The 72,089-nt window shown below is 41.1% G+C and overlaps 1 protein-coding gene across 1 annotated transcript; it reads left to right on the top strand.

The window, feature by feature from the left end:
* Positions 1 to 23,303: 23,303 nt before the first annotated feature.
* Positions 23,304 to 49,035, top strand: LOC129629922 (FRAS1-related extracellular matrix protein 3-like). Its single transcript, XM_055550145.1, is given in 10 exon segments — positions 23,304 to 23,684; positions 23,686 to 24,078; positions 24,081 to 24,296; positions 24,298 to 24,650; positions 24,939 to 25,372; positions 25,375 to 28,776; positions 30,381 to 30,470; positions 36,553 to 36,630; positions 43,471 to 43,523; positions 48,857 to 49,035. Coding segments are annotated over 8 exon segments (5,346 nt in total). The 3' UTR covers position 36,630; positions 43,471 to 43,523; positions 48,857 to 49,035.
* The last annotated feature ends 23,054 nt before the right edge of the window (positions 49,036 to 72,089 follow it).

Genomic DNA, 72,089 nt, shown 5'->3' with positions numbered 1-72,089 from the left:
TCTTCTGTGAGTGAAGAAAGTGACTGAAAGTCACTCAGTCGTGTTCCATTCTTTGCAACCCCATGGACTGTACAGTCCATGGAATTCTCCAGGCCAGAATGCTGGAGTGGGTAGCCTTTCCCTTCTCCAGGGTAGAAGAAATAAAAGGGAAAAGGGGGTGGTGGGAAGATTGTGAAAAATAAATAGAAAATTCCTTTTTATGTCAACTAAATGTTTATCCTCTAAACAAGGGTTTCTCAACCTCAGCAACACTGTCATTTTGAGTGCAGTAATCCTTTGTTGTAGGGGCTGTTCTGTACATAGTAAGATGTTTCAGAACAACTTACATCCTGGGACTTCACAGTAGATGCCAGCATTATCCTAAGTCATCCGTCCCTCCCCATCCGTGTGATAACCAAAAATGTCTCGAGACACTACCAAGTGTCCCATTGGAGGAAAAATGCCCCTGCTTGAGAACCACTGCTCTAAAGTTACCCTAATAGCACTTTTAAGTAAATTATAAATAATTTAAATATAATCATATATATGCACATATGTAAGATTGCATATGGGGCTCAAGTGTTAGTCACTCAGTCATGTCTGACTCTTTGTGACTGCATGGAGCCCACCAGGCTCCTCTGTCCATGGAATTCTCCAGGCACAAATACTAGAGTGGGTAGCCACTCCCTCCTCCAGGGGAACTTTCCAATTCAGGGATCGAACCCGGGTTTCGTGCATTGCAGGCAGACTCTTTACCAGCTGAGCCACGAGGGAAGCCCCAAAGTTACCCTATTTAAATATAATCATATATATGTACACATGTAAACATGCATATATGCATTAGATTTATCTCAGAGAACATTAGGCCAGTAGATCTTAACTAACTGAATGAGTAGTTGTCAAAATTTTCCCTCAAATTATATTTTATTTGTTTGTTTCCTTATTATTTATTGCCATCTCTCCCTTCTATAATTAGATCCCCAAATTCCTGTGTCCTATAGAAATTCACAAAAAGAAATCCTATTACAATCAATATCAGCTGAATTCTCACCTTGTCTAGATCAATTCTAATATGAAAGTAAATTACATATAAAGTAAACAGACAAAATATTTTAACTGGTTTTAGTCAACAGCATCAGTTTTTTACCAGCACCTTAGCCAAAGTGTTTTTTAAATTACTAAAAGTTGAAAGATTTCACATCATGGACTATGAAACTTTGATTGTAATTGTTTCAGGTAGTGAAGTGAAAGCTAAAGTATTTGTGAGCTGGGACATGGGGAGCCAAGGGCATGATTAATCAGCTGCTGAATCTACATGCAAGCTTTTCTTTCCAGGACAAGGCAATAAATAAAAGCTAAAGGAACAAAACAATGCCTTCATAAATATCGTGCATGTTCTCTGAGTTCTGTTCTCATCCCCATGAATCGTAAAGTTACTTTTCAGGATCCCAGATTGTGTGAACATAATCACACCCTTTAGACTAAGAGATGTGTAAGGATATATAAAAAATATTTCAGCAACTCTGGAGTAAAAAATCCAAAAATTTAGAGCTCTGCCCCCAAAGCAGGAGGCTGGCAAACCTCCACAAAAAAAAAAAAAAAAAAAAAGAGGTAGCAAATTGAAAACAGTAACTGCTTTTATAAAATTTGTGCTCAAGTTGACCCTGTTCCGTACCTCCCCCACCTCTCTGCCCACTCTGTGTCTAACTCCAATTTGTGATTGAATCCTGCTGTTGATTTCTGCTTGGAAATGTCCAGCATCAATTTCTTGGTTGACCTGCTTCTCCAGTCTTCAGCCCATAACTTTGCCTCTGAGCTCCATTATCTCAAGCAATGAGAATACACTGAAATAGGGAAGAATGGCTTACCCTGGAAGGTGAATATTTAATAATTACAATACAGGGTGATGAGTTTTGTTGAAAAAAAAATTATAAGGGTTTTCTGAATTGAACTATGCCCCCTAAAAAGATATATTGAAGATCTAACCCCTAGTCTCATGAATGCCACTGTATTTGGAAATAGGGTCTTTGCAGATGTAATCATATTAAGCTGAAGTCATTCCCATGGGCCCTAATCCAATATAACAGGTATCCTTGTAAGAAAAGGAAAACACTGTATGAACGCAGAGACACAGAGGGGAGGACACATGATGCCAGAGGCAGAGATTAGGATGATGCAGCTGTAAGCCAAGGAATGCCGACTATGCTGGGCACTTCCAGAGCCAGAAAGAAACAGGGAAGGATTCCATCTAGTCTAGAGAGAGTGTGGCCCTGCTGACATCTTGAATTTGTACCTCTAGCCTCCAGAACTGAAAAGAAAACAAATTTCTGTTGTTTTAAATCCCCCAATTTGAGGTGCATTTTTTTATGGCAGCTCTAGGAAATGGATACAGGGAATTACAGGAGCATAGAGCAGTGGGAGTGAATCCAATTTGAAATTCAGGCAAAATTTGCATTTAAATTTGCATTGTATTTAAGGTAGAATCTGAAGGATGAGTAAGAATCTACTAGGAAGGAAGAGGAGGGGGGAACCCTTCAGACAAAGGGAATGGTAGCTGTAGGATGCAAATAAATGGACAAGTTTAGAGAATTAAGAAGCATTTACAGAACTGAGTCAGTAGCAGTTGAGGATTAACCAGGCGTGTAAATGAAGAAAAGGGAAGAGCACTTACTGACGAGTCCAAACTTTCTGCTAAGACAGTGGGTGGTGGTGCATTTACTGAGAAAGAACACAAAAGGGGCGGCACGATGTCCTGCTGACTTTGAGGTGTCCATATGGCTGTTAGACAAACCGGGCTCAGGAAAGAGGGTTAGGTTGGACGTGCAGACTTGGGATTCATTAGTATATAGCTGAGAATTGATGCTATGAAATAGAATAAAGTAGACTAGAAAGAAGACACAAAATGAGTAGAAAAGATAGGAACATCCCTGGCAGTGCTGTGGTTAAGTCCTGGCCTTTCAATGCAGGGAGTGTGGGTTCAATGCCTGGTCAGGGATGCAAGATCCCATACACCTTGTGGCCAAAAAGAAAAAAGAAAAAAATACATAAAACAGAAGCAATATTGTAACAAATTCAATAAAGGTTTTATAAAAAAAAGAGAAGAAAAGAAGACCAAGAATAGACACAGAAACACCAACTTTTAATAGCATGCAAATAAAGATGAAACTGTGAAAAAGAACTAATAGTGGATAGTCACGGGGTAAGGGGAGAATAGGTTAGAAAGTGATGTTCTAGAGAACAAAGGAGCATTTCCTGAATGATTCACAGCATCAAATAAGTAAGATCAAGATTGTCAAAGTCACTAAAACCGTCAAAGTGCCAGAGAGAGGCAGAGTGGAGGCTAAGATCTCAGTGGATTAAGGAAAGAATCAGGGAGGAGAAATGAAAGGTACTAATTCTTTTTTAAAAACTTGGGAGGGAAAAGAAAGCTACAGATGGAGCTGAGCTCAAGAGAGATGCAGGATTGATGTCCATTTTTAATATAAAAGAGACTGCAGAATCCCTGCTGGGAGGAAGGAGGGAACATTGCTGATGGAGCTTCAGGTTTGGGGAGGAAAGTTACAGAGAAGAGAGAGTTTAGATGTTAGACCATATACAGGAGAATCATCACATCCTCTGAGCTAAGAGGAGAGGAGACGAGAGGGGTAAAGGAGTTTTAGGTGAGGGTTTCTGATTTATAATAGGGAGAAAAGTTGACTGGGAGAGTTCTAGCTTGATGGCCTTAGTTTTCTCTGTTGAGGGTAGAAGGAACAGGGATTGGAAAGCTGAAAAGAAAGGTTAAAGTTGGTAATGACAGCTCTATAGAATCAAAGAGGTCATCAAAGTTGACCTCTATACCTTTATTGAATTTATTTTTCATAAAAAATATGAGAGAATTTGAGAGCAAGTAGTTTTAAAAGCTACCCAGTAATAACCAATGAGAACCTATTCTATGGCTCAGGGGACCAAACTCAAGGCTCTGTGGTAACCTAAATACGAAGGAAATCCAAGAAAGAGGGGATATGTGTATATGTACAGCTGTTTCACTTTGCTCTACAGTAGAAACTAACAGAGCAAAGCAACTATGCTCCAATAAAAATTAATTTAAAAATAGATTAATACACTACATATTATTTTAACATGGTGGTTTAGTCACTAAGTCAAGACTGATTCTTGCGACCCCATGGACTGTAGCCTGCCAGGCTCCTCTGTGCATGGGATACTCCAGGCAAGAATACTGGAGTGGGTTGCCATTTCCTTCTCCAAGGGATCTTCCCCACCCAGGGATCGCATGCAGGTCTCCTGTGACTATTTACTGACTGAGCCACCAGGGAACCCCACATACTGAGATTCTGTTTCCTTTTTTGTAAAATGGGAATAATAATTTAGTACCTGTCTCATGAGTGTTGTTCTAAGAATTAAGTGAGATAGTATAATATCTAAAAACCTCTAAGTGTATAGTAGATACACAGTAGGCATTAATTTGGTTTTTCTTCCTAGTAGGGTAATGTCTGGATATTTTATTACTAGTGGTGTTGGAGTAACTTTTATCTATCTATTTATTTATATTGCTATATTTATATTTTAAAAGTTACTCCAACTTTGGGTATTTTATTAATACCCAAACATTACAATGCTGCTGCTGCTGCTGCTGCTGCTAAGTCGCTTCAGTCATGTCCGACTCTGTGCGACCCCATAGACGGGCAGCCCACCAGGCTCCCCCGTCCCTGGGATTCTCCAGGCAAGAACAATGGAGTGGGTTGCCATTTCCTTCTCCAATGCATGAAAGTGAAAAGTGAAAGTGAAGTCGCTCAGTTGTGTCTGACTCTTTGCGACCCCATGGACTGCAGCCAACCAAGCTGCTCCGTCCACGGGATTTTCCAGGCAAGAGTACTGGAGTGGGGTGCCATTGCCTTCTCCGAAACATTACCCTACTAAGAAGAAAAAACAAATCAATGTCTATGGTGTACCTACTACACACTTAGAGATTTTTATATAGTGTATTAGCTCATTTAATTCTTATAAAAACACTAATGAGATAGGTAGGAAGTTATTATTCCCATTTTACAAAAGAGGAAACAAGTTCAGAGCCATTAATATCAGACCACAGCTGATCAGGTTAAAAAACACTGCAGGCTGCAAAGTTGCTGACACTTGTTATTCTGTGCAAGCAACTGGTGGGACTGTCACCTGCAGTGTTTTAGACAGTATGCCACTCATACCCATGCAAACTGTGTGTTCTTTGAGAAGAGGTTAGGAAAAGCCAGCAGGCCAGTGTGTGGTTTGTTCCTCTTAGAAAGAGACTATGAAAGGGAGAAGAGCTCTGGCAAGAATTAACCAGTTGAGGAGCAGACGTAGAAGGAAACGCAGCTATTCTAAGGACTGCTCTTGACAGGTGGCCTGGTAGGATAGTCAGTTTAGTGTCTTGCAGGGTTGGGAAATCCATGTCTATCTGGTCCCCAAATAACAGGAGATAAGATCACCACATGGTCAAGGGGAGCTGATCTTGCTATAAAGATCAGATTGTTGTAGGACTTCCTTGGTGGTCCAGTGGTTAAGAATTTGCCTTCCAATGCAAAGGATTCAGGTTCAATCCCTGGTCAGGGAACTAAGATCCCACATGCTGCTGGGCAACTAAACCCACAGGGCACAGCTAGAGAAGCCTGCTTACCACAAGTACTGAGACTGGGCAATCTAGAGCCCAAGCTCTGAACAAGAGAGTCCAAGCACCACAGTGAAGATCCAGTGCAGCCATAATATTTAGAAATTAAAAAGAAAGACCAGATTATTGTCTTTGCGCCCAGGCTTATTCGCTCAGATGCCCTCAAGAGGTGTCTGTGTCTGTGTGTGTTAGTCACTCAGTAGTGTTTGACTCTTTGAGACTTTAGCCCTCCAGGCTCCTCTGTCCCTGGAATTCTCCAGACAAAAATACTGGAGTGGGTAGCCATTCCCTTCTCCAGGGGATCCTCCATGACCCAGAGACTGAACCCGTGTCTTCTGCAATGCAGGAAGATTCTTTACCATCTAAGCCACCAGGAAAGCCCACCCTCAAGGTGGTCTCCATTTATTTGGGGGAAACAGAAATGATCTGAACAGAAGCCAGTAAATTTTTTAAAAAGATGAGATTTAGAATATGTAAAATCCATGAATAGAAGGGAATTTTAAATGCTGTTCCTTTGACATGGAAATGACTGGAAGCAAATAGCCCATAAGATTATTAAATCTTACTGAAAACAGCAAGCTTGGCTGAAACTATTAGGCCTTCAAATAGGAAAGCTGCTGCTGCTGCTGCTGCTGCTAAGTCGCTTCAGTCGTGTCCGACTCTGTGTGACCCCAGAGATGGTAGTGCAGCAGGCTCCCCCGTCCCTGGGATTCTCCAGGAAAGCTGCACACATCCCTAAATCTGCACCAGGAAAAGAAATGAACAGGCTACAGAAGTTCTGTACCCCTTTTTTAGGGCATATTCTCCAGCATCTTCATCAGATGTGTGTGCGGAGGACGATAAAAAAAGAAGAAACACACAGAGTGGAGAGCTGGGGAATGGGGGAAATAGATACTGGTGTCCATCCAGAGAGAACCAGCCAGCCTAACCCGAGAATGTACTACACAGCCAGGTCAAGCCCTCTGCATCATGATTTCCTCCTCCTGTGGATCGTTAACTGCTATGTGTTTTCCCTTCTTGCTTTTCTAAATTTTTTTTTCCATAGTTTTTCTCTAAATGGGGAAAGAAGGATGCTGGGGGGAAAACCCAAGGCACCTGTCCTGTTCTGGCAGATATACCAGGAAAATCTAGTCCTGACTGGTCCTTCCCAGACCATTTGCTGGGGTTGTATTTTCAGCAAGCAACCTGAAGGGATGAAGTAATCTCTCCCTCCAGAGGGGGAGCGGCTGGCTGTATAAAGGGTGGATTCCCCAAACTCACGGTTCCTCAACTGCAACAGAAACCCACTGCATTTGCCTTCTGGCACCCTGGGGCCCGCCTGGACCCTTCTGAGTCACTCTCTGGGACTTAGAGAGCCAGGGAACCAATGTAAACTTGCTGCTCCTGCTCCTGCTGTTCTGTGAGTTATAAAATTCTTTATTTCACACCCAGCATCCATGAAACAGCAACAGGCTGACTGAAGAGTTTTCAGGAGGGTCAAACCAAACCCCAGAGCTCACAGCTATGTGGTGAGATCTTAATGGGATGTAGGAAAAAGTGAGTGTGGTTTGAATGTGGGCAGAATGTGTAATATATATGACCACGCAAAAATGTGAATGTACTTAATGTCACGGAATTAGACATTCAAAAATACTTAAAATGGTAAATTTTATGTTTTATTTTACTACAATAAACACACAAACACAGCCAAAGAGCAGACTATAGTGGTTTTAAAAATATGCTTATATATTTATTGACCATTTCTGCTTCCAAAGGGAAAGCCAAATTCCCCTTCCTTTGAGTGTGAGCTGGACTTAGTAATTTGTTTTAATGAACATAGCGTGATGGACATGATGGTGTGTGACATTCAAGGTTAGGTCACTAAAGGTGTTGAACTTCCTCCTTGTTATCTCCTGGATCACTCACGCAGAGGGAGCAGCTGCCGGGCCATAAAGACACTCAGACAGCCTTGCGGGGATGCCCATGTGGCAAAAAAAAGTTAGACCTACCAAGAGCCAAATGAGCGAGTCATCTAGGAAGTGAATTCCTCAATCAAGCCTTCACATCGGTGCAACCCTGGCCAAGGTCTTGACAGCAACTCACGAGAGACTCTGACCCAGAACCTTCCATCAAAGCCACTCCTGAATTCTTGGACCACAAAAATTGTGAGATAATAGATTTTTGGTGCTTTAAGCTGCTATATTTTCAAGCAATTTGTTTGTAGTAAGTAGATGATTGCTACAGATGGGAGGTTGGATATGAATAAGTCATGTATTACTCCTTAGATCATCAGAGCACAAAGACCCACATTTGAAACTGATGGAAAGTGCTATATACCACTAAGTGTCCCTAGACTCTGAGCTGGAAGAGGAAACTTGATGGAAACTTGGACTATTGCCCTGAGCGGGAGGGTGTTGTTATTCTAGAGTGAGAATAGTTGTGTGGATTAATACTTAGGTAGTCAGAAGAGCTACTTGTATCTATTTTCTTCTTCTTCCTTTTAGTAATATAAGGTGGTCATAAGTCTGCCATATTAAGATACTTCTCACTGTTGTTTTTCCACATAACCAGGTTCAAGTTGATGAGATAGGGGAGGAAGTGCTGTCTGCAGCTTTAATTAAAAAGCTTCTTACTTTGAACCCTCTTTTTCCCCTTCCTGAGGTCAGAAGGATGTACAGAGAGGTGAATCAGCCTAAAATACTTGGACAAGGATAAGACGGTTGGATGGCATCACTGACTTAATGGACATGAGTTTGAGCAAACTCCGGGAGATAGTGAATGACAGGGAAGCCTGGCATGCTGCAGTTCATGGGTTAGCAAAGATTTGGATGCAACTTAGCAACTGAACAACAAAGGATATGCTATGCTGCTGCTGCTGCTAAGTTGCTTCAGTTGTGTCCAACTCTGTGCAACCCCATAGACAGCAGCCCACCAGGCTCCCCCGTCCCTGGGATTCTCCAGGCAAGAACACTGGAGTGGGTTGCCATTTCCCTCTCCAATGCATGAAAGTGAAAAGGGAAAGTAAAGTCACTCAGTCACGTCTGACTCAACGATCCCATGAACTGCAGCCTACCAGGCTCCTCCGTCCTAAGAGAATGTATCTAAAGAGCTTGACTGTGAATGGATCCCTTCTGTTTTTCTTACTAAGATGGATACAGGTAGAAGACATGGGTCAGTTCTACTTTGACATTTCTAAAAACTCAAAGGGAAAGATCTCATGGACAAAGAGCTGAGAAAGAAGATATTTTTGTGTAGGTTAGGGTTAGACTTACTGCCATAACAAACAGATTCCCAATATTCAGCATTTTACACAATAAGAATTTATTTCCTGTTCACCTCAGTCTGATCTCTGGATATTTCTGGTCAGATAGGTTTCCTCCCTGCAGTGTCAGGAACAATGAGTCCTTTCCATCTTATGTTCTCTTCTTCAACACTAGGTTCCCAAGGTCACCGTGGGGGTCATTTCCATTCCTGCCACCTGGAGGTGGAAAGAGCTTCCAAGGTGTGTTTCAGAAATTTCGGGGTCTCAGCACATCTAGCTTCTGTTCACATTCCATTGACAGAACTGAGTCATGGGGCCACACAACTGCAAGGAAAACTGGGGAAATGGCCATTCAAAATGCCCAGGTGGGAGAGGACAAGCTTGGCAGCCTCTTCTACAAATTGAGCATAAAATAAAGAAACTTTATTAAAACGCAGTAGAGTTGTATCTGTCCTCTGGAATCTAGATCTTTTATTCTCTAGTACAAAGTATTTGCACTACAATCCTAAATGCGCAATCATTTGTGCATTATTTTTCTAGGATATGTAACTAGGAGAGGAATTGAAGTATTGTAGGATATATGAATTTCAGCAAATTAGGCAGTGTGATTTTTTAAACTGGTTTTACCAATTTATGCTCCCAGGTGTAATGTTTAAGAATTCCCGTAGCTCCAAACCTTCCTCAATACCTATGGTTGTCAGACTTTTTCACTGTTAACCCAGTAGATCCTTAATATATCAAAATACACATGGGTTTTTGATTTTGTTATTACTAGTGAGAAAGTTGGGACATCTTTCTATATGTTACTGCTTATTTGGAGTTAGGTTCTCATAAAGTGGCTACTCAAGTCCTCTGCCAACTTCTCTACCAGGGTATCTTTTAATCTTGTCAACTTATGAGTACTTTTTATATATTCTGGATACTAGTTCTTTGTCGGCTATATGTGTTGTATGTATTTTAATCCATAATACGGCTTGGCTTTTCTTTTTATAGAGATTTCTTATATGTATAAAAGTTCTTAATATTGCTTACTAGAATATATCAACCATTTCCTTTGTGGGTAATGATTTTTATTTCATGTCTGAGAAAACCTTACCTACAGCAAGGTCACAAAGATTTTTTTTTTTTTTAGAGATTTCTTATATGTATAGAAGTTCTTAATATTGCTTACTAGAATATATCAACCATTTCCTTTGTGGGTAATGATTTTTATGTCATGTCTGAGAAAACCTTACCTACAGCAAGGTCACAAAGATATATTTTTATAATTTTGTCAAAAAGCTTTATGGTTTTTCCATTTACATTTAGGACTTTAAATGTATCTCCCATGGTCCTCTTATCTGGGGGGCTTGCTGGTGACCATGATGTTATTGGGAAGTGGTTGCATAATTGTCCATTCACAGTTAAATTTAGGCATAGGAGTACCAAGAGATGCCACTATGGATCCCATAAATCCAAGCACAATCAATCCTTTCTGCCCTTATCATGTAATAGCAGTTATACCTTCTCATGATGGACTGAATCTCAATTGCCTGTTGATCTAACAGCATGCGGGGCCTCAAGTGACCAGGCCACCACTGGGGTTTTAGCCTTAGTTGGATTCTTACTGAGTCCCCGCTCTGGGAAGCAGACCTCTCCACCCACAGAACCTAAAGCAAACCAGAAGCAGAAGCCAACCCCCTCGCCCCAAGGGATTCACAGAGAATGACAGCTAGCGGGGCAACCCAAACTGCATACCAACCACCATTTGGTGATTTTGTTTCTTATCTTGGCAATTTCAGGGCCGTGGGGGGAAGGGTTCATTTTAAGATCTTCCACTCAGCCTTCTCCTATAATGATAGTTTTTATTTCGTAAGTTGATAAATCAAAAATGAGAATTCTTCCAACTACTAACTAAATCTGTCCCACGGCTAATCACCAGGGCCAGGAATGTGTCTATCAGCTGACCTCTACACGCCTCTGCTCTAACACAGGGATCATGATGATGGTTTGGGTCCCTAGGTGTCAATGTTAGCTCAGACTCTGTATCCAACCACCCTCAAAACAGCTAGTGTACTGTTAGTACCCTGATATGAAGCGGCCATAGATACCTTTGGGGAGTCACAGGGGAATGGCTACTGTACACATTCACTGGGCTATTATAAAGTCCTTTCCCAAGAGGATGCACCATGAGCTTTGTGTCCAAGAATTAGCTCATTTATGAAAACCCCGTGGGATGGCCAACATCTGACTTGACACTCATCTGTTCTGATATCTTCTGATTATATATAGTAAGTCATACTCTCTTCAGATGTCCTTATGAATGTAATGATCTATTAGTCATCAACATGCATCTCTATGTCCTTGGCTGCCATTCTGACCCTGCTCCCATTACTTATTTCCATTTTGCCTCTGATGATTCAGTGCTATCATCTGACCTCTTCTGTTCTGAAATCCTGTCATTTCCGTTACACTAGCAAGTCACATTCCACCACAGAAAATCTTTCAAAAAGCCTTTAGTATAGCAACAGCCAGTAGTGAGGTTCTAAATGACACCAGTCATCTAATGATACCACTTTAGTGAAGGCAGTGTCCTCTGGATCCTCCTAAAGAACAGCATCTGGAGATTCTCAGATGTATCTTATTGAATAGATCCGTTCAAAAATTCATATTTCTCTGAGCCATTCCTCAACATTTAGTGTGGGCTATTTTTTATTCCAAAGTTAGGAGTCATCCTAGCAGTACAAGGAACCCCTTGTACTGCTAGGGTGGAGTACATCCTAGAGGAGCCCCTGCCTGAGCATTATAATCTAAGCCATTGGGGAATGACATATATCAATAAATTCATCCTTAACCAGCCTTACCTTCTGTCTCCACACCCTAGTCCAGCCCCCTCAACATCCATTTCCACACATTTGGGGATTGCTGTTCTCCAGCACATCTACCCTGACATTTCTCTCCCAATTCTGAGTCCCATTACTTCCCCATTAGGGTCTTGCTTTGGCTTAGAAGACTTGTTGAGGCTACAAATTCCACTCTTCCTCTCTGATATTCATGTCGTAGACCAACGTTTAAAAGAGACATAAGAACCAAATGCAATGAGTAGTTCTTGAATGGACTCTGAAGAAAACAGTTGTAAAAAACATTTTGGAATGAATTTAAAAACATAAACAAGGACCGTGTGTTAAACAGTGTATAATATGGGGTTTTTGCCAGGGAGAGGGGTTATTTGGTATGGTGATGGCAGGGGTGGTCTGATTTTGTAAAAAGGAGTCTTTGTTTTTGAAGATTCACACTGTGATAATTAGAGATAGAGTGTGGTGGTATATGCAGTCTTCTTTGGGGGAACAAAAAAAAGAAATATTGCAGAACACTAATAATTGTTATATCTGAGGGTTGTAGATATGAGTGCTTGTTATGATATTCTTTCTACTTTGCATGTTTGACATTTTTCACAACAATAAGTAATAAAAAAATATCGATAGACGAAGGAAAAGTTTAGACAGGTATGGTGGGCCAAGATGAGGAAACAACCAGGACTTTCACAAAAGAAATCTTTAGAATAGACTGGTCCCAGAAGAGGATAAATGACGCTAAAACTATCTGTTGGGTTTTTGAAGAATGAAATACTGGGCAGTTTGTAAAGGGATGACACCACTTATCTGCAAAGGGAGGAAAGATCATTGGGGAATGATCACTTGATCACTCAAGTAGGGGTACTCTACGTGAGTCAATCCTCTGAAAACATGTTTCAAAAGGAAATCAAGAAAAATTTCAAAAGAATATATCTGCTCCTAAAATAGAACACTTGCTCTCTCCCCTCCTCCCAAAATAGTTCATTTTACATGAGCCATTAACGCTACAGACTATAAAAATGCCACATAAACTCAATACTTTTTCCTCAGATCTTAGAATACCTTTAATCCTTAGAAGGAAGACCAAAACAGGATCACCTTACACTAAATTCAATTTTAGTACTAAGATTCTGATGTACAGAGGAAAAAGTATTGCTCACACTGCTCTTAAGAAACATAATTTGTTCCAGCAATATACCCAGATATATACATCTGCATATATACCCAAAGGAAACAAAGTCTTTATTTTGAAGAGATGTCTGTACTCCTGTGTTCACTGCAGCATTATTCATAATATATGAAAATAGTCTAAGTATCCATTCACAGATGAATGAATGAAAAAAATGCTATGTATATATAAAATATATATATATAGTGTTTTATATACATAAAAAAATATTTTTCAGTTTAAAAAAAAATAGGAAATCCTGCCATCTGTGATGGCGTGGAAGAACCGGGAAGGAATTACACAAGGTGAAATAAGCCAGATGAAGAGAGATAAACACTGTGCATTATCACTTATGAAAGGGGAAAGGGTTAGTTGCTCAGTCATGTCCAGTGCTTTGTGACCCCATGAACTGTAGCCCACCAGGCTTCTCTGTCCTTGGAATTCTTCAGGCAAGAATATTGGAGTGGGGAGCCATTCTCTTTTCCTGGGGATCTTCCTGACCCAGGGATCGAACCCATGTCTCCTGCATTGCAGGCAGATTCTTTACCATCACCCTGGAGAAGGAAATGGCAACCCACTCCAGTATTCTTGCCTAGAGAATCCCATGGACAGGGGAGCCTGGCGGGCTATAGTCCACGGGGTTTCAAGAGTTGGACACGACTTAGCAACTAAACCACTCTTTACAATCAAAGCCACCAGTGAAGCCCATCACTTATGTGTGGAATCTAAAAAAGGAAAAGAGAAAAGAAAAAAATTCAAATTCATAGAACCAGAGAGTAGAGGGTGGTTTTCAGGGGCTTGGGGGTGGGGGAAAAATAGGGAAAACTTGATAAAAGGGTACAAACTTTCAGGTGAAACATGAATAAGGTTTGAAGATCTAATATGCAACATGGTGGTTATAGTTGATAACACTGTATTGTGTAATTGAAATTTGCTGAGAGTACAATTTAGATGTTCCTCACACGCACACACACACACACAAAGGTAAATATGTGAGGTGATGGATGTGTTTATTAACTTGGTGAAAAACCTTTCACGGTGTATACTTACATCAAATCATCAGATTGTATACTTTAAATATATTACCATTTAATTTGTCGACTATATCTTAATAGAGCTGAAGGGGGGCAAGGAAAAGGAACACAATTTCTTAGTCAGATTAAATCAATCAGGTAAATTATCTTTCCTTCCACAAATTACCTCTTTCTTCGAACTTGAGAATTTTTGAGACCCAGACTCTACTTCTAACTGCACGGTAATTACCATAAATGAATATCTAGGGGCTTAGATCAGAAAGCCACAAAATTCCTAAAACATTGAGTGGTAGTCTGTCTGGCATACTGTATTGCTTAGTATCTTTATCTTGTAACAATTTAAGCCAACTCACTGGAAAAGCCCCTGGTGCTGGGAAAAACTGAAGGCAAAAGGAGAAGAGGGCATCAGAGGATGAGATGGTTGGATGGCATCACTGATTCAATGGACATGACTTTGAGCAAACTCTAGGAGATAATGAAGGACAGGGAAGTCTGGCAGGCAGCAGTCCATGGGTTCCCAAAAAGTTGGACGTGACTTAGCAACTGAACACCAACAACAATTTAAGCATCCCTGTGAATATTCTATATTCTCAACCATTTTTCATCTCATAGAAAATAAGCCCATTTAAGCACACTTGCCAGTTCTTGAGGGAGTGGGATTTATTCATTCATTAACTCACTGAAGTGTCGGAGCTTGAGTTTTCTCCACCACTTAAGTGAGTGAATAAAATTCTGTGGTGCACACACGGTGTGCGGTATCCAGCCAGACCCTGTACCAGACATCAGAATGCCTTGCACACTAGGCACGGCAGGTCCCTGCCCTCAGGAAGCTTACTGTTCTGCAGAGAAGATAAAGATTAACCAGACTTGCAAATAATTAATTAAATCATTACAAAGTGTTGCAATGTGCTTTAAAAGAGAAGAACAAGAAAAAGGGAACTTCTTGGATTATAAAATATGGAGGTAACAGGATCTTTGTGGCATCTTCAAGGTGAATGACCAGGGAGTCAAACATGGTTGGGAAGAAAAGAAAATTTCATATTTTTAGCAAAATGTAGTGTTAAAGAAAGTGAAAGTGTTAGTTGCTCAGTCATGTCTGAATTGTTGAGACCCCACGAACTGTCACATGCCAGGCTCCTCTGTCCATGGGATTTCCCAGGCAAGAATACTGGAGTGGGTAGCCATTTCCTACTCCAGGAAATCTTCCTGACCCAGGAATCGAAATCAGTGTCTCCCGCATTGCAAGCGGATTCTTGGCTATCTGAGCCACCAGAGAAGCTATAGAATATTAAAGCCAGTTCATGTGAATGTATGGCAAAAACCACCACAATGTTGTAAAGTAATTCGCCTTCAATTAAAATTTAAAAAAAAAAAGAAAGAAAGAGAAAATTGTAAAAAAATAATAAAAAATAAAGCCAAGGGGAAATGCTTTAAAAGATAAAGTAACTGTAAAACCCTTCCTACCAGTAGCCAAATGGAAGTTTAGCTAACATGGCAAGCAAAAGATAGTAAAAGGTAGATATTTTGCTTTGTTTTGATTTGATTTTCATTTTTTATTTTTAATTGGAGTATAATTGTTTTACAACGCTGTGTTGGTTTCTGCCATACATCAACATGAATCAGTCATAGGTTTACATATGTCCCATCCCTCTGGAACCTCCCTCCCACTCCCCATCCCATCCCTCTAGATTTTCACACAGCACCAGGTTCAGCTTCCTGCATCATATAGCAAATTCCTGCTGCTATTTATTTCACATGTGAAAATGTATATATTTTAATACTCCTCTCTCAATTCATCCCACCCTCCCCTTCCACCTCTCTCTTCCCCATTAGAGAGTAGCATCTCTACTGCTGCCCTACAAATAGGTTCATCAGTACCATCTTTCTAGATTCCATACACATGTTAATATTCAATGTTTGTTTTTCTCACTTACTTCACTCTGTATAACAGGCTCTAGGTTCATCCACCTCACTAGAACTGACTCAAATTCTTTCCTTTTGATAGCTGAGTAATATCCCATTGTATATATGTACCACAGCTTCTTTATCTGTTCGTCTGTTGATGGACATCCAGAGTGCTTCCATGCCCTGGCTATTGTCAATATACTGCAATGAACATTGAGGTGTATGTGTCTTTTAGAATTGTGGTTTGGTTTTCTCAGGTACATGCCCAGGAGTGGGATTGCTAGGTCATATGGTAACTTTATTCCTAGTTTTTAAAGAAATTTCCATACTGCTTTTCATAGCAGCTGTATCAATTTACATTCCCACCAACACTGCAAGAGGGTTCCTTTTCTCCACATCCTCTCCAGCATTTACTGTTTGTAGATTTTTAAAATATTTTCTCCAGCACATTTTATTTGTGATGTTTGCCAAATTAATTGGTGCTATCCCAGCGAAATTATTCTGTTTTCATCAATAAACTGACATCACATAAAATAATGCTTCACAAATTCATTGAAGACTACATTACTCACAAATGTAAAACAAATTATCAAATACTTCATAAAAGGTCTACTCTCAACTACAAAAGCTTCATTTTATTCTATAGTTCCTACTCTTCTTGCAGAAAGATTAAACATGCTCTTTCTATCTGTTCCCAAAGATTTAAATGATTTTTCCATAGCACACTGAGGATATAATTATGAAATAATTTCTCCTTTAGCACACACTTGATATATAATCTCTCTTCAGTTCAGTTCAGTTCAGTCGCTCAGTCGTGTCCGACTCTTTTCGACCCCATGAATCGCAACACGCCAGGCCTCCCTATCCGTCACCAACTCCCGGAGTTCACTCAGACTCACGTCCATTGAGTCAGTGATGCCATCCAGCCATCTCATCCTCTGTCGTCCTCTTCTCCTCCTGCCCCTAAACCCTCCCAGCATCAGTCTTTTCCTTGTTCCAGATTCTAGAAAGCTTAGTTTTCATTCTTTCTCCCAACATACAGTGAAAATTCTAACTCATTTCTACCTTTTCAAATATAGAAACTGAGACAATGATCCCATTACCTTCTTAGCAGTTGCTGCTATTGTTATTATTCAGTCACTACGTCATGTCCGACTATTTGTAATTCCATGACTGCCGCACACCAGGCTTCTCTGTCCTTCACTCTCTCCTGGAGTTTGCTCAGATTCATGTCTATTGAGTCAGTGATGTTATCTAACCATCTCTTCTCCATTTGCCAACCTCTTCTCCATTTGCCTTCAATCCTTCCCAGCATCAGGGTCTTTTCCAAGGAGTTGGCTCTTCCCATCAGGTGGACAAAGTATTGGAGCTTCGGCTTCAGCATCAGTCCTTCAAATGAATACTCAGAGTTGATTTCCTTTAGGATTGACTGGTTAGATCTCCTTGTAGTCTAAGGGACTCTCAAGAGTCTTCTCCAGCACCTCATCTTGAGAGCATCAATTCTTAACTATTAGCATTATCATTATAATAGTTCCTCCTTTGGAGGAACTGAGATTTTTATCTCCACCAAAGACTCAGAAATTTTTAATCATTCTTCAAAAATGTATTTCTGAATTTAAAAATCATAAAGGTTGGACTATCACCAGCAGCCTTTCTAAATCTGGGTAAAATTTCAGTGCCAGACATGAGTGACCCAGAGACAAATTCTCCCTATAATTCATCATCTAATGGTAATGTGAAAGCTGTATCTTTTGTTATCACTGAAAGGTTAAAGATGAAATATGGTAAGGGCAGCATTTCATAGCCCTTTACCAAATGTCTCATCTCAGAAATACAACATATCTCATGCCTCAAATCCACAGTTCAACATCAACATTAAAAAACCCACCACAGACATTGTCTATATGTCAGGAAAGGGGAGGCTTAGGGAGGAGTCAGTTTGTTGAGGGAAGCCGAGAGCCCCAAGGGGAACAGGGCAATTCCCATAGGCAAGGTCAGGTCAGAGGTCAGGGAACAGTCCCAGAGGACAGAGGTCACTGTGCTATGGAGAACATGGGAAAGAATACAGAAAACGGGGTTCTGGACCTGGTTGTCATTTACATCACAGAAGAGCTTTTGCATAGATGACTTTATCCAGACTTCATTGTGTCAAGGCAGGCATTATTAAGGGCTTCCCTGGTGGCTCAGATGGTAAACAATCCACCTACAATGTAGGACACCCAGGTTCAATCCCTGGGTCGGTAAGATCCCCTAGAGGAGGAAATGGCAACCCACACCAGTATTCTTGCCTGGAGAATCCCGTGGACCGAGGAGCCTGGCGGGCTACAGTCAATAGGGCTACAAAGAGTCAGACACAACTGAGCGACTAACACTTTTCACTTTCAGGCATTATTAACTACAAATCGCCATCAGTAGGACAGAGACCCAGAAGGGGACAGTGATCTGTGCACTTGCCTGCAGGAACATCACTAATAAGCAAGGTCCAGATCTTCCCACCACAAGTCCAGGGCTCTTTCCATTAACTCAGATTTGAACCTGTCATAACCCGAGGCACCTCACTTTACTATTGGTAACTACCACATCTTCTCCTACTCACCATGAAAATTCCAGATGGTTCATGGGCTTGGGATCCTGTTTGTTTCTTTTTATGCGTGGAAGGAAACCTGTTTCAAACAGATACACAGTCATACATAACAGGTTTTGCAGAGCTCCCTTTGCAATTTCAGGAAAATTCCAATAAAGATTTCAGGAAAAGCATTTTTCCAACAACTGCACAAAATTGAGATAAGTTAACTGCACATATTGTATCCTTGATTATCTCCAATAGCAAAGGTACAGAATTTAAGGTACCTGTTGCTTTTGTAACACAGTTTAAATAGTGTCTGTATGTGCATACATACATATATATATTCATATAGAGAGATGCATATAGAGATATGTATGCGTGTGTGAGTGCTTAGTCCTTTAGTCATATCCGACTCTTTGCGACCTTATGGTCTGTGGCCAGCCAGTCTCCTCTACCCATGGGATTCTCCAGGCAAGAATACTGGAGTGGGTTGCCATTTTCCTATCCAAGGAATCTTCCAGACCCAGGGATCGAACCCATGTCTCCTGCATCTTCTGCATTGGCAGGTGGATCCTTTACCACTGTGTCACCTGGGAAGCCCAAGCTACACATACACACAATGACAAAATTAGAATCAAGTATTTGGAAAACAAGGTATTATGCTAAGTCTATACCACTTTATGGCAAATAAGAGAGAAGCATGATCAGAGCAGTAGTCATGCAAGATGATTAGAGACTTGGAAAATAATATCATACTCAAGGCATAAAGTGACAATATCTGAAAGAGGATAGTTACAAGGGAAAGGGAAAGGCAGGCAACGATATGAGTAATGAAGTAATAAGTAGCCAAACATCTGAGTAGACTCTATGCTCCCTACAGGACAGATGCATGCGTGCATGCTTAGTTGCTTCAATCGTGTCCAACTCTGACACTGTGGACTGTAGCCTGCCAGGCTCCTCTGTCCTTGGAATTCTCCAGTAAGTACAGAAGGCAAGAGAGGGGAAAGATTTTACTCACTTTTTAACGTGAGCCACTTAGAAGAACAATGTCCCTATTCATTAAAATGGGAAAAATCAGTTGTGAGAGAATTCTGATTTTAAAAACTATAATGAAATTCCATAATGATGTAAACTTGGAATACTTCTGCTGTCCTATTCCCTTTAATGGGCTTCCCAGGTGGCGCTAGTGGTAAAGAACCTGCCTGCCAAGGCAGCAAAGATCAGATTGAATAACTGGGCTCCATTAGCCTTGGATGGGGAACAGAGATACTGGTGTGGAACTTCCTAGTTCTTGAGGCACCGCCTTCCACCTGTGCTCAGTCATTTCTCCTGAAGTTGAATGTGACTTCACTGAAAATGGACTGTCTCCCTGCCAAAGCACAAGCACAATATTTGCACATATAGTCTCTTCTCAGTGACCTATTAAATACCATTTTCGAACTTCAGGCAGAGCCAAGTATTTATGGAGTGGGCATGACAGAGGGTCTCCTGGGGTGACAGGGGCATGTGAGGACTCCTCTCTGCAGGACACACTTTTTTAGTGATAGTTGAATTAGTTTACAAGGTAAAATTTTTCTACTTAACTCCTGTAAATCTCCATTTCTCATCTGTAATTGTAATAGTAACTTCATTATTGAACACTGTGTGCCAGCTACTACTCAAAGCTTTTTGTGTGCAGTGATCTATTTAATGTTTATAATAGCTGTATGAGATGGGGTCTATCATTACATATAATTTCACAATAAGACACATAGCCACCTTGCAGGGTTCCAAAAGAATCCAGTGACATAGGGCATATGAAAACCACCAGCATAGCACACAGTCTCTGGTTCTTTCTTCTTTTTCTTTATAATTGCTTTACAATGTTGTATTGTGCTAGTTTCTACAGGGCAACAAAATGAATCAGCTATATGAATAAATATATCTCCTCCCTTTCGAGCCTCCCTGCCACTCCCCGATCCCCGTCTTCTCAGGTCATCCCCGAAAACTGAGCTGAGATTCCTGTGCTATACAGCAGCTCCCCACTAGCTATGGCACATACGGCAGGGTATAGATGTCAGTGCTGCTCTCTCAATTTGTCCCAATCTCTCCTTACCCTCCAACCCTGCCCCATGTCTACAAGTCCATTCTCTAGGTCAGCGTCTGTATTCCTGCCCTGCAAATAGGTTCATCAGTACCACTTTTCTAGATTCTATATATATACACATATATATGCTGTAGTTCTTTTCTTTCCCACTTAATATAGACTTGAAATGCAGCTCAGGTTTAAAAGAGAAATTTGGAAAGGCAAGAGATAAAAGAAATACAATATGGATAACTGAAATTGCCCTGTGCAAAGAAAACTCTAATAAATAGTTGTTGGAAATCAAATTTGTGTCCTCTGAACAGAACCATCACCAGCCTCTAATAAACAGCCATAGTATGAAGCAGAAAGAAAGAAGTGATCCTACATTTGCACTGGTTTTCTTCTACCGAACACCTTGGCTTTATAGCATATAGTTACTAATTCGGAGACTTTCATTCTTTTATTCATTCATTCAGTCAACAAACAGTTATCATGTACCTTCTACGGGGTGGGGGGCATAAGCATTAGGTATCAGGTGTGAACAGAGTACATGCCCCACTCTCGTGGAGCTTAAAGTCTAGTGGAGAAGACAGATCTTAATCAAATGGTCTGTACATGTATAATTGCAGAGATTTAATGTGGCTTGGGGAGCATAGAAAAAAGACTTTTTGAGAAATTAGGATTGAGTGAGGAAAGAAAAGAGGAAAACCAGAAGGGTATGGCAAATGGAGAATACCAAGGATGGCTATTGGATTTTTCCATCTAGATTACTAATGACCTTAGCAGGAGTTTTGTTGAAATGGAAGCCTGCTAAGAGGGAGTTGGTAGGAGGTTATGAAATGGAGATAGTAAGCAAAAACAAACAAAACACAAGAAGAAAAAGTACCACCTTCAAGAAGCTTCATAGTGCAGAAGAAGAAAAGGAATGTTAGCTGGAAGGGGTAGATCCAAGGACAAAAACATCAACGTAGTTTGACTGTCAGCTCAACTGCCCTCCTCTGCCTATAATGATAATAGCACATGAGCAAGATAGTTACCCAGATTGAGTGATGCTTGAATGGGAACCAAAATTACACTCACACAAGAATATGCACTTGGCAAAATTTAATATATGGAGACAAATGAGAGTTTTATTATTTTTAAAAAATTTGGACAAGGTAGGAGTTTTATAAAATATAATGCCTCTTTCATTTACAGTGAAATTTGACCCGTGTTTCAATTTAAAATATTCTTAATAATACTTTCCAGACACACCAGAGTAGCTCCACATAATTAGGCTAATATATATTGTTTCAAATTTACCATCTCTTAATGTTCTGTGTGTTAAGTAGTATTCTACTTTGGTGGGTTATATAGACCTATAGCATGTCACTGGTTGGTTAAATTAAATATTTAGGGAGGAAATTAACTATTTCAATCCACTAGCAGTTTATTCCTGCTCCGGGATTCAGTCAGTTGTTGGTGCTGCTGCTCAAGTGAATAAAACAGGCTGTTTAAAAAAAATTGTAAAAAAAAAAAATCAAAAGAATACTTTAAGAATAACATTCTACAGGTTTATATTCCCCTTAAAGCCATTGTTATCAGTTCAGTTTTAGATGCATCTATTTCTCCATCATCAATAGGTCTCTCTCACATTTACATTAATTGCTTTCTAAAAATCACAGTAACTACCATTTTATTTATAGGAAGAAATTACTCCACACTGTGGCTAAGTGGACACCTCTGATACTTAAAACATGAGTATGAGGCTAAGAACCTAACCCCACACCAGGAAGGGCAGGCATCCCAGATCTGAAAGCCAAATTCCATTAGAGATGTTAAATAGGTTAATTCACAGAAATTGATCCAAGTAACTGTGGTAAGTATTTTCTCTGTTACTGTTTCTCTTGACATCCTCCCCTCTGGCTACCGATATATTTTTCTACAAAGAAAGTAATTAGGAAAAAGCATATCTAATAAACTCACAGGCAGTCACTGTTGATCAGATATGGAAATCACGGTCTAAGAAAATAAAAGCCATCCGGTCCATCCAGTTGTGTGGTATGTGAGACCCACTGACTAGAAACAAAAGCTGTTCAAGTTCACCAGTCTGGATGCTAGTGCTCTTCCCCCCAAAACTGAGAAGGAGAAATGTCGGGGTTATTTTGTAAGCAAGGAATCACATGATCTGGAATAAGCTGCTTTATCAGGCAGACAGCTAGAAAATCCTATTTGCAAAATAGCTCCGTCTAGCATCTTTTATGTCCGAAGTGAGACTCAATTTTGGCTGGAAAATGCACTCTTGTCAGCGGTAAGGAAGAGGAGTGGGATTTCTCCCCACTCTCGGAAAGACCGTTGCCTGGATGAATGGACCGCTGGAGCGCAGTGTCTCACAGGAGCAGAACTGACCCAGCGATGGTCACCGTCTCGGGCCCTGGAGGACAATCCCTTTGAGCCGCCGAGGAAGGAGAGTATCCAGACCGACTGGTCCGAGGCAGGCAGCCCAGGGTTGCACGGTGCCCGGCCACCCCTCCAGGCTCGAAGGTCGGTAAGATACCCTGGGTAGAGGTACCAAGGGGCAGAGAGGAGTGCTCCCGCACGCTCCTAGGTCTCCGCGCGCTGGGGCACATCTGGACAACGCCTGGTGCCTGCAGTGGACAGACTGGAGAGGGGGAGGAGCGGAGGTGGCTGCTCCCCTTCCCACCAGCACTCCCCTATCCACCCCCCGCTGCTTTTACCTGCAGCAGCTGAAGCGCAGCCCCTGGCTCTTGTTGAGTCCGCTCACCCGCTCCAGAGTGGACAGCAGCCACCTTCTCTACCGCCTGCACCTGCTGCTGAACGGGCCACTCTGAAGACAGGATACCCTCCAGGCAGCCCAGCGCCAAGGTCCCATGGATGGCATTTCTCCGCGCCCTGCTGGGACGCCCCGGCAGCTTGCCGCCGCGCCCGCCTACCTGCTCCTGAGCTGCCCTGCCCTACAGGGACAGACACCCTCGCCTGAGGCTGAGCCCCCTCGGGCGCCCTACCTTCCCACCTGGGGGGCCCTGGGCCGTAGCAGCCCCGACGGCCCCAGCATCCTCCTCGCCAACCTCGGGCTCCGGGGACCCGTGGGCCACTCGCTTTGGCTCGACCCGCTCCGGGACCTGGTGATTCGAGTGCAGCCGGGGGACCGGTGCGAGGTGACGGTGTTGGACGCCCTGCCGCCGCATCACGGCGCGCTCTCTCCGCGCCGCTTCCCCTGCGCCTTCGGGCCCCGCCAGGTCCGCTACACTCAACTGGGGCCCCCGCAGTCCCGGACGCGCGCGGGTGAGGCTGCAGCTGCGCTACTACGCCGCGACTTCCACGGTCCCGCTGCCCTTCATGCTCGCGGTGGACGTGGTCTTCCACCGGCTGAAGCTGGTGACGCGCAACCGGCCTTTGGCGGTGGAGGAGCTGCGCGGCTGGAGCCACGCCATTGACAGGAGAGTGCTGGCCTTTGCTTCCCCGGAGCCGGGGTCCGCGGCCACCCGCAGGTGCTGGCTCACCCCTGTTCCCCCCGAGGGTGGCCCACTGAACGAGTATGGGCGTTTGGTGGATGCCGCCGGGGCCCCTCTCCCCAGGGCCAAGGCCATAGACTGTGAGGCTTTTATCCGGGCTGGGGTGCACTACCAGCACACCTCCACCACCCCTCGCCCAACCGGGACTATGTGCCCATGGTGGCGGAGCTGCTAGGGCCAGGGGACCCAGGAGCTGAGTCAGAGGAGTTGCTGCTCCGAGAACATTTCCAGCTGCTGGTGAGGATCCTTGAGGGATCCGAGAACACGGCGCCCAGGCCCAGCCACGCAGCTCCGATGATGCTGGAGGTCCATCAGTTCCTGCTGACAGCCCTGACGCCCGACGCCCTACGCCCTGGCTGCGGAGGACAAGGAGTCTAATGCCGATGACCTGGTCTTCAACATTCTCAATGCTCCCATCACCACGCCGGGGCAGCAGGGCTATGTGGTCAGCACTGACGACCCCCTGGGCCTTCCAGTATCCTTCTTCAGCCAGCAGGAGCTGCGGGAACTGAAAATTGCTTATCAGCCTCCTATGGAGAAATCGGATGCGGAACACCTCTTCCAACTGGAGATGGAGGTGGTGGACGCAGATGGTGCCACCTCAGACCCCTTTGCCTTTATGGTGGTCGTGAAACCCCTGAACACCCTGGCCCCGGTGGCTAGCTATGACCAGGGACTACTACTTTTTTAAGGTCAGTCAAGGCCCCTCCGTAGAAGGCAATGGCACCCCACTCCAGTACTTTTGCTTAGAAAATCCCATGGAAAGAGGAGCCTGGTAGGCTGCAGTCCATGGGGTCGCTAGGGTCGGACACGACTGAGCGACTTCACTTTCACTTTTCACTTTCATGCATTGGAGATGGAAATGGCAACCCACTCCAGTGTTCTTGCCTGGAGAATCCCAGGGACAGGGAAGCCTGGTGGGCTGCTGTCTATGGGGTCGCACAGAGTCAGACACGACTGAAGCAACTTAGCAGCAGCAGCAGCAGCAAGGCCCCTCTCCAGAGCCAACAGCCCTCAGATCAGTGTGTGTGATCACCTGGGAGAGGTGAAAGTGTCTGCCATCAGGGGCTTGCAACATGAGCAGCTGGTCGTGCCTGGGGTACCAGCAGGGTGCAAGCATTTCACGCCAACGGACCTGGCAGCAGGGCGAGTGGTGTACCTGCATGATGGCAGCAACACCTACAGCAACAACATCATCTTCCGAATGGAGGATGGGCACCACCAGGTGGAATTCCTCTTCCCTCTCGCCATCATCCCTGTTGATGATGAACCACCAGTGGTCACTGCTGACACCGGGCTCTCAGTGACAGAAGGGCAGGCAGTCCAGATCTCCCCCTTTGTCCTGAGTGCAGTGGATCTTGACTCTGAGGACTCGACCATCCACTTTGTGCTGGAGGACCAGCCTCTGGTAAGAGAAAAGGAAGAAAGGGGGGGGATCTGGCTCCCGGTTCCTCCAGCTCAAGGCAGCATCTGGGGGAGATGCTGCTGCGGCAGTCGGAAGCACCTCGGGCTCCTGAAGATGAAGGCTGGTATTACGTGGGACAGGAAGGACTTTATGAGAAGGTGGTGACTGAGTGGCTTCAACAAGACATAGTGGAAGGGAGACTCTTCTACCACCATCTTGGACCCCTTGGCCCTCAATCCATAATGGTCCAGATAACTTTCCATGTGCAGGATGACCATGACCCACCCAATCTATCCAAGCAACATTTCTTCACCATCAGAGTCCAACCAGTGGATCTGCAGAGTCCAGAGCTGTTTCCAGGAACTACCCTAGAAATGACCGTGCAGCAATACCAACTCACTCACTTCCAGAAGAAACTCCTCCAATATATTGACCGGGACTCAGAGGACCAGCACCTGTGGTACACCCTGCTGATGCCCCCTGCTGACACAGATGGCAACCGCCAAGTCCAGGCTGGAGACATTGTGCTCACTGATTCACCAGACACACCCGTTGTGCACTTCACCCAGGCCCAGGGAAATCACCATGAGGTTGCCTACCAGCCCCCCTGGAAGAAGCTTGGTATTGTACCACGGATTGTGCAGTTCACCTACCAGGTGGAGGATGCTGCAGGCAATAGTGTACCTGGCACATTCACATTATTCCTGAGGCCTGTGGACAACCAGCCTCCCCAAGTCACCAACAGAGGCTTTACTGTCTTAGAAGGAGAGAGTTTCAGCCTCAGCAGTAATGAGCTGCATGTTTCAGACCCTGACACAGACATTGACCAGATTGTCTTCATATTAGTTTGGGGTCCCCAACATGGACATTTGCAGTACTTAAAAAAATGTATGGTCCCAGGGGAACATTTCACACAAGCTCATATTGTTAATGGGAGTATCTCTTATCAGAACCGCAGAAAACAGGCCACCAGTGATACCTTCCATCTGGAGGTAAGTGACATGGTGCATCACATACCCATCACTGTCCAGATTTCTGTGCATCCCACAGCAGCTGACAAAAGTCCCAGGACCTCTATTATAGGTAGTGCATTATTAGATGTGTTCATAGATGTACTAGAAAATACAACCACTGAGATCACCATGGACATCATCCATGGTCTAAAGGACACAGGCAACTTGATGCTCTCTTTCACTGTGGAAGATAACCCCAAATTGGGCACTATTCTGGTGAATGGTTTACCCACAGAACGGTTCACCCAAGAGGACCTCATCAGTGGGACAGTAGTCTATGTCCACACGGGAGGTGAAGTTGGATTCCAGAAGCAGCCTGATGCCTTCAGGCTTGCCCTCTCCAAGGATTCTCATCAGCGGATGATGGGAGACAGCACAGTGGAAGAGGTGCAGGTTCAGGTGGTGGTGCTGCCCGTCAACAATGTGGCCCCTAAGGTCTTGGTCAGGGAGCCTTACTTTGTCCATGAAGGTGGGAAGAGTGCCTTGACCTTACAACATCTCAGCATTGAAGATGTAGACACTCCCCAAGATGAAATTCTCTGCACAGTAACTGGTCAGCCAGTCTCTGGCTACCTGGAAAATATGACACCAGCTCCTGGATCAGAAGAGACCCGAGCTGGTTATCCCATCAGCGCTTTCTCCATCAGAGATGTCCAGCTAAGACATGTCAACTATGTACAGAGTATCCACAAGGGGGTAGAACCACAAAAAGATCAATTCACCTTTTATTGCTCTGATGGCATCAACTTCTCCCCAAATGTCTTCTTTCCTATAATGATCTTACCCACCAATGATGAGCAGCCTGAACTTTTTTCCCATGAGTTTGTTGTCCTAGAGGGAATGAGCATTGTCATAGACACCCCACTGCTCAATGGAGCCGATGCTGACCTGCCACCAAACGAGCTTCACTTTCAGCTCACAGCCCTCCCTCAGCATGGGCGAATCATATAGCAGCTGGCCACAGAGAGCCAGCCCATCTGTAGCTTCACCTTATAGGAGATTCAGGAAGCTTCCACCATTGTGTATGAGCACGATGACTCTGAGACCACAGAGGACAGTTTTGAGTTCTGGCTGAGTGACGGCAAGCACGCCACCCACAGGACGGTACCCATTGTGGTGATCCTGGTGGACGATGAAACCCCTTGGCTGACCATCAACAATGGGCTGGAAGTAGAGACTGGACACACTGAGGTCATCACCAATCAGGTCCTCAAAGCCACAGATCTTGACTCAGATGATAAGAGCCTCAGTTTTATCCTCCGCTCTGGGCCTCAACAAGGGCTTCTACAGCGACTGAGAAAACCCAGAGGGGAGGTGAGGAACAACCTCACCCTGGGAATGAAGTTCACCCAGGGTGAGATTGACCAAGGCCTCATCTGTTACACCCACACAAGCCAAGGACTTCATGACCTTATCAAGTTTGATGTGACTGATGGGATTAACCCTTTGCCAGACTGCTATTTCAACATCACCATTGGCAGCTTAGACAGGGTCTTCTTCCCTGAGGTGGTTAGCAAAGGGGTCACCTTGACAGAAGATGGCAGAGTGACCCTCACCACGGATCTGCTTAGCACCAATGACGTCAACAGCTTTGATGAACAGCTGCACTTCAGCATCACAAGGGCTCCCAGCCTGGGGCACTTGGAAATCTCTGACCACCCTGGGGAGCCCATTACCTCTTTCACTCAGCGGCAGTTGGCTGGCAAGATGGTCTATGTTCGCACTTCAAATGATGAGAAAAAGATGGACAGCTTTGAGTTTCAAGAGACTGATGAACACAATCCCGTGTTTCAAACCTTCAGGATCTTTTTCACAGATGTGAATAATAAGAAACCTATCATGACCATCCATAACCTGATACTGCAAGAAGGGGAAAGAAAATGCATCACTCCCTTTGAGTTGACAGCGGAAGACAAGGATACCCCAGATGATCTCCTCCTCTTTACCATCACCCAGGTCCCCATCCATGGCAGGATTTTGTATAACGGCAGTCGTCCTGTGACCACCTTCACCCAACGGGACCTGAACGAGAACTTGGTTTGCTACTGGCACGACGGCAGTGAGACAACTGAAGACAGTTTCTCCTTGACTCTGACAGATGGCACTCATGCTGATTTCTGTGTCTTCCCACACACTGCTGTGGAGACACACAGACCTCAGGTAATGTGGATTCACATAAGAAGCTCCCTAGACAACAGGTTCTCCCAGACTGCCTTTAACAGAGATGCCCTGGCCTTGGAACACCTTCACCCTGGACATGTGGGCTTCCTGATTACCAGCAGGTCTCTGAAGACAGAGGATTGGGACAGTTCGTACAGGCTCCAGAAGTATAAAGTAACCAGAGGACCAGTGCATGGCTTCCTTATCAACACTGGCCTTGGAAATGAGAGCACACGAGTTTTTACACAAGGTTAGTACACAGTGTCCCCTGATGCCTTTGTCCTGCTCCTTAAATAGATAAGATCTCCCAGCTCTGCATGAAATTGTCCTGACCTCAGTCCTTTAGCAGAAAGCTTCTAATTCTAATGAAATACAATGGAATGAGAAATTAACAAACAAAGGCAACAAATCCATTATCAGCTGTTTCATCGGCATGAACTCTCAGATGGAACTCTCAGACATTCAGTCAGGTTTGTAGTTACACTTTAAAACTGCCAAATATAGGTGGACAGCTTCTGCTTCTGAAATATAATAAGATTACAATGATTTTGAAAAGATCAGTTTAAGTTTGAATTTTAAGTAAAGAATGACATACCTAGGAATCACTTACATAGTTTACCAGTAAGTCTGGATTTCTGAAGATAGTGGTTTGGTGTCTTGATTTCAGATACAAAAATTACACTGCACATTTTATTGTACTATTCAAATTCAATTTCTGTATCTAGAAAATGCATAGAACTAAGTTTGCCTAGGAGACACAGGAGACATGGGTTTGATCCCTGGGTAATGAAAATCCCCTGGAGAAGGAAATGGCAACCCAGTATTCTGCCTGGGAAATCCCATGGGCAGAGAGACTTGGCAGGCTATAGTCCATAGCAAAGAGGCTGACAGGACTTACAGCTTAACACACACGCAGGCACAGAAGTTTGCCTAACTATGGGAGTATATTTTTTAATGATCATTTTTCTTTTATATTTGTTGTTACTACTAATGGTGAGCTAAAGGCTGGTCCCGCTGGCTTCCCAGGTAATGATACTGGTACCTTTGACTGCTCTTCACATGGTCATAAAACTTTTTCATGTAACTCTATGCATGAGATGTGAAGAGACACATGGAATTTTACACATCCAATATGCATAAAGCTGGATGCAATTTTAGAGTAAAACTAAAGAAGGTTGTTTAAAAAACAGTTTCTTTACATTTTCAGAATTGCTTCTAAATCAAGTGAAATCATATCAGGTTCCATAAAAATTGTTCTTGCAAATGAATACCCCAAAATGCAAATTGTCTTGAAAATACTAGCATTAGCAATACAAAAACACAATTATAGACCCAACTGACACATTCTCAAATATCCAAGAGAATGGGCAATAGAAAAACATCATGATTTTAATCTTATTTCCTTTTTACTGAGGATGCAATAATTATTCCTGTTTAAATTCCTTTCAACAAATAGTTCGTGCGTATCCGAGTGTTTCAACCTTGGATAGAAGACCTAACACCAGCTGGATTAAGCTGTCTGTAGAGGACCATGGTATTGTGAAGTGTGCATAGGTAGAACCTGGGCATCCTTCTTGGATGCCCACCTCATCATCCCAGAGATCATACACAGAGTAGCAGAGTTACAGAATTTTAAATTATAAGGTTCCATTTTTTTGCTATTGCAACTTTAAAAAAAAGTTAAATTCTTATTAACCTCATTATTTTTTTTAAAGTTAGATTTGTGTTCATTTAATCATTTTTAAATTTACTAATTGTAATATTTTCATGCCCTATAAAAAACACTGAAGTTCTTATCATACTCATTTTCTCTGTGCCAACACTGTGTGTGTATGATGCTTGTTCTTTTGCTAGCTGACATTGATGAGATGAGGATCTACTACATCTTGAATGAAGGCAGCAAGGCAACTAAAGACATCTTCTACTTCTTGGCTGAAGACAATGGTAAGTCAGTATTGAGACCATACCTGGCAGTCTTGGTTAACTAAAGTCAGTATGAGATGGAAAAGAATTAAATCATGTACATAGTAATAACAATCAGTAATGTCATACTATCACCAAATGAATTCCTTTGGTTTTATTTGTAGTCTTCTGCCAAAGCATCCTTGACAAATCACTTTTTAGGAAGGGAAAGCAATGAAAATTTTCGATAATTAATATGAAGTATTTTACCTGACCAAGGTTATGTTTGACATCCTATAGGCAAGTAAATTTCCTCTTCAAGAGGATCTGAGAATGTAGCTGGTAGTTTGTCTTACTCTAAAACTAAAACAAAACTACAGAAGGGGAGGTTGGGATGAATTGAAAGACTAGCATTGACGTATATGCACTACCATGTGTAAAATAGAGAGCTGGTAGGAAGCTGCTGTAGGAGAGGGCAATGGCACCCCACTCCAGTACTCTTGCCTGGAAAATCCCATGGATGGAGGATCCTGGTAGGCTGCAGTCCATGGGGTCACTAAGGGTTGGACACGATTGAAGGACTGAACTGAACTGAACTGAATGAATTTTATAACTATGATGGTAACCTTTTGCTCATTTTTATCTGGGCTAAGTGACCTTTTTCTCTAGGGCTCTCCCTTTGATATTGCTACTAATTTCTCAGTCATGATGATATTTAAAAGTCAAAAGGAAAGAAAATAATTCCAGAGCACAAAAGGTGAACATACTGCACCTGCTGAAGGCAACTGGGAAGGTGGGCCATGGCAATGGCATTGCGTCTGACCAGGAGACACAGTCTCAGTCGCTAAGTCACTCAGTCACTAAGTCGTATCCAACTCTTCTCAAGCAAATCAGGCTAATATCCAATTGCTTTATAAATCTATTCAACACAAGATAAGGGTGATGTAAGACAGGGGTCCCCAACCCTTGTCAGGAACCGGGCCACATAGCAGGAGTGAGCAAAGCATCATCTATATGTACAGCCACCCCCGCCTCTCACATCGCCACCTGAGCTCCACCTCCTGTCAGATCAGCAGCAGCTTTAGATTCTCACAGGAGCATGGACCCTGCTGAGAAATGCCCATGGAAGGTACTCAGGTGTGTGCTCCTTATGAGAACCTAATGCCTGATGATCTGCGGTGCAAATGGAGACTATCATTAGTAGAGAGGTTAATCACAATGTAGTCACAATAGAAACAACGTGCACAATGAATGTAACGTGGGTGATTCATCCCAAAACCATCTTCTCCTGACCCTTGTCCACGGGAAAATTGTCTTTCATGAAACTGGTCCCTGGTGCCCGAAAGATTGGGGACTACTGATGTTAGGACCTTTGAAAATGTAAGAAAAGATCCTAATGATTAGGGAACTGAAGTTTCTACATGTTTATCTAGTCTGGAGCAGTATTCTTGCTGCAGGCAGTGCATTAGACTCCAATGTCTGAGTCCACAGATGGTTCTAATACACAGCATCAAGAGTGAGCATACTGATCTAGTTTCTATTTTCCCATTCATTATTGTCCAGCCAGGCATGAGAAGTATCAGTGCTGTGAGAAGTTTGGGATAATGTTTTCCTTTTTTAATTAGAATGTTTCTCAACCAGTCTAACTTCCTTAATCCCACATCTAATATGTATAGGGAGTTTAGCTACTCAAATGCCAATATCTTAAAATAAAGCTGGCACATCTATAGTATGTGAAATCTTCTTTAGTTCTGAAGATTCATGGTAAGCAAGAGTAACAGGACTGAAAGATGCTTAGCAGGAAAAAAATGAGATTTAAGGTTATAAATTTATAATATAATTATAAAATTCATAACCTGAAATTATTATAACCTGAAATAAATTACCAACCAGAAATACCTGTCCTTCCATAAGCTGGCTCTAACCCTGGAGGTCATTCTACTCCTGTATGTTAAGGGAATAACCCTCTCATCCTCAGCTTCTGCACAATGTAAATTATTATTTTTGCATCTTTTCTGTTAGCCCTGATTTGCTAGAAGGGAAGGCTTACTTGAGACTTAGTTGCCTCATTTGGTGAGAATTTCAAATTTCAATGACACTTATTTGGTGCTCTCAAACTTTTTATTTTGCATAGATTATGACAGAGTTTGGCAGACAGTTCTGCAGCCAAATAGGTGGGAATTCAAACTTCACCTCCACCATTTATCAACTTCGTGATCTTAGGCAAGTTCAGCAATGTTTCTGGTCATTGTTTTATTCCTCTACACATAATAATTAATACGTGATAGTATACTCTCAGGTAATTGTTTTGAAGAGAAAATGTCTAGAATCTAGTTAATACACAATGTGTTTGTTATGCATATTACTGTCTCAGAAATGCAAATGTCTATGATTTCAGAATGATGAAGTACCTTAGGCAGAAGTCAAGTAGTCAGAAAGTCAAAGGATTACTTTTAATTAAAGAAAGCCAGACATCTCAAGTTAATAAATTTAGCGCTTTTCCCTCTATGGGAAGATGCAAGAGTCCGGGCTTACTACAGTCATTCCTTTGATATACACCTTAACCATCTAGAGCCAGTAGCCTGCTTCTCTGCATCCTGAATCCCCTCAGGGTCTACAGTCTGCGGTGGCAGCAATGGCTGAAAGCGTGGTGTCTGCAACATCCTTTGTTCACTGATACAGCAGGCAACTTTTTTTCCTCCACACCATCAAGGCCTATGAAACACATCTGGATTCAAAACAGTTAATCATAAGATTTCATATAGCTTTAACACACCATGCCAAGCACTGGGACCTTTTGGAGTTTTTAGCCTAAACCGAAGTAGGGGAGGTCAGAGAAGACCTCCCAATAAAAATGGCCTTGAACTGGGGCCTGAGAAGTGGATAGCCAGCCAAGAAGGGGACCACGGGAGGATATTTCAGGCAAAGAGAAGACTAGGTACAAAGGTGTGGGCTTGGAGAAGAGTATGCTGCATTTGAGGAACCAAGAGCTGTCCAGATGCCTGGGCCCCAAAGGAGAGTGAAGTTGCAAGCACTGATGGGGAGGCAGGCAGGGGCTGGGGCAGGCAGGGTCTTGTAGGTGTTCATAAAGAGGAGGGGGCACCGTCCCATAGACTGAGCACACCTCCCTAACTAACCACTGAAAGTCCGGACTCAGACAGGCAGAAAGCCTGGGGTAGCGCAATCTTTGCACTCGGTGAAAACTCTAGATGGCTTCAGGTAAACTTTAGCTACCCAGGTGGCACTAGTGGCAAAGAACCCGCCTGCCAATGCAAGAGACCAGAGATGCAGGTTCGATTCCTGGGTCAGGAAGATCCCCTGGAGGAGGAAATGGCAAGCCATTCCAGTATTCTTGCCTGAAGAATCTCATGGACGGAGAAGTCCATAGGGTCGCAAACAGTCGGACACAACTGAAGTGACTTAGCACACACGCACTACTTAAAAACTTTAAATTTGTTGTGGTTTTATTTTTTTGCTTTTTACTTTGGGAGTTTTTTTTTCTTCTAGTGGTAAAATTGTGTGCTTGTTATTGAAACATCAAAAATGTTGTGTCAGTCTTCTGTGGAGGCAGGTTTCCACTATTCTTACACTCATTCCGTGCATGCCCCTTTGCATGTGGCGTGTTTCATTCATCAGTACATTCATTTTAGGCGTGAACCAGACACTCACCTCCCTGTCTCTCCATAAGAACCTGGTCAAACAATTCGTTGCTGTATGTGAATTATATCTCAAGAAAATGAGATCTTTTTTTAAAAAGAAAGGAAATTGGCCAAACATTTACAACTGCTAGTATTTCACTGAATACCCGCTATGTACGGAGCCCTGTTCTAGTGTGGAAAAGAGTGAAAATGTGCCAGGCCTGGGATCCACGAGCCCAGGGAAGCTTGTTTCAGAAAAGCTCACTGGTATCCACAGGGGTTATAAATGTGTGCCCTAAATATGAGTGAATTGCACTGAACTGAAAGTTGTAAAGGAAGATGTAACATTAACTAACAGAGACAGATCATCTTTGTTCATTAGCTCTTCTTTTTTATTTTTATATACTTTCATTGATTCCTAATGAAAATCTTTCTTTCCATAATTTTAACCTCAATAGTTGCTGAAGCTCAACATTCCTATGATCTAGTTATTGTTTAAAAACACTTGGTCTTAACAGATGCACACTACTATATGTAAAATACATAAACAACGAGGACCTGTTGTATAGCACAGGAGACTATATGCAATATTTAGTAATAACTTTAATGGTAAAGAACCTGAAAATTGAATATATATGTGTGTGTGTGTATAACTGAATTATTTTTGAATTATAGTAAATCAACTATATTTCAATTGAGAAAAGCACTTGTCCTTACATTATATTTTACAGCTTTGCATCTGAATGATGAAGGATAACTTACAAATACTAGTCATTTGTCACACCATATACCTAATGTGTGTGATAATTGTTTATATCCATGTAATGAATTAGGTGGGGCTTTGCAGGTGGCTCAGTGGTCAAGAATCCGCCTGCAATCAGGAGATGCAAATTCAGACCCTGGGTTGAGAAGATTCCCTGGAGAAGGAAATGGCAACCCACTCCAGTATTCTTACTTGGGAAATTCCATGGACAGAGGAGCCTGGCAGGCTAGAGTCCATGGGGCTGCAGAAGAGTTGAACACAACTGAGCTACTCAACAACCACAACAATGAATCAGGTAGTAGGACAAGTCAAGGAACAAGGTGGAAATAGGGTTTATAAGAGGGGAGAAGATATTTTAGTTTAGGGGCAATGAATCTTGTCTGAATTATTTGAGGGTGAACTGAGTAGCTGGCAGCTGGTAGAAAGAGGAAAGCCTTGGAAATCTGACCTTAGATAGACCGAGCAGAAGTGCCAACGACATTTTCAGTTCTTTATGGATTCTCCAGGAATCCATGCACATTTAGCTGAGGAGCCAAGGTGATGCTGTCCTGAGAAGTGAGGTCGTTCCACCCCTACAGCATCACACTTGAGTACTAGTTCCTTTACTACAATGTCTTAAAAGAAAGAGCAGAGATGCATCACAAAGTTTAGTGCACTGATGTTTATCAGAGAATGGTATCAAATTTCATAAGAGTAAAAACACTGTAAATGCTCAGAGACTGATAAAGTACAATATTCATACAATGGCACAGTATGCAGCAATTAAAATACTTGTAATAGAGCTGGATTCAAAACATTGGGCATATGCTCAGGGAATATATATTTTTAAAATGCTATTTACATATTTATATATATTTAAACACAATTATTCCATATTTAGACACAATAGCTAAAAGTTCAGATAGCTATATACCAAGATGATTAAATGTCTATTATTGGGTGGTGGAATGATGGATGATTTTTGTATTGCCTCACCCCATCTCTAGCTAGAAGAAAACTAAATTTAATGGTGTCTTTGTTTTCATTTTTACTGGGGAGGTAGGATTGTACCTGAGAGATGGAGGCAGGGGGGCATGGAGCAGAACGTTAGTCTTTGTATAATTGTCATGAGTCTCCATCTTTCTTTACGTGGGCAATGTTCCAAAGTTATGTAAAATGCTATGCAAAAGCAGCTTCAAGTCCCCATTTATAAGGACAATAATAATAGCCGGTTTGAATGTCATGTTCATTACATGCCTGTACTATACTAACTGGCGACTTCCCTGGTGGCTCAGTGGTCAAGAATCCGCCTGCAGCGCAGGAGATGCAAAATCAGACCCTGGGTTGAGAAGATTCCCTGGAGAAGGAAATGGAAAATCACTCCAGTAATCTTGCCTAATAATCCCATGGACAGAAGAGCCTCAAGCACTAGAGTCCACAAGTCACAAAGAGTCGGACACGGCTGAGCGACTAACTACACACTATACTAACTGATGTGTGTGTGAAGGCACACAAATTATATACTAAACTAACTTAGTCCTCTCAATAACATTTTGAAGTAGGTATTATCATTATACAGATGCGGAAATCAAGGCTCGCCTTCTTCACCTGTAAGGCCCTGCCACATGAAAATTCTGGAGCTGCCACTAGGAGAGATGTGGGATGAATTTGTCTTGTGTGATGTGCTCTGTGGTCCGCTCATTACCTCAACCTTACTCCCTTTCTCAACTTCTTTTTTGTGCAGCTGTGCCTTCTTCGACCAGTGCCATTCCTAGTACAGAGTCATGCAATCCTGGGCCTGCTGTTTATGCACCACCATGAGGTTTGTTGATGTTTTAAAACAGTTTTTCTCTGGTGTCACTGTTATGATGCAGCTCGACTTAATGGGACTGACTACTGCAGGGAAACTGACAAAGACCGAGAAATGGAAGCAAAATAGACAAAATCTCTCTCCTCTAGAGGATTTCTCGCTTCTGGAATGTTGCACAGGAATAATACTGTAGATTAAAGAAATTAAAGCTTCTAGCAAAACACATAAATGATGACTGTGAGCATGAAATGGTAGGCCAGGTAAAAGGGATCCAGTAGTGCAGTGGTGAGAGGGGGCTTATGGTCAAACCTGGCTGGACTCAGCCCTGAGCTTGGCCCTGTCCCAGGTGCTGACCCTGAGTGGATTGAACCCTGAGTTCTCCAAAAGGTCATTGTCATCTTAATTTTAAAATGGGGCTCATTACACCTATCTCACAGTGTTTCTCTAAGGATTAAATTAGCAAATGTGTGTTAAATTGCTTGACTGAGAGCCCAATACATCATACGTGCCCAGTAAAGTATAAGCCATCTGGGTCCTGAGATAAGGATGATCAGGTGGCATTCTCTCTCTCACTGACTATTCTTCTATGGAGAAGAAGATGACTTTGAAAGAGCAGGTTGAAAGCAGAAAAGAAGAAGGTCTTTTGTAGGTGGGATTTCGGCAGGGTCCTCTGGATTTAAAGTAAAGCCTCACAGAAGACTTAGCATAGCTCCTGGATCATTAGCTAGTGGAAACACTGAGAAAAAGGGAAGCAACGGGTGTTCAGAAGGACAGAGACCAAGAGAGGAAAATTAAGCTAAGTGCTTAGAACCAATTACTGGACTTCTGGGTCCAGTTAAATAATCTACTTTTCAAAGTGATTTCAGTGTGAAGCCAACATGATAGTGTCAAACCAGAGAACATTCATGGGTCCACTGCAGACACACACAGCACACATGCCATGAATCCTGTAAATAGTGAGCGGCGAAAGAATGACCCACTATAATCACGTCTTTGACGAGGTCATGTAATGTAGTGCAGTATGTTATTTGTAGTAAATTCAACAAATGACATAAAATGGCATCAGAAGACAGCATAAAAAGAAATACTATTGTGGACTGATCAGGGGGGATTATCTCTAGCCGAGCATTCAGTTCAGTTCAGTTGCTCAGTCATGTCCGACTTTTGTGAAACCACACATCGCTACATGCAAGGCCTCCCTGTCCATCACCATCTCCCGGAGTTCACCCAAACTCATGCCCATCTAGTGATGGTGATGCCATCCAACCATCTTATCCTCTGTTGTCCCCTTCTCCTCCCACTCTCAGTTTTTTCCAGCATAAGGGTCTTTTCAGATGAGTCAGCTTTTCGCATCAGGTGGTGAAAATACTGGAGTTTCAGCTTCAACATCAGTCCTTCCAATGAATATTCAGGACTGATCTGCTTTAGGATGGACTGGTTGGATCTCCTTGCTGTCCATCAGACTTTCAAGAGTCTTCTCCAACACCACAGTTCAAAAGCATCAATTCTTTGGCACTCAGTTTCTTTATAGTCCAACTCTCAATTCCATACATGACTACTAGAAAAACCATAACCTTGACTAGACAGACCTTTGTTGACAAAGTAATGTCTCTGCTTTTTCATATGCTGTCTAAGTTGGTCATAACTTTTCACCCAAGGAATAAATGTCTTTTAATTTCATGGCTACATTCACCATCTGAGTGATTTTGGAGCCCAAAAAATAATGTCTGCTATTGTTTCCACTATTTCCCCATCTATTTGCCATGAAGTGATGGGACCAGATGTTATGATCTTAGTTTTCTGAATGTTGCGTTTTAAGCTAACTTTTTCCACTCTCCTCTTTCACTTTCATCAAGAGGCTCTTTAGTTCTTCTTCACTTTCTGCCATAAGTGTGGTGTCATCTGCATATCTGAGGTTATTTATATCTCTCCTGGCAATCTTGATTCCAGCCTGTGCTTCATCCAGCCCATCATTTCTCATGATGTACTCTGCATAGAAGTCAAATAAACAGGGTGACAGAATACAGCCTTACGTACTCCTTTTCCTATTTGGAACCAGTCTGTTGTTCCATGTCCAGTTCTAACTGTTGCTTCCTGACCTGCATACAGATTTCTCAAGAGGCAGGTCAGGTGGTCTGGTATTCCCATCTTCTGAAGAATTTTCCACAGTTTGTTGTGATCCACACAGTCAAAGGCTTTGGCATAGTCAATAAACCAGAAATAGATGTTTTTCTGGAACTCTCTTGCTTTTCCTATGATCCAACGGATGTTGGCAATTTGATCTCTGATTCCTCTGTCTTTTCTAAAATAAGTTTGAACATCTGGAAGTTCACAGTTCACGTACTATTGAAGCCTGGCTTAGAGAATTTTGAGCTTACTTTATTAGCGTGTGTTAAGTTCAGTTCAGTTGCTTAGTTATGTCCGACTCTTTACGACTCCATGAACTGCAGCACACCAGGCTCCCTGTCCATCACCTACTTCTGAAGTCTACCCAAACTCATGTCCATTGAGTCTGTGATGCCATCCAACCATCTCATCCTCTGTTATTTTCTCCTCCTGCCGTCAATCTTTCCCAACATCAGGGTCTTTTCAAATGAGTCAGCTCTTCACATCAGGTGGCCAAAATACTGGAGTTTCAGCTTCAACATCAATCCTTCCAATGAAAACCCAGGACCAATTTCCCTTAGGATGGACTGGTTGGATCTCCTTGCAGTCCAAGTAACTCTCAAGAGTCTTCTCCAACACCACAGTTCAAAAGCATCAATTCTTCAGCACTCATCCCTCTTTATAGTCCAACTCTCACATCCATACATGACCACTGGAAAAACCATAGCCTTGACTAGATGGACCTTTGTTGGCAAAGTAATGTCTCTGCTTTTGAATATGCTGTCTAGGTTGGTCATAACTTTCCTTCCAAGGAGTAAGCATCTTTTAATTTCATGGCTGCAGTCACCATCTGCAGTGATTTTGGAGCCCAGAAAAATAAAGCCAGCCACTGTTTCCTCTGTTTCCCCATCTATTTGCCATAAAGTGATGGGACTGGATGCCATGATCTTAGTTTTCTGAATGTTGAGCTTTAAGCCAACTTTTTCACTCTCCTCTCATTGTGCAGTTGTTTGAGTATTCTTTGGCATTGCCTTTCTTTGGGACTGGAATGAAAACTGACTTTTTCCAGTCCTGTGGCCACTGCTGAGTTCTCCAAATTTGCTGGCATATCGAGTGCAGCACTTTCACAGCATCATCTTTCAGGATTTGAAAGAGCTCAACTGGAATTCCATCACCTCCACTAGCTTTGTTTGTAGTGATGCTTCCTAAGGCCCACTTGACTTCACATTCCAGGATGTCTGGGTGTTGTTGAGTGATCACACCATTGTGATTATCTGGGTCATGAAGATCTTTTTTGTATAGTTCTTCTGTGTATTCTTGCCACTTCTTCTTAATATCTTCTACTTCTGTTAGGTCCATACCATTTAAGGCAACTATATTAGGAACGTTTGCAGAAAGGAATCCAGTGAGGCTGCTGGCAAAAACTCAGCAAAGTAAGGGTTTGGGTTCTGATGGTGGAAAATGGATAGCAACATGACTGAGCTACATTCAGTCATGTCCAGGTCTTTTTGAGGATTGAACTGATGTTCATGTAGGATTACAGCTCAATATGTCTCTTTCTGATCACCATTTTTACATTTTTTAAAAATGCACTGCTTCTTGTGGAAGTCCATAGATGGTTCTTCCAATAGTTTCTCGTATCCTTCCCTTTACCGCATGAGGGAGTTGACTAATTCCGGATGAATGGTAACTTGTTGGGTAGCTGAAAGTAGATATTAGGATTATTAATGTTAAGACTGACACATTCCCTCATATATTTTATTTGCTCACTGTTGAATGTTGAACTATGTAGTTCTTTAAACACAGTTAAGGAATAACAAAAATCCACTAGACAGTCTAATTCCAAAGGGGTATTTTTTAAATATGCCGTATGTTTGCTGACCTTATTTTCAAATATTGTCTTTTTAGAACTATACACAGAACATCCACATGGTTTGTCACAGCCAGGTATGTTAATATTTAACAAAGAATGATGATCATTACATTTAACATTTTGTTTTGTGAGTTTTAAATGCCTTGGAACTAAAAGCATCAATTTTATTTTTTAAGTTTATTTTCTTTCTGATTTTATTTTTAAAAATTTAATTGAAGTATAGTTACTGTACATTATTATTTGTTCTAGGTGTAGAATATAGTGATTCACAACTTTTAGAAGTTATACTCCATTTATAGTTGTTATAAAATATGGCTACATTCCCTGTGTGCTGTAGAATATATGTGCTGTACTTAGTTGTTTAGTCGTGTTCGACTCTATGACACCATGGACTGTAGCCCACCAGGTTCCTCTGTCCATGGGATTCTCCAGGCCAGAATACTGCAGTGGGTTGCCATTCCCTTCTACAGAGGATCTTCCCAACTCAGAAGTCAAACCCAGGTCTCCCGCACTATAGGCAGATTCTTTACTGTCTGAGGCAGCAGGGAAGCCCTGTACAATAATATATCCTTGCAGCTCATTTTACACATGACAGCTTGTACCTCTTACTCTCCTATCCCCATATTGCTGTTCCCTCTTCCCTCTCCCCACTGGTAACCACCAGCTAATTTTAAAAACAAGAGTGTTACTGATTTCAGCCACACAAATTGTAAAAGGAAATAAAATATGCTCTTTTCAGAATCAAAATAGGCATTTCCAATTTCCTTAAACATTTTAGAAACAGCAGTATATAATCTGATCATCATTTTTATTTTAAGTTATAAATCTTCTGCTTTCTAACCAACCATGGGTACATCCAGAATAAATACAGATCCTTCCTTAGTCCAGATTCGTTTTGGACTCTGTGCTACCACATTGGAGCTACTTTCCCAACACTGTATTTGTGGACTATCACTTTCCCCTATAAAAAGACAAAACGATATTACCCTGATTTTACCTGCTTTATTTTACAAATGCTGTGTGGTCATTTACTTCACACTTTTATAATTTGCTCCTGTTTTTCTCCTATAGTAATGATAGTCATTATTTTTGTGGTGATTGCTGCTATCATTGGACTTATCGTCGGAAGTGCCCGCCTTATTTTGCAACGGCGAAGGCTGGTACTGCTGCTGTCGGTGCTAAGTCGCTTCAGTCGTGTCCGACTCTGTGCGACCCTATAGACGGAAGCCCACCAGGCTCCCCCGTCCCTGGGATTCTCCAGGCAAGAACACTGGAGTGGGTTGCCATTTCCTTCTCCAGTGCATGAAAGTGAAAAGTGAAAGGGAAGTCGCTCAGTCGTGTCCGACTCTTAGCAACTCCATGGATTGCAGCCCACCAGGCTCCTGCGTCTATGGGACTTTCCAGGCAAGAGTACTGGAGTGGGGTGCCATTGCCTTCTCCGCGAAGGATGAGGACTCAGTTTTAATTTTAAGTGATGGTCTAAATAACTCCAGGAGGGTTTAGCTCTATGGCTTCAACTAAATTCAAAAGAAAACAAAACTGCTTGAAACTCCATCTTTTTCAACTGGACACAGAGAAGTCACTGAGTTACTCTAGTAGAATTTTTTATTTGGCATTTGCCTATAAAGAATCCCCAAATACCAATCTACCTGTTTTCCAATGAAACATCCTCCAAGGCTTCTAACTTGGTTTAATATATTTTGATGGATGTGGATGAAAGTCAAACGTCTAATTATAGTATCCAGTTTAATTTGCATATGAAAAATCTTTAAAATAACATGATATATTTACTAATGCTGAAAACATTTGCTTTTTTATTCTATTTCCTGGGACAGATTTGTCAAATTCCACCTATGAATTTTCAGCCATGAATGATGTTTTTCATCACTAAGGATACTTTTGAGTCTGTATGACAGCATTCCAAAGCACATCACCTTTGCTATAACCTCCTGTTTAAGGCAGTTCAGACACAACATTTGTGTGTGTGATTATAATGCTAGTAATTTGGAATTATAATCCTAGGTCATTAAGTGCCTAGTCACAAAAGAGTGGTGCAATTGAGTTCTCATTCACCCTCTATTTTTATCTTTCTTTGTGATCTCCATACCACAGCCATTCTATATCTGTATATATTCTTTATAAAATGCTTGTTTTCAAGAGCTCACAAAACTGCAATGTCAGGGCTATAACAACAAGATTGATACTAAATCTACATAGAGTTCCCTTGCCCTTTTCTTTTTTAAATGTTTTTGTTAGGTGACTTTGATAATCATTCAAATCTATGATTGTTTAGCATTACTCCATGTAAATTTATCTTCTCTAAATAATATTTTCTTAATAAAAGTAAAGTAATTGAGAGAATCTGCTCTAATACGAGAGATTTTGTAAAGACTTGAATGGAAGATGACTCCTCTTGTTTGCAGTTTAAATGTTAGGGACAAAGTCATCCCCTTGTCTTTGGGCACAGATGACAAATTTAGTTGTCTTCTCTCTTGGCTGATGATCTAAATCTGAAAAAGACAATGACATACTTGGTTGGCAAAATTCAGAGAACATCTTCCATACGAATATAGTAGAATTGGGTCATGGTTATCAATTCAGCTTTTCATTACAGCAGGGAACTATGACGCAGTCAATGTTTGGGGTAATAGTTCACCTATGGAAATAACAAATATTATTTAGAAATAAAACTTTAAAGCAAAGTTTGTAGGTATCTATGAAATAACAGCTTTTTCCACAAAAGAATTCTACAACGAGAATTTTAATTGAAAGAAAACAAACTTTAGCCAAAAAAAGTGCTTTTAATCTGAGGTATTTTTCTTACTGTGTCTAAAATTGTGGCATTAACATTCTTCTGCCTTTTATTCATAGAGATATCGAAAATGAACAAGTGCTCCTAAAACTTCTGAACAACCAGAAGAAAGAGGTTGGTTCTATTTTTATTGCCTTTTGCCTTTTTGGAAGGAACATAAATTAATGACTTACTTTTATACTCTTCAATATAATGAAATTTTCTCTTAGGTGTAAATTATGTTTTTAAAAAAAGTAAAACAAATACTGCACATAAAGCAAAAACCAAGTTCTTTTGTGTACTTTTTATTTTCCAAACTGCAAAGTTGAGTATAGGAGAACCTGTAGGGGGCTAGTTCAATAGCCCCAAATCTGGAGCCAGACCTTGGTTTGAATCCATACTCCACCACTTAGCAGCTGTGCAACCCTAAGCCAGCTATTCTTATGGAGATAATAATAGTGAGTGGGCTGATAATTCAACATGGGCATAATGATGGTGTTCACCTCACAGAGTTTCATGAGGATCGAATGAACTACCATAAGCAGTAGAGTGCCTAGAGCAGTTCTTGGCCAGAGTAAGCACCCAATGCCTAGTAGCTGTTATAAATATTGCAGCCTCCACACTCAATGACCTCTGCACAAGTGGCCGGTCACTAGGCTCCCTTATCATTTCCACTCTCAGGTGGAAAGGGGATACATAAACATGGCAAAAACAGCAGGAGTATCTTGTTCACCCAGAATAGTATTAACTTAAATAGTGTTTTCCAAAAAGAGACAACCTTAAAAAGTGTGAGATTTTTATATTTAAAAGTATCCAAATATTAGTCGGAGAAGGCAATGGCACCCCACTCGAGTACTCTTGCCTGGAAAATCCCATGGATGGAGGAGCCTAATAGGCTGCAGTCCATGGGGTCGCTAAGAGTCGGACACGACTGAGCGACTTCACTTTCACTTTTCACTTTCATGCATTGGAGAAGGAAATGGCAACCCACTCCAGTGTTCTTGCCTGGAGAATCCCAGGGATGGGGGAGCCTGGTGGGCTTCCGTCTATGGGGTCACACAGAGTCGGACACGACTGAAGTGACTTAGCAGCAGCAGCAGCAGCAGATATTAGTACTTTCTTGCAGGAAAAAAAAAAATGTAAAGTCTAACAAGACTGGAGCATCCATTACCAGCATGAGAGTAATTCATAAGACCTGAGTAGTAGTTGCAGCCTCTACTATGTGTTTTAATACCTAACCAGTTTTATTAATTATGGCCTGTTACATAATTTCACTAATTGAGTATATGGTTCTATTAACATTAAACTTTGCCTGGAGGTGTGAACCCAAAAGACATCTGTTTGGGGAGATAATCACCAAACACAAGTCGCTGTAGAATGGGCTTTAAATGCTCAAGCAAAAGGGAACTGATTCTGCTTTCTACAAAATTGAAGTTTTTCTCATAATTATCAAAAATCATGACAGATTTTAGGGGCTGTAAATTTCCAGATTCCAATATTTAACCCTAGACCTAGCACCTATCTTCAAAGGACTTGCTAGGTTTTTTAGACTTTGAGGTCATGAAAAACAGAGAGTTTTCAACTCTCTACCGCAGCCATATAACCTATATGCAGAACTAGCTTCATCACATTATCTTGTAGGTTCTTAAAGATTAAAGATGATCAGTATATAATTTTTTAGTCCTTGGAGTTTCATGCTTAGTAGGGCGAGTAGTGTACATGTCATTCTCAGCTACCAGGATTAATAAGACTCAATGTGCAGATACATAAAACAGTAAATGTTTTGAGTCCTGTAGCAGATTCACTTTTTTAAACTAAGGTTGCTTCATTATAGGATTTGCAGGTCGGACAAATATGTGTTATTTCTTTTACCTACATTCTGCATTGTTTCAAAAAAAAAATGTTTGAAGATGTTTTTAAAATGGAGCAATTACTAGTCAAGACCTAATGTTTAGTTACCTAAATTTCCATATGTTTTTAACTATTGATATATTTTGGTGACAATTTTAGTGTTTAATGTTTGTCTGCTCTTTTTTTTTCATATAATCTTGAGCTTTTCTGTGCAATAGCTCACAAAAATTTAATCCATCAAAGTTCATTAAAATATCCTTGTTAGTTTAAGTGCAACAGACATGTTCCAAATGCTTACTGTGGTTTGGGCACCTACACGCTTATTAGATATACCAATAGGAGTCTCCGTCCTCTAGAAGCTGAGCATCTATTGGAAACAAACTGTGGTCATTGTAGGGAACAGGTTTAAGGTAGTAGAGGCATTAGCATCTAAAAAGTCTGGGGCAGGTATTGATAGCAAAAGCTTCTGCAGATGAAATCACCAGAGGTCAGCCTTAAAGGGTGGATAGACATTTCTAGGGGAAAGTCAGTTCTAGACAAAAGTCCAGCTTGAGCAAAAGCATAAAAGAAGACAGAATATGGTGTAGTCAAGGAACTGTGTGCATTTCGACCTCAGCAAGATTAATAACTCAGTTCTTCATTTATGTCTCAAATATACATAAATGCAGTGGAAAGTGAGATGAATCATATTTTAGGTTCAATTCACCTTTCCTTATTTGTGCAAATGAAGTTATTAAATGTGTCTTAGTAAGTTAGTGAAATTGTTACCAGACAGTAGATTCTTGGCAGAAAGCATTAAGAGACGAGGCACATAAGTCAAGAAAATAAAGGGTTTATTAATAAGTAATAGGATGTTCTCGGGGGAGTGTGAGTATATTCAGGTGGGTAGCTTCTCTGAATTCCTTTAGCAAGCTGGTTATATGAAGTGTAAAAATAAGTGGGCAGAATGTTCATTGGGAGGGGAGAGGTTTGGAGTGATAATTCCTGATTTTCACCCCAGCTCCACCTTTCTAAGGAGAGCAGGGATCTTTGTCTTTATTCAGTCTTGATCAGAAGTGTCATGGCATCAGTACATGATGGAAACTTCTTACCTGCAAGGCTAATTTTATTGTAATGAGAACATAATGAGCAAAAGGTACATTTGGACACTGGAGATTCCGCCTTTCCCTACCTTTCTTTGTCTGCCTCCAGGACACTTGTTACCCCAAAATGTCTGGGTTCTTATCAGTCCAGAGGTTTCTTGTTTTCTGTCTGCCCAAGGACCTTTTTTGTTTACAAGATGTGGGATTTCCTGCCATTTGGCCTGTGCCTCCCTTTGTCTGCTCATTTCTAGCTATCTGCCTGCTCTAACAAAATGGGTTATCAAATCAGACCCCACTTCATAGGAAATTTGGGAAAACACACAAGATTCCAGAAAGTGGGTTAGCCCTATTTTTGTAGAATACTGCTCTAAAGTAACTCACAAGTCAAAGGCAATAAGAGATGGGAGTGATCATGCCATTTCAACGAGAACAAGAGACGTTGGGGTATAAAGAACGAATTGCTTTTATGCCGGGGTCCAGCCCCGGCTGATCCAGGGTATTCGAAGGAGAGACGGCTAGGCGACCTATTCAAATGTTAATTAGAGATAATAAAGAGGAATAGAATGAGGATAGCTCAGTAGGAAAATTCAGTGGAGAAAAGAAGCTGAGTGGCTTGGTTTACGCGGAAAATCAATATAACCCGTGACACCAGGTTAGCTCTGACCACGGAGGCCGCAGGCGCCCTCTCGAATAGCGGAAGGTGCCCCACCTTAGACACCTTCTCGAGTGGGTCTTAGAAGCCCAGGCAAATAAATGGTCGCAGAGGACATCCACGCTCCAGATGGACACTCAGCTGGAAGTTAAAGGGAAGAATGACATGGGGAGACCAAGCGTTGGTGAGCAAGGCCCATAGCTTTATTTTCAACAGGGGCTTTTATACCCTAAGTTACACATAGAGGACAATAGGGGATGCAAAATCAGCAGTCTTTGATGCTTATCAAAAACCAGGGTTTCTTTCCTGCAGATTTATCGTATACAAATGGTTTAGGTGATTTACATCATCTTCTGGCCAGAGGCCTATTAACATTTTATGACTCTTGACAAGGACTTATCAACAAAGACTTATTTTTCTCTAAGAGTAATTATTCTAAGGTTTGGCGCCATCTTCCGAAGATAAGATTACGTTCCTATAGGGTGGATGTGTAATGGGTTTACAAAGGAAAGAATTTACTACCTTAAGGGTCTAAAGTTACTAACACCAGGCCACTACTTATTTTTTCTACATACCAACTATATTAATTAATGCACATTCAAGGATACAATTCAGGGGATGTGAAAACTTGGCAACAAACATTGGCTCATCAATGAAATCTTTTACTAGTTTTATTCTGACAGTTTCTAATTCTCTGAGAGGCTCTAAGCTATTTGAATATCTTAAGCTTCCCGTGCCTCTGGAGGCTGGGAGACTGTAAACAATCGTATGCATAGCTGTAGGTGTCCGGGTAAACTTGTCAGGCGAGTTAGAGAGCCATCTGAGGGGTTTGGATTTAAACACTCCTAATTGCCCAGGAACTTTATTAATTGGAGCTGTAAGTTAACTCTTTGACAGAGAGAGTGAGATGGTGGTGGGGGACAGCCCCCAGTAAAGTCAGAGGTGAGAGCACAAAGCAATAAAGTAGGCAGACTCTGGTTTTTTGGGGGGTAGATGCTCGAGAATATCCAGGGGCACTCCCGAGGCTCGATCCCGCCTTTGCGTATGCCGAGCCCCCTTCCTCATGACCTTTGTCACGAGTGGAATGTCTCTCGCCGGCTCCCGGCACTTTTACCTCCTTGAACTTGCACAGGATTAATGATTGGTGAGAAATGAGAATAAGTGAATCTGAGTAGCTGCCCACAGTGATGGCCACATGTGACTTCTACCAGTCCATTTGCTACGGCAGAATTTGGGGGTGCAGCATTCCTGTAATTCCCCAATCGAAGGAGACTGTGGGAAATGCTCTGCTTCCATAACAGCAAAGGTTCAGCCCACCTGTTTCACACAGTTTCTGGAAGTAACATAAATCCAACCTACTAGCTAAGGAAAGGGGGACATCACACTTGGTGGGGGAGGCCGGCCCTTCCTTCACATGGTAGAATCAGAGAGGAATTTAGCAGTGAGTTTCTGTACAGCCTTGCCCGTGCTTATGTCTAAGGAAAAACAGTTACTTCTGAAAGAGATTACAAACTAGGAACCTTGTCTTAAATTCAAACACATATGTGTAAATTCACTCACTTACCATTTACTGCTTTCCCACTCTGTTCCACCCCTTCACAAGTTCTCTATTAGTTTCTCATCTCTGCAGGAGTTAGGAAAAGAGCAGTTATGTTTGTTTCTTAAGTTCTAAGGCTTTTAGAATAGATTTTCTAAGAAATTCTGTTTCACTACACAGAACTCTAATAGAGCTAATCTGAAAAGAAATTCCTTTCATTTCCTAACAGTTGTATTCAAGGACAACTCTGTAAGAATATAGAATCCTGAAATTTATTTTATGAATTAGTTTCCCGTTGTATTTAAATATAACTGTGTTTAATACCACTGTTTTGTTTTTTCTCTAGAAGATTTGCCATAGTAATCAATGAGAGTCGGTTCACCAAATCAAGTTTTGGAAGAACTCAAAGACAAGACTTCAATCATGTGAAAAATAAACATGTACACTTTGGTCAAGTGAAAAATGAAATGTCAAAAAACCAATATGTTGTATACCTTCCCAAGCTGTACAATTTCATGATAAAAATTTCATCATAATGAGTCCAGTGATGAATGTTTTCTTTCATGCTTGCTTTTATATGTTAACATAATTTTTATAATTAAATGTCTTAGAATTCTTATTCAAAACTTTAGTTGGCTTCGTCCACAGTTCTTTAAGACTGACATTCTATTCTTTGGCATTTTAATGATTATGCTTTCAAATGAACAGGTTTGTAACATCTAGATAAAATCTAAGTTTTCTTCTCATTCTAAATTTCTGAGTCTATTTTCATTATTTTGAATAAATTAAAAGGAGAGCAAAGTGCTTTTATTTCCTTCATTGCTGAACAGGCAAGGTATGTGTTACATTAAAGATGATGTTTTGATCACACTAATAAATCTTGTGCTTGGAAATGCCTTTCATACATACATACCTACATACATACATACACATATGTACATATACATAGATAAAGACATGGAATAGATATAAATACATAAAATGACACACACATTCATCCTTTGATGCATAAATCAACACAAAAGTTTTTTCCTATTAAAAGAAGTGGGATAATATACATGTATAAATGACTCATTTATGATAACTTGTCTGAAAGTCTAAAGTGTTAACTCATTTGGGGCACAGACATGAACTGTGTTCCACTGGAATATTTAATTATGTCAGTGGCAGAGTATCCTGAGAAAAAGACTTAATGACTTTGCTTACAAAAAGAAACTTCTGAATAACTCTGTAAATGCAATAAGATATGCAAATTTGACATGTAGTTGAATATATAAAAAGGTTACCCTGTATTCTCAATTAAATGCTTTAATCTGTCCAGTCCTAGTTTCTATTTTTAATAAAGTTTTGGAAATTGGTTTAAATAACTTAAAAGAAATTTCTGAATCCTGGAGACTAAGGTTTTGTGACTGTACACTTACCACTCATTTGTAGTAAAACTTGAAAAGCAATGTAAAAACATTGTGTATTCTTGTGATATTCCATTTAAACATCCATATGGCTTTTCATTATTGCGTGATAATTAAGGAAATAGTATTATGTACATATTTGACCTTGGCAACTTAGATTTACTTTCTTACATGCTAAAAAATCTAATTCTTAACCTACTTGCATGTTCAGAGAGTGTTGGTTGTACTAAATCGATTATAGAAAAATAAAGAATAAGAACAATGTATTTCTGTTGGTATATATATTGTGAAAGTAGTTATAACAATATTATTGTGTTAAATTAATCAAGTGAATGGCCCAAGCATCAATGCAACTTTCAGTTCAGTTCAGTCACTCAGTCATGTCCGACTCTTTGCGACCCCATGAATTGCAGCACGCCAGGCCTCCCTGTCCATCACCAACTCCCGGAGTTCTATTCTTTTCAATAAAAACAAAATGTTTAACCAAGAGAGAACATGCAACTAAATTTGTCTCTAAAGCAATTTACAAGTCAGAGACAGTAAGACATCAGATGGCCCTGCCATGTATACCAGAGCAAGAGTCCAGAGAAAAATTAAAATAAGAATTACTTTAACCTTGAACTTTTCCTCATTTTCTCTGTACTTCTATTGATGAATTTTTCATATTTAAATTTAATGTTTGTGGGAATAAATGACCTTGACTCTTCATATTTTTATAATTAAGTCATCATAAGATTATAGTAAAGAAATCTTACCTACAAAGTTAACATGACCCTATAAATGGCAAACTTGAAATTTCTTAAATTTTGGGACTAGAGCCATGGGGTGTGAGTGAAGCTGATTAGAAAATGTTATCCTTCGGGCCTGGGTGTTTGCTTGTATAGGTGTGAGCAAAGGGTCTACAGTGGACAGAAAATGAATGGAGAACGGGTGAGATGCTGGAAGGCAGAACATGGAGAGGCAAGGAATGATGTGGTGAAAGGGGTATTGTAGTGCACCCATAATAGTAACTGAGGAAGAGTCTTCTGATTTATTCTAAGCATTTGTCTTATGAAATGCTGAAAATTTCACACAAGCGAATCCTAAGAGCACTTAGGCAAAAATTAGTACAAAATTCTACCCAGTATTATGTATAGACTTCTTGTTATGTTCAGTTCAGTTCAGTCGCTCAGTCATGTCCGACTCTTTGCGACCCCATGAATCACAGCACAGCAGGCCTCCCAGTCCATCACAAACTCCTGGAGTTCACTCAGACTCACGTCCATCCAGTCAGTGATGCCATCCAGCCATCTCATCCTCTGTCATCCCCTTTTCCTCCTGCCCCCAATCCCTCCCAGCATCAGAGTCTTTTCCAATGAGTCAACTCTTCACATGAGGTGGCCAAAGTACTGGAGTTTCAGCTTTAGCATCATTCCTTCCAAAGAAATCCCAGGGCTGATCTCCTTCAGAATGGACTGATTGGATCTCCTTGCAGTCCAAGGGACTCTCAAGAGTCTTCTCCAACACCACAGTTCAAAAGCATCAATTCTTTGGTGCTCAGCCTTCTTCATAGTCCAACTCTCACATCCATACATGATCACAGGAAAAACCATAGCCTTGACTAGACGGACCTTTATTGGCAAGGTACTGTCTCTGCTTTTGAATATGCTATCTAGGTTGGACATAACTGTCTTTCCAAGGAGTAAGCATCTTTTAATTTCATGGCTGCAGTCACCATCTGCAGTGATTTTGGAGCCCAAAAAAATAAAGTCTGACACTGTTTCCACTGTTTCCCCATCCATTTCCCATGAAGTGAGGGGACCAGATGCCATGATCTTCATTTTCTGAATGTTGAGCTTTAAGCCAACTTTTTCACTCTCCACTTTCACTTCCCAGTGCTAATATGTTTGTGTCCTTAGCTCTATTTAGCTGGAATGTCCACTGGAAACTGAAAAAGGACTTTACACCACTAGCTTTAAACAAGGCATCTAAATTCTCATGTGTTGCTTGTCCTATGATATGAATCCATCCCCTTATTAATGGACTTCCTTCATGGCTCAGCCAGTAAAGAGTCTGCCTGCAATGCAGGAGACCCAGGTTCAATCCCTGAATTGGGAACATTCCCTGGAGAAGGAAATGGCAACCCATTCCAGTATTCTTGCCTGGGAAATCCCATGGACAGAGGAGCCTGGCAGGCTACAGTTCATGGGGTCGCAAAGAGTCTGACACGACCGAGCAACTTCACTTCTCTCCCTCCTTAACTGGGTGTCATTGAAAGATGGGACTTTAATTTATTTCGTAATTCCTCCATGGCTTCCCAAAACTTGTTTCTTATTTCATGACACTTTTCTTAATATTTAAAATGACATTATGCCTAGTAATATCATAAAGATTTCACACAGCATGATGTGGAAAGAGAATCGATCTTGATGCCAGCGTTTAAATCTTTGATTATTTATTCACATATTTTCTGTTTCCTGGTCTGCAATGTGAGGATGAGAATAGTTACCTTGCAAAATGTCTTGAGATTTATTCAAAATGAAGTCTATAGGCTGGCCAGCACCAAGGGGGTGCTTGTGTCCTCTGAACATTATAGAAGTCGATTCTCACTTGAGAAATCTAAACAGCAGGTGCTCTAGGGCTGCCTGGGTGCAGCCAGGAATGGTAGTGATGCGGGTCTGACAGCATTTCTGAAGCTGGTGGGGGAGGGGCAATGAGAAAAAGGCTTTCCTGTGGGCTTTATGTGGGATAGGTTGGGGGAGGGGTGCTGTTGGGTATAGCAGAGATGGCTTCCCAGAGGAAGGAACAGGTTTTAATAGAAAATAGAAGTGCAGCCAGACAACTAAGGGCTGAACAAAATGTAAGCCACCAATTGAGGTAGAGATGGATTTAGAAATGCCAAGAGAATGGGAAGTGAGAGGTCCCCAGTGATGGGAAAGTTGCATAACCTGCAAAAGCACCTGCAAGAGAAAGATTCCAATGAAAAATCTCTGCCAAGAGTAGAACGCTGGGCCACTGTGAAGATATTGGTGTCGTCAAAACTTTCCCATTCTCTTACCTGTTTTTCAGAGGCTAACAACGAAATAGTTCAAATGTCCAACAACTTGGTACTGCCTATATGTCAGTCATAGTTTTCTTGTTACTACATAAACAAAATAGACTGCTCCACAGCCATGAAAAGTAACAAGTAAGCTTATTCTGTTTCCATGCAAAAATGTGTACACAAATTACTTTCAAGCAGAAAGGTAGAAAACATAGCATGTTTACTCTGAGCTAAGCAGAAGTACAGGTGCATAAACAAACAAGTTCAGAAGAAAATGGGTACCGATATTCAATAGTTTCTTTCTTCCTGTTGTTGCTGAAGAATTATGGCTGCTCGTTTAAAAGTGGAATGCTACCAATGTTTGTATGTTCCTGCTAAGTATCTCTAAGTTAGAGCTAGAGCTCTATTTCAAAACTGAACATCAGAGACATTTTGGGATACCACTATCTGTATCTCATGAAACATTTTTTGGGGTGTGATTGAAATGCGTGGTGACATGGCAAAAATAGTCCTTGAAAAATAAATGCTTCAAAAAAGGGCGAAATAGATTTCTGTTTCCTAATTTATCAACAAGATAATTTAGTCTATACACCTTAGGAAGAATATGATCCTATATTTTCAATGTGTTGTAGTCTTAAAAACTGGGCTTTCCAGGTGACTCAGTGGAAAACAATCCGCCTGCTAATGCAGAATACTTGGATTCGATCCCTAAGTCAGGAAGATCCACTGGAAAAGGAAAAGGCAACCCACTACAATATTCTTGCCTGGAAAATCCATGGATTTAGGAGCCTGGCAGGCTACAGCCCATGGGGTCACAAGAGTTGGACACAACTGAGCAGGAATGCAGTCTTAGAAATTATTTTTTCATATTAAGATGTATATCTATTTACTGTAATGTTAGCAGAAGGTATGTATATAATCTTGCATCAATTCAACAAATTTTACATCATTCAAATCCTAGTTTAAAAGAGTTAAATGAAATAATGCCATCTATAGAACATAGATGGACCTAGAGATTATCATACGAAGCAAAGTAAGTCAGAAAGAGAAAAACAAACACCATAAAATATCACTTATATGTGAACTCTAAAATATGAATGAATCTATGTCCAAAACAGAAATGACTCAAGGACATAGAGAACAAATTTGTGGTTTCCAAGGGGAAAGGGGTTGGAAGAGAAATGGACTGGGAGGTTGGGTTAGCAGTTTATATATGGAATAGATAAATAACAAGGTCTTTCTGTATAGATGAGAGAACTGTATTCAGTATCCTGTGATAAACCATAATGAAAAAAAATATTTTAAAAAGTATATATATGCTATTTTAAATATTCTGTACATATATACATATATATATATAGCTGAATCACTTTACAGCAAAAATTTTCATTAAAAAATGTTGGGCAATGTCTCTAAAAAAATGTTTATGTATAGATATGGAGAATAGCGAACTCTCACGCACTGTAGGTGGGAATGTAAATTGGTGCAGCCACTTAGAAAAATATTATGGAGGTTTCTCAAAAAACTAGAACTAGAACTACCATATGACCCAGAAACTCCACTCCTGGGTGTGTATCTTAAATAAACAAAAATATTAATGCAAAAAGACACATGTACTGCAAAGTTCATAGTAGCGTTATTTACAATTGACAAAGTACGGAAGCAACCTAAGGGTCCACCAACAGGCGAATGGATAGAGAACATGTGGTGTATATACATATGATGGAATACTACTCAGCCATAAAAGAGAATGAAATTTTTGCCACTTGCAGCAACATCTTTGGATCCAGAGATTATCATACTAAGGTGAAATAAGCAAAACAGAGAAAGATGAATACTGCTTGATATCACTTATAAGTGTAATCTAAAAAATACAACAAACTAAATAAAACAAAGAAGAAACAGACACAGGTATAGAGAACAAACCCGTGGTTAACAGTGAGGGAGCAATATAAGGGTAGGTGGGAAAAGGGGCTAATTATGGGTTTATATGAAATTACGTGTGTGAAACTTTTGAAAATTGTAAAACACTATAGAATTTTTTAAATCTTTCATTCATTAAAAATAAATTATTAAAAAATAATATACTTGAAAAAATGTACATATATTACCTTGATGATTTGCTATTTTCATCCAGTTTTTAAAATATGAAACCCTTTGCAGTAGGATAGGTGAGATGGAATGAAGTTCTCATCAAAGACAAGAGCAGAGAATGTACAAAAAGGGAATGAGGGCTTCAGACTGAATTCTCACTGGGCGGCTGTCCCAGAGCAAATGGAATCACACAGGCAGGGATGCAACAGGAATGCTACAGAAAAATTAAGATTCATTCAAGCAGTTTCAAGTACTGCTGAAACTGCACTGGTCAAGTGTTTCATACTGTGAGTTCCTTGAGGGCAGGGGCTGAGTTTTATTCAAATCTTTGTCTCTAAGCCAGGGTTTCTGACTGTCTTCCATCGGTATGGATTGATCTCAATTATAATTCATGTGGCTGAAGTCTAGAGTCTTACAGCCATAAACAGTAGAACAAGGAGAGGGATGCGAGCACCCAGAGAAGGGGCTGACCTCCCAGGCACTCTGGGGAGGATGGCAGATCCCGCTGAGAACGCTGAGTCAGAAGCCTTCTAGGGACTTCATGAGGCCCACGTGTCCACGAAGGAAAGTTAGAACTGCAGGATCTAGAGTCACCCTGTGTGGCACTCCCTTCCCCACACACACCAGGCACATCATGACTGCCCTACTAGGGGCTGAGGGGTGTCTGAGACAGCTCTTCTCCTGTCCTGAAAGACAGGAGGCCCAAGCCACAAGCCACATGCTCCCCTTGATAGACACCAAGAGGACCATCACATATCTGTGCTGCACGAGACCAGCATTTGAATAAATGTATACTATGACACCCGAAGCATCACTTTGAATGCATAAAATCTAGAGTAATTTAGAAACCTCAGGACACTACCTAACAGTCACATTATGTTGTAATTTGTTAAATTTAGTAATAAAGAATGATGTTTGTGGTATGTTTAAAGTGTGTGTTAGTTGCTCTGTCATATCCGACCCTTGGCAACCCCAGGGACTCTAGCCCACCAGGGTCTTCTGTCCATGGCAGAATTCTCCAGGCAAGAATACTAGAGTGGGTTGCCATTTCCTTCTCCGGGAGATCTTCCTGACCCAGGGATCAAACTCTCGTCTTCTGCATTGCAGGCAGATTCTTTACCATCTGAGCCACCAGGGAAGCCCCATGTTTAAAGATGGATCCTAAAGAACTCATGGATGTGTGTATGTGTGTTGTTCATCTAGGTGATGGTATCACAACTAATTTTAGTTTCCTTCTTTGCATATTTTTCTAGCTTCCAAATTTTCTATAGTAAGCCTGTATTACATTTTTCAAGAAGTGCAATTAAAGTCATTAACTTTTTTCAAAGTTAAAAAGTAAAATCATGACAAGGTAGTTGCTAAGCACATATCCCTAATGGACAGACTGCATGAACCTGCATGGGATTTTATTTATAATTGGTAAAAATGATCATCCAAATTTATGTTATTTGATTCTGTTGCATGTCTGAAATGTTTCAGAGACTGGTTAGTTGTGTCTTACTGAGAATTCAAAATGGCAGTTCATATTAAACACCAGAGTTTTATTTCCACAGTGGGGATACAAAAAGTTGTTCAGTAAATATGGGTTTGGGAATAGAACTGGAGATGATGAACATCTGTTGAGTGGTTCTTATTTTTTTAACTTATCTGACCCCCTTAGAGTCATTCTTAGAATTAATCTCATGCTCAGATCAATTATTTTGCAATGAACAATATACAATTTCTCAAACTTCCCTTTTCCCAAGTGCTATGACTAGAGTTCAACCTGAGTTCTCATTATCAGTTGATGAACATCACTCAATGGAGCTTATTAACTAGGATTGTTGCCTCAGTTTGGGTCTCTTCCAATTGACTTTGCCAAATTCGATCAGGGCATCATATATTAGGAGAATATGTTTTTCCAATCTCTACTTAAGTTACTCATAGAATGTCCTTGACCCATCTCATGGCTCCTCTCTCTCCTGGTGGTTTATTTGTAATAAGATGTGCTCTGAGGAAACCTAATAAAGTAATTTTTAGACCTTTTTTTTTTCAACTGAAGTTGAGTAATATTTCAAATATTTCCAACCATATGATAATTATTCCCATTCTCAGCTGAAGGATATTATCTTTAAATCGAATGCAATCAGTTTAATGTAAGTCTTACTTAACCTAAACCAATGAGATCCTTTCTGCTGCTGCTGCTGCTAAGTCGTTTCAGTCGTGTCCGACTCTGTGCGACCCCATAGACGGCAGCCCACCAGGCTCCCCCGTCTCTGGGATTCTCCAGGCAAGAATACTGGAGTGAGTTGCCATTTCCTTCTCCAATGCATGAAGGTGAAAAGTGAAAGTGAAGTAGCTCAGTCCTGTCCGACTCTGAGCGACCCCATGGACTGCAGCCTACTGGGCTCCTCCATCCACGGGATTTTCCAGGCAAGAGTACTGGAGTGGGGTGCCATCGCCTTCTCCGGAGATTCTTTCTAGGCCCACTCAAACATAAAAGTGCTGGATATTTTAATTTCCTCAGGTCAAAGTACTCCCTTCCTTTAGGTATTTTGAAATTAAGAAAAGGAGGGCATTGAAAAATGACCAACATCATTTATTCTTACTGAAACATATAGGTGAGTTTATCCGTATGAGGGCCACATTTTGTCTTTCAGTTTCTCCTCATGTTTCTTACATTTTATCCTTCACAATGCAATGAGAATAATTTTTCTAGAACATAAATTATGTCATGTACTTCCCATACTTCAAATCTCCGATGGGCTTCCCATTACACCAGAGTAAATCCAACTCTTTAGCATGCTCTTCAAGGGTTTGCCCAACCTTTTCCACCAGCCCCATCCCTCTCTAGTTGCTCACTAGTCTCCAGCCAAATCCTTTCCCTGAAACTCCAACACACTTGCTCCTTTCTCAAGAATTTTATTCTTTTTTTTCCCCTCTTTTTTGTCTCATACCTTTGCTAGGCTGCCTCCATTACATCATTCTTGTCTCACACACTCAATCAAGAGTCTGTTGAGTCTGCTTGTCTGTTTGTCTGCTTTATTTACTACTGTATCTCCAAAGCTGGGACTAGAGAGTAGAATACAGAAAAACTCAAGAAAATGTTGTTGAATGAATTAAGTCTCCCCAGCCAAGTGGAGGCAAAGCAGCTTCCTCTCTATTCAATTCTTCCCCTCTCTATTCAATTCTACCTCTTTTCTTTCCTTTATTTTCTTCGTAACACTCAGTCCCTATGACTATCCTCGTACAGTTTATTTGCAAACTGGTTATTGAGAAGTCTCCTTCTGGTAAGGTAAAAAACGTTCAATCTTTTATTTATTTACCCAATAGGGAATATATTTTTCTTATTCCTTAGAGACCTCTTAGAGAGATAATAAATTCTCTAGTCTCTTTTATTGTTAAAATAATTTCAATTTCAAAATGCTAATCTTATGTTCAGTCACTAAGTCGCGTCCAACTCTTTGCAACCCCATGAACTATAGCACATCAGGTTACCCCTGCCAGGAGCAGGAGCTCCGCCCCTGGCAAAGGTCATGAGGAAGGAGGCTCGGCATACGCAAAGGCGGGATCGAGCCTCAGGAGTCCCCCTGGAAATTCTTGAGCATCTACCCCCCAAAACCAGAGTCTGCCTACTTTCTGCTTTGTGCTCTCACCTACACCTCTGACTTTACGGGGGGCTGTCCCCCACTACCTCTCTCTGAAAAAAGAATTAACTTACAGCTCCAGTTAATAATTCCTGGGTGTGACAGTGTTTCAACCTACAAACTCCTTTGGAAGTCCTCTAGCCTGCCTGAATAGGTTTTTCTGGCCACATGTAATTGTTCAGAGCCTCCCAACTGTGAGAGGCATCAGATGTTCTAAGCTGTCTGAATACAGATTCCTTTGAGCAGTTAAAGATTGATTAGAAATTGTATTGGTGAAGGGTTTTTCACTTGTTGGGCCAATGTTTGCTGCTAAGTTTCCATATCCCTTACCTGCTGTGTCCCTGGCAGTGTATTGATTAATATAATTGGTGTACATAGTAGCTTTAATGTTTGTAACCTTGGACCCTTGAGTTAATTCTTTTTCTTGTTATAGCCTATCACACCTTTGCCCTATAGGAATGCAACTTTAATGCTTTTGGAGGGTGGCGCCTGACTAATCACCTTTAGAGAAAAATAAGTTTTCTGAAGAAAGGGTCTTAAAATGTTAACAGGCCTCCAGGCCAGAAGATGATGCAAATCACCTAAACATATGCATTTGATACATTTGCATATGATAAGTTTGCAGGAAGAAAGCCTGGCTTACTGCATGACTCTACCCCTTCCCCCATTATCCTCTATGCATAACTTAAGGTATAAAAACTACTTTGGAAAATAAAGTGCGGGCCTTGTTCACCGAAGCTTGGTCTCCCCATGTCGTTCTTTCTCTCACCTTCTGGCTGAATTATTCACCCTCTTTTCTCCACTGAATTTCCTCACTGAGCTATCCTTATTTAACCACTCTTTATATCTTTAATTAATGCTTAGTTGATCTATTGTTTCCTGATGATCGCCGAAGCTGTCTCCCCTTCGAAACCCCTGACTCCACCGGGGCTGGACCCTGGCATACCCCTGTCCATCACCAACTCCTGGAGTTGACCCAAACTCATGTCCATCGAGTCAGTGATGTCATCCAACCATCTCATCCTCTGTCTTCCCTTTCTCCTCCTGCCTTCAATCTTGCCCAGCATCAAGGTCCTTTCCAATGAGTTGGCTCTTTGCATCAGGTGGTCAAAGTATTGGAGCTTAAGCTTCAGCATCAGTCTTTTCAATGAATATTCAGGACTGATTTCCCTTAGGATTGACTGGTTTGATCAGAAGAGGGTGTTTGCTATGACAAGTGTGTTCGCTATGACAAGTGTATTGTTCTCTTGGCAAAACTCTGTTAGCCTTTTTGTACTCCAAGACCAAACTTGCCTGTTACTCCAGGTATCTCTTGACTTCCTAGTTTTTCATTCCAGTCCCTTATGATGAAAAGGACATCTTTTTGGTGTTAGCTCTAGAAGCTCTGCTCTTCCCCAGTAGTATATTGGACACCTACTGACCTGGGGGGGTTCATCCTCCAGTGTCATATCTTTTAACCTTCTCATAGTGTTCATGGGGTTCTCAAGGCAATAATATTGAAATGATTTGCCATTCCCTTCTCCAGAGGACCACATTTTGTCAGAACTGTCCACCATGACCCATCCATCCTGGTGGCCCTACACAGCATGGGTCATATCTTCACTGAGTTAAACAAGGCTGTGATCCATGTGATTATTTTGTAAACAAAAACATTTTCTTGATTGCATGTAAATATATATTTATTACAACTTTGGGGAAAGTCCCATACTATTTAAAAGGAAAATCTTTCAAAGATAACACAAAGGGGTTGAATGTAAAGAGGTACAAAAAGATGTACACAGAAATTACCAAGTTAAATAAAAGGCTGATGACTAGCTGGGATACTGGAAAAGTTCTCTCTCTTCATCCAAGTGGCAGGTACAAGAAAAATTTCATCAAGCTCAACCCTGAAGATTAGCACCGTCCATGCTCTTTGCTGTATGTATATTAAATCTCAATAAAAAGGTAAAGAGACTATAAAAAGTATATAAAGCTGATACACCCATATCAATATCAGACAAAATAGACTTACAAATAAGGCATTTTCAGAGATAAAGAGGACCACCACGTGATGTTAAAAATAAAAATTATCTAGGAAGTCAAAATAACCATTAAATAGCTTACCAAAAAATGAAGCAACAAACAGGAAAACAAAAAACATTTTAAACCATTCAGTACATCATTTGGAAAAAGCTAAAAGTTAACTAAATATGAACTTTAAAAGTTAGGAAAAAAAAAAAACAAAAACAGAATAACCAAAAGCAAGGAGAAGGAAGGAAACAATAAAGAGCAGAAGTTAATAAAACAGAAGGTGAACTGCCTGGATCAGACAGCTGGAGGGAAGATGGAGAAAAATGGTTGAGATTTATTCTGTGTGAAACAATATTTCTAAATAAGCCAACAAACAAAATATATGAAACAATGATTTTCAGACAGTGGACCCCAGGCAGCAGTAGGGCAGCAACTCCCAAGAGAGCGGACGTGAGCTCTTACAGCCTGAAGCATTTCCCAAACCCCTGTGCGATCTACAAAATAGGAAAGCAGAATTGAGACCAACAAAAAGCTAAGGCAGCTGGAGTTCACAGGGCAGAGGATCCCGGAGGAAAATCCTGCACAGAGGACTCTAGAAATGTTCAGAGAGTCTCCTAAAGTCCCCTGAACAGCACAAGCATTTGAGGACACTAGGCGTATGTTTCAAAACTGTTATGATAACATAATGACCAGTTTAAATGTCCAGAACCTCCTCTGGGTCCTCATTTTCTCACTTAGAGTAAAAGGTGGGGGTGGAATGACTCTGTCAGCACTAAAATGCTATGACCTTTCTGTGAGCTATTTCTTTAAATGGACCCCTTTTTGTTCTTTAGTGGGGGGAGGCATACACATCAATATTTTTTGCTCCTAATTCAGGTGAAAGAAATAGAAACTCAGCCTCTCCCAAGGTGTCTCTCATTATAACCCTGCAGCTCTTCCACCTTTCAAGGGTATTTCTGCTGCTGCTGCTGCTAAGTCGCTTCAGTTGTGTCCAACTCTGTGCGACCCCGTAGACGGCAGCCCACCAGGCTTCCTCATCCCTGGGACTCTCCAGGCAAGAACACTGGAGTGGGTTGCCATTTCCTCCTCCCATGCAGGAAAGTGATAAGTGAAAGTGAAGTCGCTCAGTCGTGTCCGACTCCTAGCGACCCCATGGACTACAGCCTACCAGGCTCCTCCATCCGTGGGATTTTCCAGGCAAAAGTACTGGAGTGGGGTGCCATTGCCTTCTCTGAAGGGTAATAGTGGATACCATCAAAGTCTTCCAGTCCTGAGAGAAGAGTAAGCCTCATAACATTAGAAAACATTTGTCCCTTGTGGAAACAAGTATTTAAAGTCAACAGCAGAAAGCATAAATGAAAAAGCATAGTAAATATATGTACATTTTTAAATAACTTTCTTTCACTCATTGCAATAAACCCAGAGGTCACAATGCAGATGTTTTCTAAGTGTTATTCTCCAAAAACATAGGAAAGTACAGGAACAAAGGAGAAAACTTAGAGGATATTAATTCATTTTGTCTGTAGTTAATTTTGTCACTGTCATCAAAAAAAGTGATAACAAAGTGATGACAAAGAGAGTTTCTGACAAAAGTGAGATTCTTGAGAATACATGAGAATATGGATGAGTGAAAACTCAGGATTTTATTTCATTTTCCTGATTCTGATTTCTAGCCTGTTCTAGAAGGGACCCTATCAAAGGAAAAAGTTGTACATGTAGATACTGTACTTGTATATATTAAAATTCAAAAAATTGCTGTGAACATGCAGAACAAACAAATTTTAGAGATATCTCTTTAGCAAGGTGACTTTTTGAGTGCCCTATTATATTTTTTATTTTAAATACCACCCCTGAGTCAAGAGGTGGAAGTGGTAATAGCAGAAGGTGGTGGAATTTCAACCTTCCTGCCCACACTGACATTGCTGTCTATAGCTGAATGTTCTTAGGATAATGTCAAACCTGGATTTAACTCAACCCAAAGGAGATGTGTTCTTGCCTGGAGAATCCCAGGGATGGGGGAGCCTGGTGGGCTGCCCGTCTATGGGGTCGCACAGAGTCGGACACGACTGAAGCGACTTAGCAGCAGCAGCAGCAGCAAAGGAGATGAAAATTTATATCCACGCAAAAACCTGCACTTGGATTTTAATAACAGCTTCATTCATAATTGCCCAAACTTGGAAGCAACCAAGATGTCCCTCAGTAGGTGAATGGATAGTTAAAACATGGCACATCCAAAAATGTAATATTGTGCAGTGATAAGAAGAAATGAACTATTAAGCCATGAAAAGACATTGAGGAACCATAAATGAATGTTATTAAGTGAAAGAATCCATTCTGAAAAGGACACACTGTACAATTCCAACTATACAACATACTGATTGAGAAAAGGGTGAAGGAAAAAAATTTAATTAATATGTAGACATCTAGAAATAAATTTTACCTTAAATATGAATAATACAAGAAAATGCATGTCATACTACTAGCAAAATCATCCAGTCTGATACAGAGCCTATTTATTCCTCTTTTTTTTCCATGAAGCTTTCCCAAGTTTAGAGAACATGAAGAATATTATTTGGAAAAATAGATGAGATAACATCATAAATACTTTTCAAATATCCCTTTGCCACCAGAAACTAAAACAGATCTGCCTACCATCACCTCAGCCAAATTAATAAGTATCACCTTCCTTCCTTCTCATGATTCTCACAGATTTCTACATTTTTTTAACCCAAGAAGCCACAATGCATCTGCCTGAAGGAAATATATCCAGCTATTTCAAAGACACACCTTCCAACAAAATGACCTTAAAAATAGAACTTCTGTAAGATATAAATCTATCAATTTTTTTTTCTTCTAGGCTTTTTTAAAAAGATTTTTTGATGTAGACCATTTTTAAAGTCTTTATTGACTTTGTTACAATACTGCTTCTGTTTTATGTTTTGATTTTTTGACCACAAGGCATGTGGGATTTTAGCTCCCTGACCAGGGATTGAACCTGCAGCTTCTGCATTGGAAGGCAAAGTCCCCACCACTGGTCAGCCAGGGAAGTCCTTCTTCTAGGCTTTTACCTATGTTCTTCAAGTTTTTTTGAATATCCTCTAGGTCTTAGGATAATGGGTACATTAAACCATCAGATTTTGCTCACATATTAAAGAAAATGTGTAGCCTAAAAGAAACAAAGCAAAGAGAGGCTATAGAGTAAGTTTTATGCATAGATACAGGATAGAGTAAACTTGATGCACAGGGACAGATGTCATCTGCAGGAATAGATGCAGCCCTTCCTACGTGGCTGCTTCCGGTTGGGTCTTATGCGCATTTTATGGTCGGTGTAACACAAGCAGCATCCATCACTGACAGAGCCTGTTCCAGGACATCTTCCTAAAGCCGGCGAGAAAGAGATCTGGGTTTAGTTCTCTTTGTTCAGAATAATCATAGCCCCGAGTCTCTCAACCTACCACTTTTCATTTATTTTATTGAAATTTCAGTGCTGTGAGCAACTAAACCCTGGTTAACATAAACATTTCTTCCATCTTCTTCAGCATACCCAGTTCTGAATTTAATCTCAAGGTCTGACAGGACTGCACACTGTAGACTTAATTCTGTAAGACTTACAGTGTCTTAAATCTTCTTTAATCAGACTTTTCAAATCCTAGTTCCGTTCAGTTCAGTCGCTCAGTCGTGTCCGACTCTTTGTGACCCTATGAATCACAGCACGCCAGGCCTCCCTGTCCATCACCAACTCCCGGAGTTCACTCAGACTCACGTCCATCGAGTCAGCGATGCATCCAGCCATCTCATTCTCTGTTGTCCCCTTCTCCTCCTCCCCCCCAATCCCTCCCAGCATCAGAGTCTTTTCCAATGAGTCAACTCTTCGCATGAGGTGGCCAAAGTACTGGAGTTTCAGCTGTAGCATCATTCCTTCCAAAGAACACCCAGGGCTGATCTCTTTCAGAATGGACTGGTTGGATCTCCTTGCAGTCCAAGGGACTCTCAAGAGTCTTCTCCAACACCACAGTTCAAAAGCATCAATTCTTCCATGCTCAGCCTTCTTCACAGTCCAACTCTCACATCCATATATGACCACAGGAAAAACCATAGCCTTGACTAGACTGAACTTTGTTAGCAGAGTAATGTCTCTGCTTTTGAATATGCTATCTAGGTTGGTCATAACTTTCCTTCCAAGGAGTAAGCGTCTTTTAATTTCATGGCTGCAGTCAACATCTGCAGTGATTTTGGAGCCCCCCAAAACAGTCTGACACTGTTTCCATTGTTTCCCCATCTATTTCCCATGAAGTGATGGGATCGGATGCCATGATCTTCGTTTACTGAATGTTGAGCTTTAAGCCAACTTTTTCACTCTCCATTTTCACTTTCATCAAGAGGCTTTTTAGTTCCTCTTCACTTTCTGCCATAAGGGTGGTGTCATCTGCATATCTGAGGTTACTGATATTTCTCCCCGCAATCTTGATTCCAGCTTGTGGAGACCCCCAAATAATTACTTTTAAAATCTTTATACCTCTCCTCACACCCCTGTGTAAATAGATGCTCTGTTATCAAGAAATGGCTAGAGAAATGCACAGGGGCTGTCAGCCTAGCTTTTGAGCCGGGGAGCAATGCACCACAGTAATTAATTTGAGTGGCAGGCTGTCTAATTTATTTCTGCTGAGGGAAATTTATTCATTTGCCAGAAATAACAGTAACACAAAATAAAAAGGCCAATGCAAATGCCAAGGAATTAAACACGGTAATAGAATAACATCATGCTGCTGTGTGGGGTCCAGGTTTTAGTACAAGGGTAGGAAATTGATTTTTATTATCTAGGCTGATTGTGTCTTTATATGTCTTATACCACCAATTTGAAATACTTTAGCCTTCTTCATTGTTTTTCTCCTAAGATTAAGTCAGCTGGAGGGCACATTCTTTTACTTTCACATGCATAGTCTGTCAATGGACAGAAGTTTTCTTGTTATCCAGAGCTACAACAATAATATAAAACACAAACTTTCTCTGCCCCATAGAAGTACCTTAAATATTTGACTAAGTCTTCAAATAAAAAATCAGCCCACATGATATAAAACATACTATTTTAAGCGTGCTTAACTGTACAGTTCAGTGACACTAAGTTGTACAACTCTTACCATCATACATCTCCTGAATTTTCCACCTTCCTAAATTGAAACTCTGTCCCTGTTAAACACTGACTCCCCATCCCCATCCCATTCCCCCACCTCCCAGCCCCAGGCATCTACCAGTGTACTTTTAGACTCTATGAATTTGACTATTCTGGGTCCCTCATATAAGTGGAATGAAACAGTGTTTGTCTGCACTGAATGTATATCACAATGCATTTTAAAGGTTAACTTAATATATGTCCTACAAACAGATTGTATCTTCTTCTACTTTCCCTGTGCTAAAAATTATGTTCTCATTAGTTATCTATTCTATGCAAAGTAGTGTGTTTATGTCTGTCCCAATCTCCCAGTTTATTCCCAACCTCCTTGCCTTTCCCTGTTGATGTCCACATGTTTGCTCTCTATGTCTCTCTCTATTTCTGCTTTGCAAATAGGTTCATCTATATTATTTTTCTAGATTTCACATATATGCATTAATGTATGATACTTGTTTGTCTCTTTCTAACTTGTGACCTTTACTATACAAAAAAAAAATTAACAAAAAAGGTGCTGTGATATCACGCCCACTTTAGGGCTGAAGGCACTGCAGTTCAGACATATCTACAATGGTCCCCATTAGAGACACAAACAGAACCCCAAGTTGTCTGAAATAAATAAAGCATTTAACTCGGAGTTGGGGGGCGGTGGGAATTCAGACCACTAAAACTCTATCATCTACCTATATTCTAAAGAGAAATTATAAAATATGTTATGATGGGGATTAAAAAATAGAAAAATGAGGGTTAAGTTTATTAAAGAATAGTGATTGACTAGATCCTGTTCTTATGTCTTTCATATCCTTTAGAACTTTTAGTACTTTTGTGGGTGGGAACATGAAAATAGGAACAAGTTCTTTATATAAAGAGATTCAACAGAACACACATCCCTTATAAAGGCAACAAGTTGGTGTCCAAGTGGCTGCAGTTAAAAATGATAGTTACTCACACTTTTTATTCTTGTGGGTCTCCTGCTCTCTTATCCTCCCACATACCCCCATCCATAAAAGTGTATTTCATCAAGAGGTATTATGTGTATATGGGATACTTTTCCTCTTTTAAGTTCATGTTGTCTTCTAAATAAAAGGTATAAAGATTGATCTAGAATTGTATGTGAAAAATAGAATATGGAGTTTGTAAAACTCTATGGGAAGCTTCAGTAACAGAGGAACAAAACTTTGCTGTAGGAATAGATAAGCAAGTTCCAATAGATCATTGATCAGGCAAGAAAATATCTTAGGTGATCCCTATGTCTGTGTTCCCTATCCCAGAGAAATATTAATAAAACAGATTTGGTTCCTCATAAGATCATAAAACTAACTGCAGAAGTCCATCTTCTCCTTTTGCTGTTCACAGAAAAGATGTCCTCATCTGCAAGACACTTCTAGGGCCAGGATCTGGAACTTGCCAGCCCTAATATTTTCACATTAAGATATGTCATTCTGCAGGCACTCGGTATGTTTCATTGTTTGCTTCAATTAGAAAGTAGAGTTTGGACTTTCCTGGTGGCCCAGTGGTTAAGACGCTACCTGCCAATGCAAGGGACCCAGGTTCAATCCCCGGTCCAGGAAGATTGTACATGCCTCGGAGCAACTAAGTCCATGCACCGCAACTACTGAAGCCCGTGCCCTAGAGCCTGGGCTCCACAACAAGAGAGGCCATTGCAGTGAGAAGGCCATGCACCGCAACTACAGAGTAGCCCCCGCTGGCCATACTGGAGAAAGCCCACGAGCAGCAACAAAGACCCAGCACTACCTAAAATAAATAAGTAAATAAAAATTTTAAAGCAGTTTTAAAAAACTAGAGTTCTCTAGAGATAGCAATGAATATGTGCTTCCCAGCTAACTCAGAGATCACCTCCAGTTGTTGTTAACAGGATAAAACAAGAATGAGAAAAACATTTCCCCATACCTTACTATTGTTTAGGATAACATTGATTTATTTGATTAATTCCTTTTCTTTTTTTTCAAGAGTGGAAAAAGAGCTGCATTCATATTTCTTACCTAAGTGCTAGTTTAAGGTTAAATGAAGAATCAATACACCAAAATTTCTTTACAGCTAATGGTCAGGAAGGATTTGTGGAAATTGGAGAATGAGTAATCACATTTTGACACAACCTTATGAATCCAGAATCAATATATTTAAATAGAGCCAGACCATTAGTTTCATTTAAAAACTTGGGCTTAACTACATGACTTATATGAAGTTTGATGTTATATTTTGGCTCTGAAGTTGCATAATATAAACAACAGCTTCATTAAAGGAGAAAAATATCAAATCATATAATTTTACTAAGCAAGTCTTTTGCATTAGCCTCAACATTTCCTGCATTCCCACAGAAAAACTGAAATGGGCAATGGCATCAAATTATTCAGTATTACTTGAAATCAAGACCCCTGTTTTGAGTGCTTGAACATTCAGCATGTGGTTATTGTGGAAAATGAGATCCTTTGATGTTGGTGTTTTTGTTTCATGGACCGCATAATGGTCTGTGCTTGCTGATTCAATATATGGCTCTTTATCAATGTACTTTATCTACATTTTGCCCTTGGCCAAAACTTCACACATATATGTAATAACTCCTGTTTGCTCAACTGGCTTTGGGGCTGACTCATATCACCATCAGTTTGGTAGGCAACTGGCCCTTATCTCCTTCCTTGAGGTCCCTTTATGCTTTCCTCAATAAGAAGTGAAACAACGTGTGTTTCCTGGGAACTACAAGATAAGAGAGTATTAGAATTGCTTCTCTAGCAAGGAAATGTTAACTCACCTACACTGACTTTTCCCAATTCATAGGACCATCTCCTCTGAGCCAGAATCCGGTCCCATTTCCACCTCTCTCCCTCTCAGAATTCCAGAGAATACTGGAGGTGCTGGACAGTGAAAATGACCCATTTCACTCAGATCCATATCAGGGCTCTGGCCAAGCCAGTCATTCAAGATTTGTCCAAATTAACATTCTTTTAGAATAGTTCTGACTGGGTTAAATATATTTTTAATGTTTTTTAAAAAAGTAATGACTTGTTTTTGAGTGCCACCTGTTTGTGACTTAATCACTGATGATAATTTTATCACTCAGTATCAGTTCAGTTCAGTTCAGTCCCTCAGTCGTGTCCGACTCTTTGCGACCCCATGAATTGCAGCACACCAGGCCTCCCTGCCCATCTCCAACTCCTGGAGTTCACTCAGACTCACGTCCATCGAGTCAGTGATGCCATCCAGCCATCTCATCCTCAGTCGTCCCCTTCTCCTCCTGCCCCCAATCCCTCCCAGCATCAGAGTCTTTTCCAATGAGTCAACTCTTTGCATGAGGTGGCCAAAGTACTGGAGTTTCAGCTTTAACATCAATTCTTCCAAAAAATCCCAGGGCTGATCTCCTTCAGAATGGACAGGTTGGATCTCCTTGTGGTCCAAGGGACTCTCAAAAATCTTCTCCAACACCACACTTCAAAAGCATCAATTCTTCAGCACTCAGCTTTCTTTACAGTCCAACTCTCACATCCATACATGACCACAGGGAAAACCATAGCCTTGACTAGATGAACCTTTGTTGGTTAAAGTAATGTCTCTGCTTTTGAATATGCTATCTAGGTTGGTCATAACTTTCCTTCCAAGGAGTAAGCGTCTTTTAATTTCATGGCTGCAATCACTATCTGCAGTGATTCTGGAGCCCAGAAAATAAAGTCTGACACTGTTTCTCCATCTATTTCCCATGAAGTGATGGGACCAGATGCCATGATCTTCGTTTTCTGAATGTTGAGCTTTAAGCCAACTTTTTCACTCTCCTCTTTCACTTTCATCAAGAGGCTTTTTAGTTCCTCTTCACTTTCTGCCATAAGGGTGGTGTCATCTGCATATCTGAGGTTATTGATATTTCTCCCGGCAATCTTGATTTCAGCTTGTGCTTCTTCCAGCCCAGCATTTCTCATGATGTACTCTGCATAGAAGTTAAATAAACAGGGTAACAATATACAGCCTTGATGTACTCTTTTTCCTATTTGGAAGCAGTCTGTTGTTCCATGTCCAGTTCTAACTGTTGCTTCCTGACCTGCATATAGGTTTCTCAAGAGGCAGGTCAGGTGGTCTGGTATGCCCATCTCTTTCAGAATTTTCCACAGTTTCTTGTGATCCACACAGTCAAAGGCTTTGGCATAGTCAATAAAGCAGAAATAGATGTTTTTCTGGAACTCTCTTGCTTTTTCCATGATCCAGCAGATGTTGGCAATTTGATCTCTGGTTCCTCTGCCTTTTCTAAAACCAGCTTGAACATCTAGAAGTTCACAATTCACGTATTACTGAAGCCTGGCTTGGAGAATTTTGAGCATTACTTTACTAGCGTGTGAGATGAGTGCAATTGTGGGGTAGTTTGAGCATTCTTTGGCATTGCCTTTCTTTGGGATTGGAATGTCAAGTGATGTTTTCCAGTCCTGTGGCCACTGCTGAGTTTTCCAAATTTGCTGGCATATTGAGTACAGCACTTTCACAGCATCATCTTTCAGGATTTGAAATAGCTCAACTGGAATTCACTGAGTATAACTAATTATAATTCTTAAGGATAGGAAAGCTGAGTGATATCTGGGGAAAGTTCTGGATTAGGAAATTTGGGATCTCACACCACTCTTACAAGTTAGGTGCTGAGTTTCTGTAGTTAATTATCTTAACTTCTCTGTGCCTCATACTCTCATTGGTAAATGGAGAATGATGATAACTACTCCAATTGCTACATATAATTCCTCTGAGGATTAAATGAGATAAGAGGCTACAGAGTTATTGGAAAACTACAAGACATTGTGTAAAAATAACAAATTACCTTCATTAACCTCAGAGACATAACCTACCAAAAGTTTTAAGCCAATGGTAACTAAAGAAAAAACATGCTATTGAGAAGCAGCTATGTATTTCTCATTTACTACATTATAGTTTATAATTCTGGAGAAGGAAATGGCAACCCAATCCAGCATTCTTGCCTGGAAAATCCCATGGACAGAGGAGCCAGGCAGGCTATAGACCATGTGGTCGCAGAGTTGAACATGACTGAGTAACTGAGCACACAATTTATGATTTAAATATGTTTTTCTATGTGGATTGGATATGCAAAAGGAAAAATTGCTTCTTCATCAACCATGTCTTTCCTTGGGTTAAAAGCATCATGAACTATTCAAATGACTTCAAACTTAACTTCAGCCTCCTCTTTGTCCCACACCTTCCGTATCTGGCCAATCAAGTCGTCAGGTCCTCTTAACTCTGTTCCTAGGAGATCTTTACCTCCTCGCCTCACACCCATTGAAACTCTCCATGTCGTCAGGCCTGTCTTCGCTGCAAGTGGCTTGAGGAAGAAAAGGAAGAACTGATTTATATAGCCAAAAATTTCAGAAGGAAAACCAGCTTCTGGTATATTTGAATTCAGATCAAATGATATTGTTCCGACCCTACTGTCTCCACCGGAGGGTTCCACCTGCCACACTGTCACTCACAGGCCCTACACTTACAGGGGCAAAAAGGCTACCAGGAACTCAGGTTTATTCCCCCAGATGAAACAGTACTTCTCTCCCAGTCATTTTTATTTTTTGCCACACTGCATGGCTTGTGGAATCTCACTTCCCCAACCAGGGACTGAACCCAGATTGCGGCAGTGAAAACCCAGAATCCTAACCACTAGACCACCAGGGAACTTCTTCCAGGAACTTTGATACAAGTCCAGCCTGAACTTATATCAAAGTTGGCCAACCTGGATCACATGCCTGCCACACCCACCCACATCCAAATATCAGGCCCCAGGGACGATGTCAGCTCTACCTCCAATCACATGGACTGACCATGTACAAGAAGTGGCTTTCCATATAATCAGAATGATGAAATAATCAGAGAAGAAGGAGCGCAGAGGCTGGTCAAACAAAACATATGCCCATTATACTCCCTAGGGGCTTCCCAGGTGGCACTAGTGGTAAAGAACCCATCTGCCAATGCAAGAGACATAAGAGACATCGGTTCAATCTCTGGGTCAGGAAGATCCCTTGGAGTAGGAAATGGCAACCCACTTCTGTACTCTTGCCCAGAGAATCCCGTGGAAAGAGGAGCCTGGCGGGCTACTGTCCATGGGGTTGCAAAGAGCCAGACACGACTGAAGCGACTTAGCATGCAACCTAGGGCTTCATAATCTACTATCCACAACCAGATTTAATAAAACTGACCTAAGGCTACTCTTTGATAATACCAATTTAAAAAGTTTTTTCAAATATTAAATTATGTAA

The sequence above is a fragment of the Bubalus kerabau genome, chromosome 16 (genome assembly GCF_029407905.1).
Source record: "Bubalus kerabau isolate K-KA32 ecotype Philippines breed swamp buffalo chromosome 16, PCC_UOA_SB_1v2, whole genome shotgun sequence".
NCBI classification, from domain to species: domain Eukaryota; kingdom Metazoa; phylum Chordata; class Mammalia; order Artiodactyla; family Bovidae; genus Bubalus; species Bubalus kerabau.
This window is presented reverse-complemented; position numbering and strand designations above follow the sequence as displayed.